Here is a 72,089-nt window from a genome sequence, read left to right as displayed (position 1 = left end):
CCCCAAATGATCAGATACGAAGCCAAAACCCTAATTCCACCGCCGTAACTTTCTGTATCCACGAGATCCCATCTCGGGGCCTATTCCAGAGCTCCGCCGGAGGGGGCATCGATCACGGTGGGCTTCTACATCAACACCATAGCCTTTCCGATGAAGTGTGAGTAGTTTACTTCAGACCTATGGGTCCATAGTTAGTAGCTAGATGGCTTCTTCTCTCTTTTTGGATTTCAATACAATGTTCTCCCCCTCTCTTGTGGAGATCTATTCGATGTAATCTTCTTTTTGCGGTGTGTTTGTTGAGAACGATGAATTGTGGGTTTATGATCAAGTCTATCTATGAATAATATTTGAAACTTCTCTGAATTCTTTTATGTATGATTGGTTATCTTTGCAAGTCTCTTCGAATTATCATATTGGTTTGGCCTACTAGATTGATCTTTCTTGCAATGGGAGAAGTTCTTAGCTTTGCGTTCAATATTGCGTAGTCCTTTCCCAGTGACAGTAAGGGCAGCAAGGCACGTATTGTATTGACAAGATGGGTTTTTCTTCATATTGCATGAGTCTATCCCTCTACATCATGTCATCTTGCTTAAGACGTTACTTTGTTTTTAACTTAATACTCTAGATGCATGCTGGATAGCGGTCGATGAGTGGAGTAATAGTAGTAGATGCAGACAGGAGTCGGTCTACTTGTCTCGGACGTGATGCCCATATACATGATCCTACCTAGATATTCTCATAATTATGCTCAATTCTGTCAATTGCTCAACAGTAATTTGTTCACCCACGGTAGAATACTTATGCTCTCGAGAGAAGCCACTAGTGAAACCTATGGCCCCCGGGTCTATCTTTATCATATCAATCTCCTACTACTTAGTTATTTACTTTGCTATTTACTTTGCCTTTATTTTACTTTGCATCTTTATCATAAAAATACCAAAAATATTATCTTATCATATCTATCAGATCTCACTCTCGTAAGTGGCCCTATAGGGATTGACAACCCCTATTTGCGTTGGTTGCGAGGATTATTTGTTTTGTGCAGGTGCGAGGGACTCGCGCGTAGCCTCCTACTGGATTGATACCTTGGTTCTCAAAAACTGAGGGAAATATTTATGCTACTTTGCTGCATCATCCCTTCCTCTTCGGGGAAAACCAACGCAGTGCTAAAAGAGGTGGCATGCATCCAATTCCATAAACCCCAAAGTTGTTCCATATGAGTCCACCATACCTACCTATATACGGTATCTACCTGCCGTTCCAAGTAAATTTGTATGTGCTAAACTCTAAACCTTCAAATAAACATTCTGTTTTGTATGCTCAAATAGCTCATGTATCAATTAGGGTTGTCCGTATCTTCCATGTTAGGCGGGTTATTCTCAAGAGGAGTGGACTCCGCTCCTCACTCACGAGAAAATGGCTGGTCACCGTGATGCCCAGTCCCATGCTTTATGCAAATCAAATCAAAATAACTGCAAACAAAACTCCCCCGGGACTCTTATTAGTTGGAGGCACTCGTTGTTTCGAGCAAGCCATGGATTGATGCTTGTTGGTGGAGGGGGAGTGAGGGAGTCCTAGATTAGGGGGTCTCCGGACAGCCGGACTGTTGGACCATGAAGATACAAGATTGAAGACTTCGTCCCGTGTCCGGATGGGACTCTACTTGGCGTGGAAGGCAAGCTAGGCAATACGGATATGGATATCTCCTCCTTTGTAACCGACCTTGTGTAACCCTAGCCCCCTCCGGTGTCTATATAAACCAGAGGGTTTTAGTCCGTAGGACAACATACATATCATACCATAGGCTAGCTTCTAGGGTTTAGCCTCTCTAATCTCGTGGTAGATCAACTCTTGTACTACTCATATTATCAAGAATAAATCAAGCAGGACGTAGGGTTTTACCTCCATCAAGAGGGCTCGAACCTGGGTAAAACATCGTGTCCCCAGCCTCCTATTACCATCCGCCTTAGACGCACAGTTCGAGATCCGCCAGTTTTGACACCGACATTGGTGCTTTCATTGAGAGTTCCTCTGTGTCGTCGCCATTAGGCTTGATGGCTCCTTCAATCATCGGTAGCGATGCGGCCCCGACAGATCTTTGTATTCGGCGGCTTTGCACTGCGGGCCAACTCGCTTGGCCATCTGGAGCAGATCGAAAGTTACGCCCCTGGCCACTAGGTCGGGTTTGGAAGCTTAAACTACACGGCCGATATCCGCGGAGACTTGATCTTGACGGATTCGAGCCCCTGCCGAGTGCGCCACACGGTCTCGATGAGCATGACCTAGCTCTACCATCGGACAGTGTTCAGGAGGTCGCACCGGCGACTGCTCCGACCCTCAATTCGGAGCCGATCGCGCCATCCATGGACGAGTGGATAGACCCCGCCACGGAGGTCGTACTCTCAGCGGCGATCGAGCCGAGGATCGACCTTACCCTTCACGGGAGCCGTGACGCCGAACCACCGGATTCTTCCCCGGCCACGGACTCCGAACCGCCTGCGCCCGTGCCTATCGAATCCGACTGGGCACCGGTCATGTAGTTTACCTCCGCGAATATCTTTCAACACTCATTAAGGTCTCTCTCCTTGTTAGGAGAGTCCTGGCCGAACTATGTCCAGCAGGATCGGGAAGTGGATGACGAAGAAATTCGCCACCCACCCACAAGCCACTTAGTAGCCACTGTCGACGATTTAACCGACATGCTCGACTTCAACTCCGAAGACATCGACGGTATGGACGACGATGCAGGAGACGAACAGGAACCACTACCCACAGGGCACTGGACGCCCACTTCATCACATGACGTATACATGGTGGACACACCCAAAGAAAACGACGACGGGGAACGGAAGGACGCAACGAAGGGTTGTCCCCTTGAGAAGCAGTCAAAGCGGCGGCGCAAGCGCCGCTCCAAATCCCGCCTCGGCAGAAACAGCGGTCATATAGACCCAGCGATAGAGCAGGGTGAACCATCGCTCGACCAGGGCAACACGGAGAATCAAACCGAACAACCCGACTCCGTCCAAGATAACAGTCCGGACGACGTCACACCGGACAGGCACCCGGAGCAATAGAATGCCCACCAAAGGCTGGTTGCCATTGCGAGGAGTCTGAAAAAGGAGAAGCAAAGGCTCAGGGCTGCACAAGACACACTCAAAATCAGATGGAGTGAAGTACTCAACACTGCAGCAAAATACGACAGTAATCGCCACACCAAGAGCTACCTGAATTCGATGAGGAGGCCTTAGATCCTCCGCAACTAAAAAATAAAACGGCCACCCGGTCGGATAGACGACCTCGTGGCCAATATATAGCGGCAAACGATGCCGCACTTAAGCCAGTACGCTATCCACGTGAGGGCTCGCATCAAAAGGACGACGTAATCAGATCCATCTGCGGACCACGCAAGCGCGCTCCGGCATGCAATGCAACAGAACAAACATCCGAACACCACAGTACACCCAAATACAGGGGTGCCGCACACCCCCTATGTTTCACCGATGAGGTGCTGGACCATGAATTTCCAGAGGGATTCAAACCCGTAAATATAGAGGCGTACAACAAACAACAGACCCTGGGGTCTGGCTTGAGGACTACATCCTCCATATCCATATGGCTCGAGGAGATGATCTCCACGCCATCAAGTACTTACCCCTCAAGCTCAAAGGGCCCGCTCGGCATTGGCTTAAAAGCCTCCCGAAAGCTCCATTGGAAGCTGGGAAGAGCTCGAAGATGCTTTTCGGGCAAATTTTCAAGGGACCTATGTCCGACCACCGGATGCAGACGATTTAAGTCATATAACTCAACAGCCTGGAGAGTCAGCCCGAAAGTTTTGGAACAGGTTCCTCACTAAGAAGAACCAAATAGTCGACTGTCCGGACGCCGAAGCCTTAGCAGCTTTCAAGCACAGCGTTCGAGACGAATGGCTTGCCAGACACCTCGGCCAAGAAAAGCTGAGAATAATGGAAGCATTAACAAGCCTCATGACCTGCTTTTGCGTGGATGAGGACAGCTGGTTAGCCCGATGCAGCACTAGCGACCCAAGTACATCCAAAGTCAGGGATGGAAACGGGAAATCACGACGCAACAAAAACAAGCGCCAGAATAAAGAAGACAGCCCGAAGAGCACGGCGGTAAACGCCGGATTCAGAAGCTCTCGGCCAGGTCAGCAAAAACCGCCCTCTAAAGGAAACAGAGACGAACTGTCTAGCCTAAACAAGATTCTGGACCAAATATGTCAGATCCATAGTACCCCCGATAAACCTGCAAATCATACCCATAGAGAATGTTGGGTCTTTAAGCAGTCCGGCAAGCTCAACGCCGAACATAAGGGGCAGGATACACCAAGCAAAGATGAGGACGAGCCTTGCAAGCAAAGCACTGGGGAACAGAAGAAATTCCCACCAGAAGTTAAAACAGTCAACGTGTTACACGTGATAAAGGGGAGAAACAAAGCGGCACTCCTAGAGACACATGCCCTAGGGCCTACCACCATGGAGTCCTGCCACTGGTCGTCCCAACCGATCACTTTTGATCACCAGGATTACTCAGCAAGTGTCCGGCGTGCAGGATGGGCTGCCTTGGTATTAGACCCAATAATTGACGGATACCACTTCACACGAGTCCTAATGGACGGTGGCAGCAGTTTAAACCTGATATATGAGGACATAGTACGCAACATGGGGATAGACCCAACAAAAATTAGCCATAGCAATACTACCTTTAAAGGAGTAACGCCAGGCCCAGAAGCCCATTGCACGGGCTCCCTGCTACCAGAGGTTATATTCGGCTTCCCGATAACTTCCGCATCGAAAATTTAACCTTCCACATTACTCCGTTCCAAAGTGGCTATCAAGCACTACTCGGACGCGAAGCTTTTGGTCGCTTTAATGCAATACCGCATTATGCTTCCCTCATGCTTAAGATGCCCGGTCCACGCGGCATCATTACAGTAAATGGAGATATTGAGCGCTCCTTGCGCGCGGAAGACCGTGCGGCTGCCTTGGCAGCCGCACACTAAACGGCCTCACTAACTAAAGCATCTGACATGTTGTTAAGACCACGGACACGGTTGGACGAGTCCAGTACAGCTATATGTAATTGATACAGGTTTGATGACCATACCCCTATCACAATACAAGGGGTTCAACGTGCGCGCACAAGTGGCAATCAGGCTCAACTCCACTCATTTTGAACTATATATTGTTTATCTAGTATAACTTACCTCTTGCACGGCAACTTTTCAATTAAGTTTCTCTCTTTTTCAGATAACCATCGTGCTGCACCCGTCCAGAATACGGCACAACGGAGACACAGGCGCAGACATGCAGCAGGGACCCGTTCCAAGGATTCTTTTTAGATTAAGACCCTGCGTAAACCTTTTTTACGGTCTCTTGTTTATACACATCCCTCGGATTCTCAGTACAATTGAGAAGGATGCTGACGTCTTGGCATGTGGCCACGTCCGAATATTGCACGTACCTGGACACCAGGGGCTTATTACAAAGGGCACTATTTAGGCCCGGTTTACATCATAAAGATCGAATACCTTAGGGAGTGTTCGGCATCGCGAGTTTGGCCTTATATGCATCAGCTCCGAATCATGTCTTTGGTCAAATGTTGGGTTTGCCCGGCTCCTGTGTTTTGCTGCCTTACGTTCCGCTCTGTCGGCTAAGGCAGCACCAGGAGAACTACTGTGATTGTGCCGTCGTTCATCTGGATGAGCACCTCAGTAGAGAAAGCTGAAAACTGACTGTCATGATATAGCGTGAGACTGGTCAACCACTCGATGACCTATCGGAATCTTCGGGATTCCTCCGCTTTAACAAAGGGCCGTTTCCCAGCGAGGCATGTACGCACCCCGATTTCGGATGAGTGCGGAGCCACCAGGGGCTATATAGTAGCCCCACTGTCAAACTCCTCTGGCTAAGTGAAAGTGTTAAAGCATTATAGTCCGGTTGCCTAGTTCGCTGCGCTATCACCTCCTTAATGGACCAAGACGTTGGGCCAAGTAAAAAGTAAAAGCAAAGTAAAAAAGCAAAGCAAGATTAAAGCGATGGAGATTGATATGATGAGAATAGACCCGGGGGGCATAGGTTTCACTAGTGGCTTCTCTCAAGAGCATAAGTATTCTACGGTGGGTGAACAAATTATTGTTGAGCAATTGACAGAATTGAGCATAGTTATGAGAATATCTAGGCATGATCATGTATATAGGCATCACGTCCGTGACAAGTAGACCGAAACGATTCTGCATCTACTACTATTACCTCATCGACCGCTATCCAACATGCATCTAGAGTATTAAGTTAAAAACAGAGTAACGCCTTAAGCAAGATGACATGATGTAGAGAGATAAGTTCATGCAATATGAAATAAACCCCATCTTGTTATCCTCGATGGCAACGATGCAATACGTGACTTGCTGCCCCTTCTGTCACTGGGAAAGGACACCGCAAGATCGAACCCAAAGCTAAGCACTTCTCCCATGGCAAGAACTACCAATCTAGTTGGCCAAACCAAACGGATAATTCGAAGAGACTTGCAAAGATAACCAATCATACATAAAAGAATTCAGAGAAGATTCAAATATTATTCATAGATAGACTTGATCATAAACCCACAATTCATCGGTCTCAACAAACACACCGCAAAAAGAAGATTACATCGAATAGATCTCCACAAGAGAGGGGGAGAACTTTGTATTGAGATTCAAAGAGAGAGAAGAAGCCATCTAGCTACTAACTATGGACCCGAAGGTCTGAGGTAAACTACTCACACTCCATCGAAGGGGCTAGGATGATGTAGAAGCCCTCCATGATGACGACCCTCTTCCGATGGAGCTCCGGAACAGGCCCGAAGATGGGATCTCGTGGATACAGAAAGTTGCGGCGGTGGAATTAGGTTTTTGGCTCCTGTTCTGATCGTTTGGGGGTACGTAGGTATATATAGGAGGAAGGAGTACGCCGGAGGAGCACCGAGGGGCCCACGAGGCAGGGGGGCGCGCCCCCCCACCCTTGTGACCGCCTCTTTTGTTCCTTGGAGCAGGGTCCAAGTCTCCTGGATCACATTCGGTGAGAAAATCACGTTCCCGAAGGTTTTATTCCGTTTTGACTCTGTTTGATATTCCATTTCTTCGAAACACTGAAATAGGCAAAAAAAAGCAATTCTGGGCTGGGCCTCCGATTAATAGGTTAGTCCCAAAAATAATATAAAAGTGGAAAATAAAGCCCAATATAGTCCAAAACAGTAGATAATATAGCGTGGAGCAATCAAAAATTATAGATACGTTGGAGACGTATCAGGCATCCCCAAGCTTAATTCCTGCTCGTCCTCGAGTAGGTAAATGATAAAAAGAGAATTTTTGACGCGGAGTGCTACTTTGCATAATTTCAATGCAAATCTTCTTAATTGTGATATGAATATTCAGATTCGAAAGATTCAAGACAAAAGTTCATATTGACATAAAAATAATAATACTTCAAGCATACTAACAAAGCAATTATGTCTTCTCAAAATAACATGGCCAAAGAAAGTTATCCCTACAAAACCATATAGTCTGGCTATGCTCTATCTTCACCACACAAAGTATTTAAATCATGCACAACCCCGATGACAAGCCAAGCAATTGTTTCATACTCTAACTTTTTCAAAACTTTTTCAATCTTCACGCAATACATCAGCATGAGCCATGGATATAGCACTATAGGTGGAATAGAATGGTGGTTGTGGAGAAGACAAAAAGGAGAAGATAGTCTCACATCAACTAGGCGTATCAACGGGCTATGGAGATGCCCATCAATAGATATCAATGTGAGTGAGTAGGGATTGCCATGCAACGGATGCACTAGAGCTATAAGTATATGAAAGCTCAAAAAGAAACTAAGTGGGTGTGCATCCAACTTGCTTGCTCATGAAGACCTAGGGCAATTTGAGGAAGCCCATCATTGGAATATACAAGCCAAGTTATATAATGTAAAATTCCCACTAGTATATGAAAGTGATAACATGAGAGACTCTCTACTATGAAGATCATGGTGCTACTTTGAAGCACAAGTGTGGTAAGAGGATAGTAACATTGTCCCTTCTCTCTTTTTCTCTCATCATTTTTTTATTTGGGCCTTTTATGTTTTTTATGGCCTCTTTTTATTTGGGCTTCTTTGGCCTCTTTTTTTTATTTTTTTCGTCCGGAGTCTCATCCCGACTTATGGGGGAATCATAGTCTCCATCATTCTTTCCTCACTGGGACAATTCTCTAATAATGATGATCATCACACTTTTATTTTTCTTACAACTCAATACTTAGAACAAAATATGACTCTATATGAATGCCTCCGGCGGTGTACCGGGATATGCAATATGACAATGATGAATGTGTCGTGATGAACTAGATGGTGGAAAGTTGCATGGAAATATATCTCGGCTATGGAAATGCCATAATAGGTAGGTATGGTGGCTGTTTTGAGGAAGGTATATGGTAGGTGTATGATACCGGCGAAAGGTGCGCGGTATTAGAGAGGCTAGCAAAGGTGGAAGGGTGAGAGTGCGTATGATCCATGGACTCAACATTAGTCATAAAGAACTCATATACTTATTGCAAAAATCTAGAAGTTATCAAAGCAAAGTATTATGTGCATGCTCCTAGGGGGATAGATTGGTAGGAAAAGACCATCTCTCGTCCCCGACCGCCACTCATAAGGAAGACAATCAATAAATAAATCATGCTCCGACTTCATCACATAACGGTTCACCATATGTGCATGCAACAAGAATCACAAACTTTAACACAAGTATTCTTTAAATTCACAACTATTCAACTAGCATGACTTTAATATTATCACCTCCATATCTCAGAACAATTATTATGCTTCAATCTTTTCTTAGTATTCAACACACTCAAAAGAAAGTTTCACAAATCTTGAATACCAAGCATATTATTATTAAGAAAATTACCATGCTATTAAGAGACTCTCAAAATAATTTAAGTGAATCATGAGAGATCAATAGTTTCTTTAAAACAAAGCCACCACCGTGCTCTAAAAGATCTAAGTGAAGCACATAGAGCAAAATTACATAGCTCAAAAGATATAAGTGAAGCACATAGAGTATTCTATCAAATTTTAATTCATGTATGGCTCTCTCAAAAGGTGTGTACAGCAAGTATGATTGTGGCATACTAAGACACAAAGACACAAATAATACAAGACGCTCCAAGCAAAACACATATCATGTTGGTGAATAAAAATATAGCTCCAAGTAAATTACCGATGGAAGTGGACGAAAGAGGGGATGCCTTCTGGGGCATACCCAAGCATTGACTTTTTGGTGTCTTTGGATTATCTTGGGGGTGCCATGGGCATCCCCAAGCTTAGGCTCTTGCCACTCCTTGTTCCATGATCCATCAAAAGAATTCACCCAAAACATGAAAACTTCACAACACAAAACTCAAAATAGAAAACTCGTGAGCTCCGTTAGCGAAAGAAAACAAAAGACCACTTCAAGGTACTGTAATGAACTAATTCTTTATTTATATTGGTGTTAAACCTACTGTATTCCAACTTCTCTATGGATTATAAACTATTTTACTAGCCATAGATTCATCAAAATAAACAAACAACACATGAAATACAGAATCTGTCAAAAACAGAACAGTCTGTAGTAATATGTAGCTAGCGCAATATATGGAACCCCAAAAATTATAAAATAAATTTCTGGACGTGAGGAATTTATCTATTAATCATCTTCAAAAATAATTAACTAAATAGCACTCTTCAAATAAAAATGACAGCAGTTCTCGTGAGCGCTAAAGTTTCTGTTTTTTACAGCAAGTTCAACAAGACTTTCCCCAAGTCTTCCCAACGGTTATACTTGGCACAAACACTAATTAGACACAAAAAACACAACCAAAACAGAGGCTAAATAATTTATTTATTACTAAGCAGGAGCAAAAATCAAGGAATAAAAATAAAATTGGGTTGCCTCCCAACAAGCGCTATCGTTTAACGCCCCTAGCTAGGCATAAAAGCGAGGATAGATCTAGGTATTGCCCTCTTTGGTAGGCAATCCATAAGTGCCTCTCATGATAGTTTCATATGGAAATTTTATTTTGTTTATTGGAAAGTGTTCCATGCCCTTTTTTAATGGAAATTGAAATCTAATATTCCCTTCCTTCATATCAATAATCGCACCAACCGTTCTAAGGAAAGGTCTACCAAGAATAATAGGGCAAGAAGGATTGCAATCTATATCAAGAACAATGAAATCTATGGGCACATAATTCCTATTTGCAACAATAATAACATCATTAATCCTTCCCATAGGTTTCTTAATAGTGGAATCCGCAAGATGCAAGTCTAGAGAGAAATCATCAAAATTACGGAAATCTAGTAAATCACACAAAGTCTTGGGAATAGTAGAGACACTAGCACCCAAATCACACAAAGAATAAAACTCATGATCTTTAATTTTAATTTTAATAGTTGGTTCCCACTCATCATAGGGTTTTCTAGGGATAGAAACTTTCAACTCAAGTTTTCCTTCATAAGATTGCATCAAGGCATCAACAATATGTTCGGTGAAGGATTTATTTTGACTATAAGCATGTGGAGAATGTAGCACGGATTGCAACAAGGAAATACAATCAATTAAAGAGCAACTTTCATAATTAAATTCCTTGAAATCCAATATAGTGGGTTTAGCAACATCTAGATTTTTATTTCTTTCAATCCCACTTTCATCAATTTCATCATTAAGATCTAAATACTCTGAATTTTTAGAATGCCTTCTAGGTAAAGGAAGATAATATTCAGTTTTGTCAAGATTCATATTGCAAAACAAAGATTTAATAGGGGACACATCAATAACTTTTAGATCTTCATCTTGATTTTCATAGGAATTGGAAGAACACGCTTTAATAAAGGCATCTTTGGAAGCACGCATCCTAGCGGTTCTTTCCTTGCACTCATCAATGGAAATTCTCATGGCTTTGAGAGACTCATTGATATCATGCTTAGGAGGAATAGATCTAAGCTTTAAAGAATCAACCTCAAGAGAAATTCTATCAACGTTTCTAGCCAAATCATCAACTTTAAGCAATTTCTCTTCAAGCAAAGCATTAAAATTCTTTTATGAATTCATAAACTCTTTAACACTATTCTCAAATTCAGGGGGCATCTTATTATAATTTCCATAAGAGTTGTTGTAGGAATTCCCATAATTATTAGAAGGATTACTAGGATACGGCCTAGGATTAAAATTCCCTCTATAAGCGTTGTTACCAAAATTATTCCTACCAACAAAATTCACATCCATAGATTCATTGTTATTCTCAATCAAAGTAGACAAAGGCATATCATTAGGATCAGAAGAAACACTCTTAGTAGCAAATAATTTCATAAGTTTATCCATCTTTCCACTCAAAACATTGATTTCTTCTATCGCGTGCACTTTTTTATTAGAAGATCTTTCAGTATGCCATTGAGAATAATTAACCATAATATAATCTAGGAGTTTAGTAGCATCTCCTAAAGTGATTTCCATAAAAGTGCCTCCCGCGGCCGAATCTAAAAGATTTCTAGAAGCAAAATTCAATCCGGGATAACAATTTTGTATGATCACCCACAAATTCAAACCATGAGTAGGGCAATTACGTATCACTAATTTCATTCTCTCCCAAGCTTGTGCAACATGTTCATGATCAAGTTGCTTAAAATTCATAATATCGTTTCTAAGAGAGATGATCTTAGCGGGAGGAAAATACTTAGAGATAAAAGCATCTTTGCACTTGTTCCAAGAATCAATAATATTTTTAGGCAAAGACGAAAACCAAGCTTTAGCATGATCTCTAAGCGAAAAAGGAAATAGCTTCAATTTAAAGACATCATTATTGACATCTTTTTTCTTTTGCATATCACATAAATCAACGAAGCTATTGAGATGAGTAGCGGCATCTTCACTAGGAAGGCTGGCGAATTGATCTTTCATAACAAGATTCAACAAAGCAGTATTAATTTCACAAGATTCGGCATTGGTAAGAGGAGCAATCGGAGTGCTAAGGAAATCATTATTATTGGTATTGGTGAAGTCACACAATTTGGTAGTATCTTGAGCCATCGCGACAAACAAGCAATCTAACACACGAGCAAACAAAAAGCAAGCGGGCAAAAGAGGCAAAAAGAGAGGGAGGATAGAGAGAGAGGGGGCAAATAAAACGGCAAGGGTGAATTGGGGGGAGAGAAAAACAAGAGGCAAATGACAAATAATGAAATGCGAGAGATAGGGATTGTGATGGGTACTTGGTATGTTGGCTTTTTGCGTAGACTCCCCGGCAACGGCGCCAGAAATCCTTCTTGCTACGTCTTGAGCTTGCGTTGGTTTTCCCCGAAGAGGAAGGGATGATGCAGCAGAGTAGCGTAAGTATTTCCCTTAGTTTTTGAGAACCAAGGTATCAATCCAGTAGGAGGCCACGCTCAAGTCCCTCGTACCTGCACAAAGCGATAGCTACTCGCAACCAACGTGATTAGGGGTTGTCAATCCCTTCACGGTCACTTACGAGAGTGAGATCTGACAGATATAATATTTTTGATATAAAGATGCAAAGTAAAAAGTAAAAGCAAAGTTAAAAAGCAAAGCAAGATTAAAGCGATGGAGATTGATATGATGAGAATAGACCCGGGGCCATAGGTTTCACTAGTGGCTTCTCTCAAGAGCATAAGTATTCTACGGTGGGTGAACAAATTACTGTTGAGCAATTGACAGAATTGAGCATATTATGAGAATATCTAGGCATGATCATGTATATAGGCATCACGTCTATGACAAGTAGACCGAAACGATTCTGCATCTACTACTATTACTCCACTCATCGACCGCTATCCAGCATGCATCTAGAGTATTAAGTTAAAACAGAGTAATGCCTTAAGCAAGATGGTATGATGTAGAGAGATAAATTCATGCAATATGAAATAAACCCCATCTTGTTATCCTCGATGGCAACGATGCAATACGTGCCTTGCTGCCCCTTCTGTCACTGGGAAAGGACATTGCAAGATCGAACCCAAAGCTAAGCACTTCTCCCATGGCAAGAACTACCAATCTAGTTGGCCAAACCAAACGGATAATTCGAAGAGACTTGCAAAGATAACCAATCATACATAAAAGAATTCAGAGAAGATTCAAATATTATTCATAGATAGACTTGATCATAAACCCACAATTCATCGGTCTCAACAAACACACCGCAAAAAGAAGATTACATCGAATAGATCTCCACAAGAGAGGGGGAGAACTTTGTATTGAGATTCAAAGAGAGAGAAGAAGCCATCTAGCTACTAACTATGGACCCGAAGGTCTGAGGTAAACTACTCACACTCCATCGGAGGGGCTAGGATGATGTAGAAGCCCTCCGTGATGACGGCCCTCTTCCGGCGGAGCTCTGGAACAGGCCCCAAGATGGGATCTCGTGGATACAGAAAGTTGCGGTGGTGGAATTAGGTTTTTGGCTCCTGTTCTGATCGTTTGGGGGTAAGTAGGTATATATAGGAGGAAGGAGTACGCCGGAGGAGCACCGAGGGGCCCACGAGGCAGGGGGCGCGCCCTAGGGGGGCGTCCCCCACCCTCGTGACCGCCTCTTTTGTTCCTTGGAGCAGGGTCCAAGTCTCCTGGATCACGTTCGGTGAGAAAATCACGTTCCCGAAGGTTTTATTCCGTTTGGACTCCGTTTGATATTCCATTTCTTCGAAACACTGAAATAGGCAAAAAACAGCAATTCTGGGCTGGGTCTCCGGTTAATAGGTTAGTCCCAAAAATAATATAAAAGTGGAAAATAAAGCCCAATATTGTCCAAAACAGTAGATAATATAGCATGGAGCAATCAAAAATTATAGATACGTTGGAGACGTATCAGTGCCTTCAAGAACTTCTTCAAAATAGTGCTCGGCAGCCACTCGGCCTATGGTCGAACCGTGCGCTGCAACATTGGTGGCATCCATCTCCGCCCAGTATGTTTTGACACAGGCAAGGGCCATCCACGAGCCTTCTATGCACGCCGACCTCTTCATCGCATTAATGCGCGGCACCGCACCAAGGAACTGCTGCACCAAACTCAAATAGTTGTTCGGCTTTGGCCTTTCCGGCCACAGGTGATCCACTACAGACCTTATGGCGAGTCCGGACAATCTATTCGGCTCGTCCCATTCGTCAAGCCGGTCAGTCAATGGAAGCGGACGCTCTGGAACATTAAATTGTGACCAGAATAGCTTGTCCACTTCACGATTTGTTTGATCTCGGAAGTATTCAGCCGCATCGACAACACTCGTCGCCAAGTCCATATATGCGTCTGCCGAACTCCACAGCCGGTCCAGAGGGGCATGCTGAGGATCTCCAAACTTCCTCCGCAGCATGAAGGGTTTCCCAGCCGCGATATCCCTGGCTTGACGCAGCTCCTCCTTCTTCGCTCTCATCGCAGAGCGGGTGTCTTTGGTCGCCATCATGGCCTTCTCCAGGTCCGTCTCCTTCACCCGGTTTTCCTCTTCAAGAAGCTGGCAACGGTCGGCAGTGTCTTTTAACTTTATAGCCATTTTGGCCATTTTCTCTTTGCTCTCGCAATGCGCGGCCTTTTTCGCTCTTAACTCTTCGGACGCCTTCAAAGCGACCGCATTACTACTCCTTGCTTGCTCCTTGGCTCGGGCAAGCTCCGCCCGAAGGGTCTCCACGGTGGAAGCTCCATCTGCAGTCACAACATATTAAAGATACTGGCATCATGCTGCTCTTACTATGTGACATTCACCAAAAAAATCACCTACCCTGTGCCTCGTAGAGCCGCTTGTTAACAAGCTCGATGTCGGCATCCGTCGCATCCAGTTGCCGCTTTAGTTCGGCAAACCCATCAGTCCGGCTAGCCACCAGAACTTGAACCACCTGCACATAAAGGCGGTCTGGTTATTACCTGGGACTACGATCCTCTGTTTGCCGCTGTTCTCGACGACAACCAGAGTCTCAAGGGCTACTATCTACACAGGGCACACCTAAAAATGTGCGGTACTATCACAAATGTATATTGTTTCACGTACCTCAAAGCCCATTAGTAGACTCATAAAGGCTTCATGCAACCCGCTTTCGGTGGACGAAATCCTTTCCATCACCGTACCCATCAACGTACGGTGCTCTTCCGAGATAGTCGCCCGCTCTAGCAGATCCCTCAGTACGTCTGACCGCACACCAGACGGTGCCGGACTCTTTCAGTTGCTCTCTTCAAGTGCCGGATACTGGCGGCTTTGGGTGACCATAGGATTATCTTCTGGCCTCGCCGGATCCGGAGAGACCCTCCATGATGACACTTCAAGGTCGCCCGCTTCTTGATTTGGGGAGTCCGGGGGAGGCGTTTCGCTCTCCATCATCTCCGGAAGAAGATCCCCTGAAGATGAGCTCTGCTGAGAAGGGCTAAGATCCAAACTGCAAGATAAATGCTTCGGTCATTTTCCTCAGAAGTAAGGTAAGATATCTTCACTATTAAGTATTTTTTGATTACTTACAGCTCGTTAGAGGGCTGATCCCCGCGCGGACATTGTGCGGCAAGAGCACCCTTCGAGGCAGGACCCTCTGGTGGAGATTTCTTCTCCCGTTTGGAAACCTTGGTTAACGGATCTTCAGAGGTAGTCCTCTTCCTTCCCCGGGGCGAGAGAATGTCAGATTCTTCCCCTTGGTTATCCTCCCTCACGGAGGCGCTCATTCCCTCGGTTGGAACAGGTAGCAGTGGAGGCCCGCTTTCACCCTCTTTATTCCCCCTTCATCTTCCTTTGAGGGCACCGGGCGAGGTGCTGGCTCGAGCATCTTTTCCAGCACCGGATTGTCCAAGCCTTCAGGAAGGGGGGCCGAACACCAGATCATCTTCGCCTTTGTTATCCAGTCCTGGTCAAAGAGCGATTCTTCAGAATGATGTCATGATAAATAAAAAGACGGTGTGTTCGGCTAGGGGATTACTTACTTGGGCCGCGGTGCGGTTGCTGCTCAGGCCCACGTCCTCAGTAGTGTCCGGACACTCTATTTGGGGTCCGAAGAACGATTTGTACATCTCCTTGTGCGTCAGGCCGAGGAAATCCTGACTAGTGCGCGGTCCTTCCGGGTTGAACTCCCACATGCGGAGGGGCCGGCGTTTGCAAGGCTGGACTAGACGAACCAACATGACTTGCATTACCATAACCAGACTGAAATCTCCCTCGAAGAGATCTTGGATATGGCTCTGCAGTATTGGCACGTCCTTGGCTGGACCCCAGCTCAGCCCCCTGCTGATCCATGACATCAGTTGTGGTGGAGGGCCCGAGTGAAAGGTGGGGGAAGCTACCCACTTGGCACTTCTGGGAGCTGTGACGTAAAACCACTTCCGTTGCCATAGTCCGAACACTTCTGGAAAGGAACCCTTTGGCTATGGAGCACCAGCGATCTTGCTTATTAATGCGCCTCCGCACGCTGCGTGCTGCGCCTCGACTATCTTCGGCTTCACATCAAAGGTCTTGAGCCACAGGCCGAAGTGAGGGGTAATGCGGAGGAAGGCCTCACATACGATGATAAATGTCGAGATGTGAAGAAGGAAATCTGGGGCCAGATCGTGAAAATCTAGCCCGTAATAGAACATCAGACCCCTAACGAAGGGATCCAGAGTGAGGCCTAGTCCTCAGAGGAAGTGGGAGATGAACACGACGTTCTCGTTGGGTTCGGGAGTAGGAACGACCTGCCCTCGGGCAGGCAGCCGATACGGAACTTCGGCGGTCAGGTATCTGGTCTCCTCAACTTCTTGATGTCCTCTTCTGTCGGGGATATACCCCGCGGTGTAAACCGGCCGAAAGTATAACCCGGCCGGACTAGGCATTTCATTGGTAAATCGCCAGAGGATTGGCGATTTACGTGTCTGGCGGTTCACTGGTATGACGATTCACGAGCCTGAAGACTCATTGGTGACCCGGCTGGACTTGGCGGTTTACTTGAGACCCGGTTTACACTTGGCGATTCACTAGGCGACCTGCCCTGACCTGGCGGTTTACAAGCAACCCGCCGGAACATTATGACACACTTGTGACCCGGCGGGCGGGTCAGATGAATGACAAGGCCCAAGGCCCAGAAGGCCGGTTTATGTTAATGGTGGGCCGGTTTAAGAGGAAAGGCATGAGGAACATTTATCTTACAAGGAGTTAAGACCTGGACTTGTATCCGGTTTGTATTAAAGATAGACTTGTCCTAATCCTAATAGGACTCTACATGTAACCCGCCCCTCCAACATATATAAGGAGGGGCAGGGCTCTCCAAAAAGGAGAAGATTCACAAGTTCCACAAGTTGGACAAGTTAGGTTTAGACAATAGCTCTCGAGATAGAGCACACTTGTAACCGTGATCATCATCATCAATATCAATGAAGCGGGATGTAGGCTTTTACCTCCACCGTGAGGGGCCGAATCTGGGTAAAACATCGCGTCTCTCGTCCCGCTCAACCCCTCTCAAGCTACCACATAGATGCGTTGGCCTCGCGACTAAGTCCTGACACTAAGAACAACTGTCGTGACAATTCCACGACAGTTGGCGCCCACCGTGGGGCTCGTGCACGGTGGTGTTGAGTTCTTGGAGGGATTTTTATAGGGATCAAGAGGTTCGCAATTTTCCGGCTGAAGAAGAGCCGGTGCAAAAGCGCCGCCGTGGGTGTTCTTCCTAGTCTAATCTACTCGGCCGTCGTCAGTCATGGGTGGATTTACTTTTCTGTCAAAATCGGTGTCGGTCTTGTTTAAAGATCAATCTCGGAAGTTTCGTGACCTCCCAAAGATCTCCTGTAAACCGATTTCAGATTTACCTTGTGGGGAGCAAAGGAAAAAGCTGCAGCCCGATACAGTTCAATCGGGGAAGCATCAATCAATTTTCGTACTCCACGTCGGTCTTGCTAATCTCCTCAAAACAGTGCTGGATTAAGGAAAGCCTAGTTCAATATGATTAAACAACGAAAAGTCTAACGCCCACACGTGTGGGCGTTCCTCAACTTGCCCACACGCATGGATCGTCGTCCAGTGCCTTTTGCACGAATCTTGACACGAAAAGGTTGATTTTTTGTGCCACGTAGGATGGGGTTGGTGTGTGGGCGTTGGAAAGTTTGCTCACACACTCGCACCATGCTGTTTGCCAGCTGCGTTGTGTGGGTGAACTAGTTTCTACCCACACAGCCACCACCTAGGTCATGCGCGTGTGGGCGAACTGCTTTTCGCCCACATGACACTCCTATGTTGTGGACGGCAACTGCAGTTACGTGAACGTGGCAACTCAGTACACACATGACAACTGTGATTCTCTGCTACACGGCAACTGCAGTTACGCGAACGTGGTAACTCGGTACACACACATGGCAACTGTGATTCTTTGCTACACGGCAACTGCAGTTGCGCATACATGGCAACTAGATAAACACACATGGCAACTGTGATTAACAATACATGTCAACTATGGTTAGACCACACGTGGCAACTAGGTAAACACACATGGCAACTACTGTTTTGACCATATGTGGCAAGTAGTTAATAACACACGGCAACTACGGTTTGATTACACACGGCAACTACCATAAATTAGACATGGCAACTATAATTAACCAAAACAGATAGAGTTGCCATGCTTTTACAACTACACTTGCCATCCCGGATAACTACATATGCCAACCAAGATGGCAACTAAATAGTCATCCCGTAGGGTACCTAACGTAGTTGCGTCAGGACGTGTGGGCATTTTTGCTTCGTGCCACACGCACGGGGTGAAGATGAGTAGTACTTGTTGGGCGTGTGGCACGAAGTAGCCGCGCCCACACGTGTGGGCAATTTCAATGTCCGCCCACACAGCCCGTGTGGGCTGCCTCCTACTCACACCACACACGGTGTGTGGGCGCATGTCGTATATGTCACACGTGTGACAGTTAGCGGCATCCTTAAACAACGGATTAGTGCTACTACAAGCTACTAGTAGTACGAGTCCAAAAGTTATGTGGTAATATACTATTATCTGACGTGAGACAGCAAAAGCTAGTGATGAGCGCCCGGCTCTCAAGGCAAAAGAAAAGTTGAATTGGCAAGAAAGGCCATGAGCCGGACTCCTCTGCCACCACGGATCGCTGGTTGCCTCCTCGGATCATTGTCGCTGGGCCACCAGTTGCTTGACCCGCCTCGGCTGCTCTTCTCACCGTGAATCGCCGCGGCCGCAGCGCCAGTCCAGCCGCTTCGATGCTCCTCCGATCGCATCTGCCTCAAGCCACCGGCTGCCAAGTCCGTCTCTAAACCGCCGTTGGGCACCTCCGCCTCCAAGCTATTAAATCTCCACTGGCCGCTTCTCCTCCCCGGCTATGCTGAACCGCCCCGACAGGAGCAGAACGGTGCCTCTACCACTGCGGGCTGTTTCCGCCTTGCCTTGTCGCCACGCCCCAAACAGGCTCGCCACGGCGCCTCTCCTCGCCGGGGGTTTCCTTGACGCCCGCTGACCCGCCACGGTTAAGTCATTGCTACTTCTCGCGGTCTCGATCCGGCTTTTTCCGTTGCTGAATTGTCGCCGGGTCGATCTCCTGCCTTGGAACCATTCTGCGTGTTAAGTCGCCGAACCGCCGCCGCCGAACTGTCGGCTGTTTCTTTCTCTGTGCGTCAGCTGCTGAGTCGTCGGCCTTGAGCCGCCGTCACGGCCTCACTCGTTGCCCACGCCTAGAGCCACCGGCCATCTTCATCGCTGTAGCCCGCCCTGGCCAAGACGCCACCTCGACTCAACACCGCCGCTCTGAACCGGCCGCGCCTCCACCTTTGCCACGAGCGCTTCTGCTGCTGTTGCGCTTTGCCAGTGTTTTTAAAAAAACAAGGGCCGAATATTTTAACTGGCCAAGGGAACTTGGAAAGTGGGTCTGCGTACAGAGCTTTCTCCTAAATAAATCAGGTGATATTTGTCCTATATATTTCTTGCTAAGTACATGTTGATTTCTTTGGTCAAACAACTACTTTGCCCTGCTGTATGTTTTGTATGCAGGATAACTGTGTTTATACCGCAGGTTTCGTCCATGTAATGCCACCTGATGAATGAGCGTGAGCAAGTCACCGTCCCTGTGGTCCGGTTTACATCAACTTGTCGGGACCGCGCCTGCAATTAACTCAACCGTCTATGCCGATTTACAACACCCGTGGCCGACTCAACCATCCACGCTGGTTTACAGCACCGTGGCTGACCCAACCATCCACGCCGGTTTACAACGTCGCGGTCGACTCTCCCGTCCACACTGGTTTAAAAAACGCTGTGGACGAAAAATCTGTCAGCACCCGCGGCCGACTCGGCCGCGATTGTTTTCAGTTTCACCACGGTGATCATCAACTCCGCGGTGATAATTGCTGACCTGACGCATCAGGTGAAATCCATCCAGCATATTTTTATACATTATATATTGCTTTCTTTAAAAGAGCAATTACTCCGGTTTGCAAGTTGTCCCATGTAGGATTCAAACCGGTCTATATCACGGTTAATTATGAAGTATCTCAAGCCAACTCCTCGAGTCACCTTGAGACTCGGGGGCTACAATGATATGATTCAGCTATATGTCGGTTTTTAAGTGAAGTCAAGAACGCCAGGACATTGGAGAGAAAGATAACTCGGTCCCGGAGGCTACTGTTATACTGATGAAAATTTAAAGGCCGTCAGAAATATTCCGGCTCACAATGATGCTTCCGGTTTACAATCCGGTTTAAGAGGAAACTATCTCTTGCAAATCTCTGAAGCTCTCAAATCCGGTTTAAAAATTTCCGGTTCAAAAAGGAATTAACTTCTCGCAAGTTTGAGTTTAAAGGCCGTCAGAAAATTTCCGGCTAAAAATAAAAGATTCTGGTTTAAAATCCGGTTCAAGGGAAAGATATCTCCCACAAAGCTTTGAAGCTCTCAATATCCGGTTCAAGTTCCTGGTTCAAGAAGAATGTATCTCTTGCAAAGAGTTAAAAATTGCCGAAGAGGACCTGCTGCCATGATGCGCGGTTCAAACATGGGTATCCCGCCTTACTGGCCTGACATATTATTGATCACTTGGGGGCTTCTGCTTCATAAAGCGGGGTCTTTGTTCTTTTACATCATGCGTGGTTACACGGAGTTGTTCTGTCTTAAAGCGGCCTCCGGTTTACCACTTGAAAATTTTATAAACATCACTTGGGGGCTTGGTCGTGTCCGAACCAATGCAACACCTTTTGATAGGCGAAAGCCACCAGATCACTTGGGGACATGGTCAAGTCTGAACTAGTCACGCCTCTTGATCGGCCTAAGGCCATAGAATCACTTGGGGGCTTGGTCGAACCCGAACCATTGCCACGCCTCTTGATCGGCATAATGGCACGGTTTCATTTGGGGACCTGGCTGGACTTGAACCATAGCTACACCATTGGGGAGCTTGGTCGTGTCCGACCATGGTAACACCATCTGATCGGCTCAATAAGCCTCTTTTTGCAAATGGTTTTATCATTGCTTTTGCTTCAATATTTTCCTTGATAACTGTTTCTTTTATTTTTGTTGCATTTTTAAACTGACAATTCTTAATCCGGTTCAACTGTCAATTACAAATTGGCGGAACACGGTCAAATCTTAATCCGGAGACTATCTGCCTGGTTTGGTTTTAAGTTACCATCCTATTATGGAGTAAACCGGTGTTTATCAACCCGACTCGGCTTTCAACTACAAGCTGTCAGTACACGATCAAATTATAACCCGAAGACTATCAGCCCGGTCTGGTTTGACTACGAGTCGCCAGTATTATATATGGTTAAACCGGTGTTTATCACAACCCGGTACGGTTTTATCATAAACCGACACAATATGGAAGGAGTTATCAGTACTCAAGATTTGGGTTATCACCCTTACTACAAAAAGTTGGTAAAACCAACAATGTGATTCAATGTCACAGGTATGATATATTTCATATTTGATTATTCTTAAGCGTAGCCTTGGTTATAAATCTAGGTTATATGTTGGGCATTATGACCCGTCCGGCGGTAAACCGCCATGACACTTTAAACTTGTTGTATGCAGAAACAGGTTGAATAAAGCATAATTACAAATCACCGGTGTTTATTGAACCGGCCTGGCTTTGGACTATAAGTTACCAGTATATATTTGGATTGCGCCATTGGAATTATATGCTTATAAATCATTGGGTATATTATTCAAATAGCCAACATGGCTGGATTTTTATTATGGTTATCAATAACCAGTATTATGATTAAAGTTTTCAAAGTCGCTTTAGCGCAATGTCTATTATTTTATCAAAAGATATGATTTATTCTACAATGGAAGAAATAGTCCCGAGTCGCTGCAAGCTTACAATCCGGCACTTGGGGGCTACATTATTCAAATTGAGATTACATGCAAGTCTCATGTCGCTGCAAGCGTGCATCATGACACTTGGGGGCTAATGCAAAGTCATTTTTACTAGTCTTATTGAAGACCCGACTCATCATATTATAATGAGCCGGCCCTTGGGGGCTACCAATTGCTAATGTCAACAATTCAACGTACACAAGTTTTCGTCCATAATATTGAAGGATCCATTGCTCAGTTGGTAAAGCACAAAGCTCTTAACCTTGTGGACGTGGGTTCCAGCCCTACGATGGAAGCTACATTATAAGATGTTATTTTCATTGAAGTATATATCAAGTCCCGGTTCAGTATTATCTTACTAAGCCGGCCATTTTGGTAATATTAAACCGTCAAGTTTTACATCTTCAAACCGGCTGAATATCAGATAAGTATTTCAAGACCCATATTTCTTAAACCGGCGCTTTGGGAGCTGAGTTAAAGGAGTTATTCTTCACAATATTTCTCTGTGACAAACCAATGTCGGTAAATTGATTATGAAGCTGGTCTGTTGACCCGGACTTCCCAGAAGGAGGAAATAACAAGGACTTAAGGGTGATCAGGTACCGGTTTACAAGAATTCTTAACCCGGAGCATAACCTGTCAAATTTGTTCTTGTGTTTATTTTGCAGCATAAGTTTACCATGGATAAATCCAAGCTAAACTTGGGGGCTAATGTCAGGGATATACCCCGCGGTGTAAATCGGCCGGAAGTATAACCCGGCCGGACTAGGCGTTTCATTGGTAAATCGCCAGAGGATTGGCGATTTACGTGTCTGGCGGTTCACTGGTATGACGATTCACGAGCCTGAAGACTCATTGGTGACCCGGCTGGACTTGGCGGTTTACTTGAGACCCGGTTTACACTTGGCGATTCACAAGGCGACCTGCCCTGACCTGCCGGTTTACAAGCAACCCGCCGGAACATTATGACACACTTGTGACCCGGTGGGCGGGTCAGATGAATGACAAGGCCCAAGGCCCAGAAGGCCGGTTTATGTTAGTGGTGGGCCGGTTTAAGTGGAAAGGCATGAGGAACATTTATCTTACAAGGAGTTAAGACCTGGACTTGTATCCGGTTTGTATTAGAGATAGACTAGTCCTAATCCTAATAGGACTCTACATGTAACCCGCCCCTCCAACATATATAAGGAGGGGCAGGGCTCCCCAAAAGGGAGAAGATTCACAAGTTCCACAAGTTGGACAAGTTAGGTTTAGACAATAGCTCTCGAGATAGAGCACACTTGTAACCGTGATCATCATCATCAATATCAATGAAGCAGGATGTAGGCTTTTACCTCCACCGTGAGGGGACGAACCTGGGTAAAACATCGCGTCTCTCATCCCGCTCAGCCCCTCTCAAGCTATCACATAGATGCGTTGGCCTCGCGACTAAGTCCTGACACTAAGGACAACTGCCGTGACAATTCCACGACATCTTCCGTGATGGAGGAGGGCATCCACCACCCCTGAAGGCTAGATCCGGACATGATTGAAAGTCTGAAGCACCTGACCTGGGCTTTGGGTGTTAGAACTCGAGGCGGGGGAAGGATTCGATTGAGAACGAGAGGGAAAAAGTAAAAGCCTTGTCCCTTTATAAAGAGGGTGAATATCAAGTGTCCTCCTCGTGGACGTTTGGGACTTGCCTAAATTCTAGGAGTCTTAGGCGCGGTTGGGTTACCCACGTCCGTATTGATGAGAATCTCGTAATAATGGGAACACGATATCTGCTTCGACAAGACGTGTCAAGAAACCGCCTCGCATTATGTGCGGGGCCGGTTAAAGAGAAACGGTTCGAATAATTATCGGGCCATGGCGTGATGTCATACAGCCAAAATGTGTCAGCAGATTAGATGTGTGGAAATATTATTCTCTCTACGGTGGTATGTGGGACTTATTTTGTAGGGTCGGACACTATCCTTGTATTCAAACTCTTCTGTGATGTACTCGGAGGAGGAACCCGCCTTGCAATGCCGAAGACAACACTGCGCGACAGACTCATCGTCATTGAAGCCTGGTTTAGGAGATACTGAGGGAGTCCTGGATTAGGGGGTCTTCGGACAGCCGGACTGTTGGACCATGGAGATACAAGATTGAAGACTTCGTCTCGTGTCCGGATGGGACTCTACTTGGCGTGGAAGGCAAGCTAGGCAATACGGATATGGATATCTCCTCCTTTATAAATGACCTTGTGTAACCCTAGCCCCCTCCAGTGTCTATATAAACCAGAGGGTTTTAGTCCGTAGGACAACATACATCATACCATAGGCTAGCTTCTAGGGTTTAGCCTCTCCGATCTCGTGGTAGATCAACTCTTGTACTACTCATATTATCAAGAATAAATCAAGCAGGACGCAGGGTTTTACCTCCATCAAGAGGGCCCGAACCTGGGTAAAACATCGTGTCCCCTGCCTCTTGTTACCATCTGCCTTAGTCGCACAGTTCGGGACCCCCTACCCGAGATCCACCGGTTTTGATACCGACAGGGAGTATAAACTTTATCATTCTGTTTGGGAACCGCCTATAATGTGTGTAGCATGGAAGTTATCGCCATCGCTTGGTTGTTATGTTGACAATGAAAGTATACCGCTCAAAATATTATTCATATCTATTTCAAAACTGAGCTCTGGCACCTCTACAAATCCCTGCTTCTCTCTGCGAAGGGCCTATCTATTTACTTTTATGTTGAGTCATCATCCTCTTATTAAAAAGCACCAGTTGGAGAGCACCGCTGTCATTTGCATCCATTACTGTTAGTTTACATTGAGTATGACTTGACTGGATCTCTTTTACCATGAATTATAATGTCTAGTCAGTCCTTGATCTTTAAAGGTGCTCTACATTTATGTTTTGCGGTCTCAGAAAGGGCTAGCGAGATACCATCTTGTTATATCATATTATGATTGTTTTGTGAAAGTGTTATCATCCAAGATTTATTATTATTGCTCGCTAGTTGATTATGTCATTGATATGAGTAAACATGAGACCTAAATGTTATTGTGAATATGGTTAGTTGTGGCGCCCGGATAATTAAGCTATAGTAACCCTCACCAAATGATGCCACGTCACCTCGATTACTGTTGTTAATCACGCGTAGTTCAAAACCGATTCGAAATTCAAATTTAAAATAAAGTCAAACCAGTAAAATTTTCAAATGTCAGAACTAAAAAGTACAAACGGTGACAAATAAAGCATAGGTAATTATGGTGAAGAAACCACCCTTTTATAAAATGTTTGAATGCTCTAAAATGATTTAAGCAGTAGCTAAAACAACTAAATAAATGCCTTTTGTATTTTATAAAATACTAAACTATTTTATTTGGGGGTTAGACCTTTTTGTGACCGACGTATAACTAGTAATAATAATTTAGGTGCAACTTTTATGTTTTATAAAACTAAAATAATATAAATCCGTAGAAGAAAATAAATAAAAGAAAAGAGATAAAACAGAAAAACAAAAGACAAAAAAGATAAAAATAAAGGAGAGAAGGCCACCCCCCCACTGGGCCAGACGGCCCAGCCGGCCAGGCCCCCCCCCCCAACCGGCCCAACTGGGCAAAGGCCCAGACGGCCGCCCCCATCCCCCATATCCCCCACAACCCAAACCCTAACCCCACCCCGTCACCCACTCCCCCACTCGCCCCCTCCCCCCAGTCGCTCTTCCCCCCTCCTCTCGCCTCCCGATCCGATCTGGATCAGGGACGAACTGCCCCCCCTCCCGCGACGCCAGCGCCCCACTTCCCCATCGCCTCGACCCCGACGCCGCGCCCCATCGCTCGTCGTCGTCCGAAGCCCGCGCCGCCGCCTGGACCTCGCCTCCTCGACCCCGCCCCGCCTCCATCGCCGACGCCCGGTTCTCCGTCCTTCGGCGGCCGGCCTCGCCCCGAGTGGATCTGGTTCGGGGCAACCGACGCCCCGACCCGTCGCGCGCCATCGCCCCTCCACCCCGACGTCCCAGAGCAGCTTCGCCGGACCTCCTCACCGGACTGCCGCCGCCTCGTCCTCTCCCTCGACGGACCTCCTCGAACCTCCCCGAGCCCTCTGCCTAGACCCCACGCTCCCGCGGTGAGCTTCTGCGCCGAACGCGCCGACCCTTGTCCCCCTTTCGACCTCGTCGACCTAGTCGCCGCCGCCCCTGTAGTTCGTCCCGCGCCTCGGTGTTTCGCCCCCTGCCCGCGTGTCCCCGCGGCCCGCGCGCGCCGCGGCCGCGCCATGCCTCACTTCGGGGACGCGCTTGCCGCGCCCGCGACCTCCCGTGGCCGCGCCCGGAGTTCTGCTCCCCTGCGCCGGCTCCACTCCCTCCGTGCCCTAGCCGCACCATCGAAGCCCCCTGCTACCCGTGCCTCCCGCTCGCCGGTCCGGTCCCCACTCCGGCCACCACCCGCGGCCTCCTCCCCGCGCTAGCCCTCATCGCTGCGCCCCGCGGCCACCTCCGCTGCCTCCCTTGGCCGGCGCCTTGGCCGCCGACGCCCAGCCGCGTCGGGCCATGGCCTCTGCCTGCGGTCGGGTGCCCGTAGCGCCCGTTCGGGCCACCCCGCACCCGTCGCCCGTTATGCCCCAGGGCCTATGACATATGGGCCCGCCCCAGAACGGTTTTATAAAAAAAAAGAATTAAAAAAATATATATATTAAATAAATAAATAATAATTAAATTAATTAATTAATTAAGAAATTAATTAAGTTAATTAATCATAATTAGATTAACCTAATTAACTAATTAGTTTAATTAAACAGTAATTAGATTAGTTAAACATTAATTAGACTAAACAGTCAATGACAAACGGGGCCCACACGTCAGTTGACCAGTCAACGCCTCTGTTGACTGCTGACGTCATGCTGACGTCAGCGTGCACTGTTCTGGATAATGTTGGATTAAAATATTTAAATAAATGCTAAAATTGATTTTAATCTTTTAAAATTAATATAAAATAAACCGTAGCTTAGATGAAAAAACTTTGTACATGAAAGTTGCTCAGAACGACGAGACGATTCCGGATACGCAACCCGTTCGTCCGCCACACCCCCCTAACCTATCGAACTCGCAACTTTCCCCCCCTCCGGCTCCTCTGCCCGAAAACACGGAACCCCGGGAATACTTCCCGGATGCTTCCCCCCTTCACCGGTATCACCTCCTACCGCGTAGAACACGTCTAGCTCTGCCTGTTATCCTGTTATGCACTTGCTTGCTATGTATTTACTGTTTCTCCCCCCTCTTCTCTTCGGTAGACCCCGTGACGAGGCTGACGCCCCAGTTCGACTACGGAGTTGACGACCCCTCTCTCTTGCCAGAGCAACCAGGCAAGCCCCCCCCCCCCTTGATCACCAGATATCGCCTATTGTCCTCTATACTGCTTGCATTAGAGTAGTGTAGCATGTTACTGCTTTCGTTAATCCTATTCTGATGCATAGCCTGACATTGTCGCTACATCTGTTGATACCTTACCTGCAATCCTAAATACTTAGTATAGGTTGCTAGTTTATCACCATTGGCCCTACATTCTTGTCAGTCTGCCTTGCTATACTATTGGGCCGTGATCACTCGGGAGGTGATCACGGGTATATATGATACATACATACATACTATACAGATGGTGACTAAAGTCGGGTCAGCTCGATGAGTACCCGCAAGTGATTCTGATGAGGGGGTTGAAAGGACAGGTGGCTCCACCCCGGTAGAGGTGGGCCTGGGTTCCCGACGGCCCCGACTGTTACTTGTGGCGGAGCGACAGGGCAGGTTGAGACCACCTAGGAGAGAGGTGGGCCTGGCCTTGTTCGGCATTCGCGGATACTTAACACGCTTAACGAGATCTTGGTATTTGATCTGAGTCTGGCTACTGGCCTATACGCACTAACCATCTACGCGGGAGTAGTTATGGGTATCCCGACGTCGTGGTATCAGTCGAAGCACTTCAGACGTCAGCGACGGAGCGGCGCGCGCCAGATTGGAACGTAAGCCTGCTCTTGTATTAAGGGGGCTAGTTCTGCTTCCGGCCGCCCACGCAACGTGCAGGTGTGCTATGGGCGATGGGCCCAGACCCCTGTGCGCTTAGGTTTAGACCGGCGTGCTGGCCTCTCTGTTTTGCCTAGGTGGGGCTGCGACGTGTTGATCTTCCGCGGCCGGGCATGACCCAGGAAAGTGTGTCCGGCCAAATGGGATCGAGCGTGTTGGGCTATGTGGTGCACCCCTGCAGGGAAGTTTAATCTATTCGAATAGCCGTGATCTTCGGTAACAGGACGACTTGGAGTTGTACCTTGACCTTATGACAACTAGAACCGGATACTTAATAAAACACACCCTTCCAAGTTCCACAGACAACCCGGTGATCGCTTTTCCACAGGGCGACGAGGGGAGGATCGCCGGGTAGGATTATGCTACTGCGATGCTACTGGAGATGCTACTTGGAGATGCTACTTGGAGATGCTACTTGGAGATGCTACTTGGGGGACTTCAATCTACTCTCTTCTACATGCTGCAAGACGGAGGCTGCCAGAAGCGTAGTCTTCGACAGGATTAGCTATCCCCCTCTTATTCTGGCATTCTGCAGTTCAGTCCACCGATATGGCCCTTTACACATATACCCATGCATATGGAGTGTAGCTCCTTGCTTGCGAGTACTTTGGATGAGTACTCACGGTTGCTTTTCTCCCTCTTTTCCCCTTTCCCTTCTACCTGGTTGTCGCAACCAGATGCTGGAGCCCTGGAGCCAGACGCCACCGTCGACGATGATTCCTACTACACTGGAGGTGCCTACTACTACGTGCAGGCCGCTAACGACGACCTGGAGTAGTTTAGGAGGATCCCAGGCAGGAGGCCTGCGCCTCTTTCGATCTGTATCCCAGTTTGTGCTAGCCTTCTTAAGGCAAACTTGTTTAACTTATGTCTGTACTCAGATATTGTTGCTTCCGCTGACTCGTCTATGATCGAGCACTTGTATTCGAGCCCTCGAGGCCCCTGAGGCTTGTATTATGATGCTTGTATGACTTATTTATGTTTTAGAGTTGTGTTGTGATATCTTCCCGTGAGTCCCTGATCTTGATCGTACACGTTTGCGTGCATGATTAGTGTACGAGGAATCGGGGGCGTCACATTAGTTCATAATCTTCGCTGAAAACTTGAATGCTGGCTTTACATATTTACAACGACAAGAGAAAACAAAGTTTGTAAAAGTTTTTCTTTATCACTTTCAGTTTATCAACTGAATTGCTTGAGGACAAGCAAAGGTTTAAGCTTGGGGGAGTTGATACGTCTCCCTCGTATCTACTTTTCCAAACACTTTTTTCCTTGTTTTGGACTCTAACGTGCATGACTTGAATGGAACTAACCCGGACTGACGTTGTTTTCAGCAGAATTTCCTGATAACCCACAAGTATAGGGGATCGCAACAGTTTTCGAGGGTAAAGTATTCAACCCAAATTTATTGATTCGACACAAGGGGAGCCAAAGAATATTCTCAAGTATTAGCAGCTGAGTTGTCAATTCAACCACACCTGGAAACTTAATATCTGTAGCAAAGTGTTTAGTAGCAAAGTAATAAGATAGTAGTGGTAACGGTAGCAAAAGTAGTGTTCTTGGTATTTTGTAGTGATGATAGCAATAGCAACGGAAAAGTAAATAAGCAAAGAACAATATATGGAAAGCTCGTAGGCAATGGATCGGTGATGGGGAATTATGCCGGATGCGGTTCATCATGTAACAGTCATAACCTAGGGTGACACGGAACTAGCTCCAGCTCATCAGTGTAATGTAGGCATGTATTCCGAATATAGTCATGCGTGCTTATGGAAAAGAACGTGCATGACATCTTTTGTCCTACCCTCCCATGGCAGCGGGGTCCTTTTAGAAATTAAGGGATATTAAGGCCTCCTTTTAATAGAGTACCGAAACAAAGCATTAACACATAGTGAATACATGAACTCCTCAAACTACGGTCATCACCGGTAAGTATCCCGATTATTGTCACTTCGGGGTTAACGGATCATAACACATAATAGGTGACTATAGACTTGCAAGATAGGATCAAGAACTCTCATATATTGATGAAAACATAATAGGTTCAGATTTGAAATCATGGCACTCGGGCCCTAGTGACAAGCATTAAGCATAGCAAAGTCATAGCAACATCAATCTCAGAACATACTGGATACTAGGGATCAAACCCTAACAAAACTAACTCGATTACATGATAGATCCCATCCAACCCATCACCGTCCAGCAAGCCTACGATGGAATTACACAGGCGCGGCGGTGAGCATCATGAAATTGGTGATGGAGGATGGTTGATGATGACAATGGCGACGGATTCCCCTCTCCGGAGCCCCGAACGGACTCCAAATCAGCCCTCCCGAGAGGTTTTAGGGCTTGGCGGCGGCTCCGTATCGTAAACCGCAATGAATCCTTCTCTCTGATTTTTTTCTCCCCGAAACACAATATATAGAGTTGGAGTTGGAGTCGGAGAGGCACCAGGGGGCCCACGAGGTAGGGGGCGCGCCCCCCACCCTCGTGGACAGGTGGTGGGCCCCCTGGCCTTCATCTTTCGCAGGTATTTTTTATATTTTCCAAAAAGTTGCTCCGTGAAGTTTCAGGTCATTCCGATAACGTTTGTTTCTGCACAAAAATAACACCATGGTAATTCTGCTGAAAACAGCGTCAGTCCGGGTTAGTTCCATTCAAATCATGCAAGTTAGAGTCCAAAACAAGGGCAAAAGTGTTTGGAAAAGTAGATACAACGGAGACGTATCAACTCCCCCAAGCTTAAACCTTTGCTTGTCCTCAAGCAATTCAGTTGACAAACTGAAAGTGATAAAGAAAAACTTTTACAAACTCCGTTTGCTCTTGTTGTTGTAAATATGTAAAGCCAGCATTCAATTTTTCAGCAAAGATTATAACTAACCACATTCACAATAACGCTTAGGTCTCAAGTTTACTCATATCAATAGCATAATCAACTAGCGAGCAATAATAATAAATCTCGGATGACAACACTTTCTCAAAACAATCATAATATAATATAACAAGGTGGTATCTCTCTAGCCCTTTCTGAGACCGCAAAACATAAATGCAGAGCACCTTTAAAGACCAAGGACTGACTAGACATTGTAATTCATGGTAAAAGAGATCCAGTCAAGTCATACTCAATGTAAATTAACAGTAATGAATGCAAATGACAGCGGTGCTCTTCAACTAGTGCTTTTTAATAAGAGGATGACGACTCAGCATAAACGTAAATAGATAGGCCCTTCGCAGAGGGAAGCAGGGATTTGTAGAGGTGCCAGAGCTCGGTTTTGAAATAGAGATGAATAATATTTTGAGCGGTATACTTTCATTGTCAACATAACAACCAAGAGATGGCGGTATCTTCCATGCTACACACATTATAGGCGGTTCCCAAACAGAATGGTAAAGTTTATACTCCCCCTTCCACCAACAAGCATCATCCATGGCTTGCTCGAAACAATGAGTGCCTCCAACTAACGGAGTCCCAGGGGAGTTTTGTTTGCAACTATTTTGATTTAGTTTGCATAAAGCATGGGACTGGGCATCGCGGTGACCAGCCATTTATCTCGTGAGTGAGGAGCGGAGTCCACTCCTCTTGAGAATAACCCACCTAACATGAAAGATACGAACAGCCTTAGTTGATACATGAGCTATTCGAGCATACAAAACAGGATATTTATTTCAAGGTTTAGAGTTTGGCACATACAAATTTACTTGGAACGGCAGGTAGATACCGTATATAGGTAGGTATGGTGGACTCATATGGAATAACTTTGGGGTTTAAGGGATTGGATGCACAAGCAGTATTCCCGCTTAGTACAGGTGAAGGCTAGTAAAAAACTGGGAAGCGACCAGCTAGAGAGTGACAACAGTCATGAACATGCATTAAAATTAATCAACACCGAATGCAAGCATGAGTAGGATATAATCCACCATGAACATAAATATCGTGAAGGCTATGTTGATTTTGTTTCAACTACATGCGTGAACATGCGCCAAGTTAAGTCACTTAAATCATTCAGACGAGGATACCACCCTATCATACCACATCATAACCATTTTAATAGCATGTTGGCACGCAAGGTAAACCATTATAAGCTCCTAGCTAATCAAGCATGGCACAAGAAACTATGATCTCTAGTTGTCATTGTTGGGGAACATAGTAATTTCAAAAAAATTCCTATGCACACGCAAGATCATGGTGATGCATAGCAACGAGAGGGGAGAGTGTGATCTACGTACCCTTGTAGACTGACGACGGAAGCGTTAGCACAATGTGGTTGATGTAGTCATACGTCTTCACGGCCCGACCGATCAAGCACCGAAACTACGGCACCTCCGAGTTCTAGCACACGTGCAGCTCGATGACGATCCCCGGACTCCGATCCAGCAAAGTATCGGGGAAGAGTTCCGTCAGCACGAAGGCGTGGTGACGATCTTGATGTACTACCGTCGTAGGGCTTCACCTAAGCACCACTACAATATTATCGAGGACTATGGTGGAAGGGGGCACCGCACACGGCTAAGGATATGATCACGTGGATCAACTTGTGTCTCTAGGGGTGCCCCCTGCCTCCGTATATAAAGGATCAAAGGGGGGGTGTGGCCGGCCAGGAGAGGGCGCGCCAGGAGGAGTCCTACTCCCTCCGGGAGTAGGATTCCCCCCCTTTCCTAGTTGGAATAGGATTCCGGAGGGGGGAAAGAAGAGAGAGAGAAGAAAAGGGGGGCGCCGCCCCCCTCTCCTTGTCCTATTCGGACTAGGGGGGAGGGGTGCGCGACCCAGCCCTGGCCACCTCTCCTCTCTTCCACTAAGGCCCACTAAGGCCCATATACCTCCCGGGGGGTTCCGGTAACCTCCCGGTACTCCGGTAAAATCCCGATTTCACCCGGAACACTTCCGATATCCAAATATAGGCTTCCAATATATCAATCTTTATGTCTCGACCATTTCGAGACTCCTCGTCATGTCCCCGATCCTATCCGGGACTCCGAACTCCTTCGGTACATCAAAACTCATAAACTCATAATATAACTGTCGTCGAAACCTTAAGCGTGCGGACCCTACGGGTTCGAGAACAATGTAGACATGACCGAGACACGTCTTCGGTCAATATTGGCTCCTACATATTCTACGAAGATATTTATCGGTCAGACCGCATAACAACATACGTTGTTCCCTTTGTCATTAGACCGCATAACAACATACGTTGTTCCCTTTGTCATCGGTATGTTACTTGCCCGAGATTCGATCATCGGTATCTTAATACCTAGTACAATCTCGTTACCGGCAAGTCTCTTTACTCATTCCGTAATACATCATCTCACAACTAACTCATTAGTTGCAATGCTTGCAAGGCTTATGTGATGTGTATTACCGAGAGGGCCCAGAGATACCTCTCCGACAATCGGAGTGACAAATCCTAATCTCGAAATACGCCAACCCAACATGTACCTTTGGAGACACCTGTAGAGCACCTTTATAATCACCCAGTTACGTTGTGACGTTTGGTAGCACACAAAGTGTTCCTCCAGCAAACGGGAGTTGCATAATCTCATAGTCTTAGGAACATGTATAAGTCATGAAGAAAGCAATAGCAACATACTAAACGATCGGGTGCTAAGCTAATGGAATGGGTCATGTCAATCACATCATTCTCCTAATGATGTGATCCCGTTAATCAAATAACAACTCTTTTGTTTATGGTTAGGAAACATAACCATCTTCGATTAACGATCTAGTCAAGTAGAGGCATACTAGTGACACTCTGTTTGTCTATGTATTCACACATGTATTATGTTTCCGGTTAATACAATTCTAGCATGAATAATAAACATTTATCATGATATAAGGAAATAAATAATAACTTTATTATTGCCTCTAGGGCATATTTCCTTCAGTCATTGCAAACATGTTTATTCATAATAGGCTGAATCAAGAATGATGAACTAATCATATTTACAAAAACAAGAGAGGTCGAGTTCATACCAGGTTTTCTCATCTCAGTCAGTCCATCATATATCGTCATAATTGCCTTTCACTTGCATGACCGAATAGTGTGAATAATAATAATAGTGCACGTGCATTGGACTAAGCTGGAATCTACAAGCATTCAATAAACAGGAGAAGACAAGGCAATATGGGCTCTTTTGTCAGATCAACAATTATGCATACAAGAGCTACTTCAACAATTTAATTATGGTCTTCTCCTATCGACCCCCAAAGAAAAGAAAATAAATAAAACTATTTACACGGCAAAGCTCCCAACAAGCAAAAGAAGAACGGGAAACCTTTTGGGGTTTTCTTTTTAATTACTACTACAAGCATGGAAAGTAAACTAACTAAAAGCTACAACTATTTTTTTTGTTTTTCTTAAGGTTTATCAAATACACAAGAAGAAAACATAAAAAGGAAATAAACTAGCATGGATGATACAAATGAAAAAGTATGACCGCCGACATCTAGCAATGAGTGTGTGAACATGAATGTAATGTCGGTGGGAAATATGTACTCCCCCAAGCTTAGGCTTTTGGCCTAAGTTGGTCTATGGCCACGGCTGGCCTGGCGGATATCCATAGTAATAGCCGGGGTTGTACTGCGATGAAGAAGAAGACTCTGATTGCCACTGGCTGGCAATCATCTCCGGATCCCACTGGTAATTAGACTATCGTGAACGATCAACTTGTGGTTCCAGCTCTGGCTCCATAGCTGGTGCAGGGTTCCGGTAGGCTTGAATAGCCTTTAACGGAACAAGGTATTGGCCTGCAGATAAATCAAACAAAGAAGGAGCAGGCAGGGTAATAGTCTCAGGATGATGTTTATCAAAGAACAATTTGTATTTAAGCTCTCCTTCCCTATTCTTAACAATAAAATCATGTGCCACCATACTTTTATAATCTAATTAAACATGAGACATCACTTTTTCTTCCTTCTCATAATGCCTAATAGGTATGTTAAAATGTGCAGCTAGGCGTAAAGCATAGATGCCTCCAAAGATGGGGCCCTTGGTACAGTTCAGACTTAACCGCTTAGCAATAATGCCGCCCATACTAATAGAGTTATCACCATATAACCCGTGGAGCAAAATAATAATATCAGGGACACTAAGGTTTCCACAGCTTCCGCGACCAATTAAACAACGACTAGCAAATAATGCAAAATAATGTAAAACAGGAAAATGTATGCTAGTGATTCATGCATCGGAAACATTCCTTGTTTCCCTACAGTGATAGTATCAATAAACCCATCCACATCCTCGCGATGTGGTTCCTCTTTCTTGCCCTCGAAAGGGACTAAACAAACCCGACAAAAATCATAAAGTGGCATCTCCTTATGCTCATCATATAAATGAAACTCCACCATAGGTGGTGAGCTCCTAGAATGGAAATGAAAGTTTTGCACAAAGATATTTGTGAGTAAGAGATACTGATCGCGTTGGTCGTGGAGGAAAGAGGTGAGGCCTGCATTCTTAGCCAATTCATAAAAATCTTCATAAATCCCGGCTGCTCTCAAGAAATCATCGGAAGGCCATTCACATGCCCGAACCTCCGTGGTGCGAGGCAGATTATACTTAGGCTTTGGTGCCTTTTCCTTCGAGCTTCGGCTCGATGAGCCCCTCAAAAGTCTCTTCATCATTTTCTGAAAAATTCTGAAAATTTTTAGTAACTTCAAAATAAAAGTGAACCAAACTCAATAATATTGATAACAACTACTCCTACAAGTGCCTAGAGCCTATATCATGCATCAAAACTACTTTTGACCATATAAATTTGACATGCAAGCTCAAGAATAGGGTCACCTAAGCAGCAAAAATTTGCAATGAATAAAGCACTAGAACAAAAACTAATTGGACCAATGGAGGAGTCACATACCAAGGAACAATCTCCCCAAGCAGTTTTACGAGAGGTGCTTTGAGCAAGGAGATCAAAAATGGCAACAAGATGAGCTAGAACTCGTGCTTGAGCTGGATATTCGTGTTTGTGGGAGGAAGAAGTGTGTGGGTGCAGAATAAGTGGAGGAGGGCCACCGTGGGCCCATGAGGCAGGGGGTGCGCCCAGGGGGTAGGGCGCGCCCTCCACCCTCGTGGGCAGGTGGTTGACCCCCTGCTGTGTTCTCAGTGCCAAATATTCTCAAATATTTAAAAAATCATATTTAAATTTCAGGGCATTTGGAGAACTTTTTTTTCGGGGTATTTTTATATTGCACGGATAATCAGATAATAGACAGAAAAATACTATTTTATTTTATTTAATATAAATATCAGAAAGCAAAAGGAGGGTACAGCAGGTTGTGCCTTCTAGTTTCATCCATCTCATGATCATCAAAAGGAATCCACTAACAAGGTTGATCAAGTCTTGTTAACGAACTCATTCTGAATAACATGGAACCGGAGAAATTTTGAATAACACTATGTTACCTCAACGGGGATATGCACATCCCCAATAATAAGAATATCATATTTCTTCTTGACAGTAGAAAGAGGAAATTCAAAACCTCCAAATATAATCGATGGAATTTTTTCAATAGAGTTGATACTATGAACTTGAGGTTGTTTCCTCGGAAAGTGTACCGCGTGCTCATTACCATTAACATGAAAAGTGGCATTGCCTTTAGTGCAATCAATAACAGCCCCTGCAGTATTCAAAAAGGGTCTTCCAAGAATAATAGACATACTATCGTCCTCAGGAATATCAAGAATAACAAAGTCCATTAAAATAGTAACGTTTGCAACTACAACAGGCACATCCTCACAAATACCGACAGGTATATTAGTTGATTTATCAGCCATTTGCAAAGATATTTTAGTAGGTGTCAACTTATTCAAATCAAGTCTACGATCTAAAGAGAGAGGCATAACACTAACACCGGCTCCAAGATCACATAAAGCAGTTTTAACATAGTTTCTTTTAGTGGAGCATGGTATAGTTGGTACACCGGGATCTCCAAGTTTCTTAGGTATTCCACCTTTAAAAGTATAATTAGCAATCATGGTGGAAATTTCAGCTTCCGGTATCTTTCTTTTATTTGTAACAATATCTTTCATATACTTAGCATAAGGATTCATTTTGAGCATATCAGTTAATCGCATACGCAAAAAGATAGGTCTAATCATTTCAGCAAAGTGCTTAAAATCCTCATCATCCTTTTTCTTGGATGGTTTGGGAGGAAAAGGCATGGGTTTCTGAACCCATGGTTCTCTTTCTTTACCGTGTTTCCTAGCAACAAAGTCTTTCTTATCGTAACATTGATTCTTTGATTGTGGGTTGTCAAGATCAACAGCAGGTTCAATTTCTATATCATTACTAGGTTGAGTATCATCATGAACATCATCATTAACATTATCACTAGTTTCAGGTTCATTACCATATTGAGTTTCAGCATCAGAGATAGAAATATCATTTGGATTCTCAGGTGTTTCAGTAATAGGTTCACTAGAAGCACGCAAAGTCCTACCATTTTTCTTTTTCTTCCTTTTAGAAGGACTAGGTGCATCTATATTATTTCTCTGAGAATCTTGCTCAATTCTCTTAGGGTGGCCTTAAGGATACAAAGGTTCCTAAGTCATTCTGCCACCTCTAGTCATAACTCTAACAACATTATCATTATTCTTGCTATTTAATTCATTGAGCAAATCATTTTGAGCTTTAAGTACTTGTTCTACTTGAGTGGTAACCATAGAAGCATGTTTACTAATAAGTTTAAGTTCACCTTTGACATTAGCCATATAATCACCCAAGTGTTCAAGCATATTTGAATTGTATTTCAATTATCTACCAAAATAAGCATTAAAATATTCTTGCTTAGCCATAAATTTATCAAACTCATCTAAGCATGGGCTAACAAACTTAGTAAATGGGATTTCAGCTTTATCATATCTATAGAGAGAATTTACCTTTACTACCTGTGTCGGGTTATCAAGATCATGAGTTTCTTCAATAGGTAAAGGATTAAGATCATATGTTTCTTCAACAGGCGGTAAATTAAGACCATGTATTTCTTCAATAGGAGGTAATTTCTTAACATCTTCAGCTTTAATACCTTTTTCTTTCATAGATTTCTTTGCCTCTTGCATATCTTCAGGACTGAGAAATAGAATACCCCTCTTCTTCGGAGTTGGTTTAGGAATAGGCTCAGGAATTGGCTCCGGAGGTGTCCAATTATTTTCATTTGTCAACATATTATTCAATAGAATTTCAGCTTCATCTGGTGTTCTTTCCCTGAAAACAGAACCAGCACAACTATCCAGGTAATCTCTGGAGGCATCGGTTAGTCCATTATAAAAGATATCAAGTATTTCATTTTTCTTAAGAGGATGATCAGGCAAAGCATTAAGTAATTGGAGAAGCCTCCCCCAAGCTTGTGGGAGACTCTCTTCTTCAATTTGGACACAATTATATATATCCCTTAAAGCAGCTTGTTTCTTATGAGCAGGGAAATATTTAGCAGAGAATTAATAAATCATATCCTGGGGACTACGCACACAACCAGGATCAAGAGAATTAAACCATATCTTAGCATCACCCTTTAATGAGAACGGAAATATTTTAAGGATATAAAAGTAGCGAGTTCTCTCATCAGTAGTGAACAGGGTGGCTATATCATTCAGTTTAGTAAGATGTGCCACAACAGTTTCAAATTCATAGCCATGAAAAGGATCAGATTCAACCAAAGTAATTACATCAGGATCAACAGAGAATTCATAATCCTTATCAGTAACACAGATAGGTGAAGTAGCAAAAGCAGGGTCAGGTTTCATTCTAGCATTTAGAGATTGATTGTTCCATTTAGCTAATAACCTCTTAAGTTTGTATCTATCTTTGCAAGCTAAAATAGCTAAAGAAGCTTCTTGATCAAAAACATAACCCTCAGGAATAACAAGTGATTCTTCATCATCACTTTCATCAGTATTATCAGATTCAATATTTTCAATCTCTCTAGCCCTAGCAAGTTGTTCATCAAGAAATTCACCAAGTGGCACAGTAGTATCAAGCATAGAAGTAGTTTCATCATAAGTACCATGTATAGCAGAAGTAGCATCATCAATAACATGCGACATATCAGAACGAATAGCAGAAGCAATTTTAGGTGTCGCAAGCTTACTCAGAACAGAAGGTGAATCAAGTGCTGAGCTAGATGGCAGTTCCTTACTCCCCTTGTAGTTGAGGGATAAATCTTGGTTCTTGTATCTTTCAAGTCTTCATAATGATAAGCAGATATAAATCCCAAGTTACTCAAAGAATAGAGCTATGCTCCCCGGCAACGGCGCCAGAAAATAGTCTTGATAACCCACAAGTATAGGGGATCGCAACAGTTTTCGAGGGTAAAGTATTCAACCCAAATTTATTGATTCGACACAAGGGGAGCCAAAGAATATTCTTAAGTATTAGCAACTGAGTTGTCAATTCAACCACACCTGGAAACTTAATATCTGCAGCAAAGTGTTTAGTAGCAAAGTAATATGATAGTAGTGGTAACGGTAGCAAAAGTAGTGTTTTTGGTATTTTGTAGTGATGATAGCAATAGCAACGGAAAAGTAAATAAGCGAAGAACAATATATGGAAACCTCGTAGGCAATGGATCGGTGATGGAGAATTATGCCGCATGCGGTTCATCATGTAACCGTCATAACCTAGGGTGACACAGAACTAGCTCCAGTTCATCAATGTAATGTAGGCATGTATTCCGAATATAGTCATACGTGCTTATGGAAAAGAACTTGCATCACATCTTTTGTCCTACCCTCCCGTGGCAGTGGGGTCCTTATAGAAACTAAGGGATATTAAGGCCTCCTTTTAATAGAGTACCGGAACAAAGTATTAACACATAGTGAATACATGAACTCCTCAAACTACGGTCATCACCGGTAAGTATCCCGATTATTGTCACTTCGGGGTTAACGGATCATAACACATAATAGGTGACTATAGACTTGCAAGATAGGATCAAGAACTCTCACATATTGATGAAAACATAATAGGTTTAGATCTGAAATCATGGCACTCGGGCCCTAGTGACAAGCATTAAGCATAGCAAAGTCATAGCAACATCAATCTCAGAACATAGTGGATACTAGGGATCAAACCCTAACAAAACTAACTTGATTACATGATAGATTCCATCCAACCCATCACCGTCTAGCAAGCCTACGATGGAATTACTCACGCACGGCGGTGAGCATCATGAAATTGGTGATGAAGGATGGTTGATGATGACGATGGCGACGGATTCCCCTCTCCGGAGCCCCGAATGGACTCCAGATCAGCCCTCCCGAGAGGTTTTATGGCTTGGCGGCAGCTCCGTATCGTAAAAACGCGATGAATCCTTCTCTCTGATTTTTTTTCTTCCCGAAACACAATATATAGAGTTGGAGTTGGAGTCACAGAGGCACCAGGGGGCCCACGAGGTAGGGGGCATGCCCTAGGGGGGTAGGCGTGCCCCCCACCCTCGTGGACAGGTGGTGGGCCCCCTGGCCTTCATCTTTTGCAGGTATTTTTATATTTTCCAAAAAGTTGCTCCGCGAAGTTTCAGGTTATTCCGAGAATGTTTGTTTCTGCACATAAATAAAACCATGGTAATTCTGTTGAAAACAACGCCAGTCCGGGTTAGTTCCATTCAAATCATGCAAGTTAGAGTCCAAAACAAGGGCAAAAGTGTTTGGAAAAGTAGATACGACGGAGACGTATCATTTCCATGGTGTTATTTTTGTGCAGAAATAAAAGTTCTCGGAATGACCTGAAAATCAACGGAGAATTATTTTGGAATATATAAAAAATACTGAAAGGAAGAACCATGTCAGGGGGGCCTCCACACATGTCCACGAGGGTGGGGGCGCGCCCTACCCCCTGGGAGCCCCCCCGGGCCTCGTGGGCCCCCTGACGCTCCACCGACCTCAACCTGGACTCCATATATTCACTTTCGGGGAGAAAAAACCAAGGAGAAGGATTCATCGCGTTTTACGATACGGAGCCGCCGCCAAGCCCTAAACTCTCTTGGGAGGGCTCGTCTGGAGTCCGTTCGGGGCTCCGAATAGGGGAATCCGTCGCCATCGTCATCATCAACCATCCTCCATCACCAATTTCGTGATGCTCACCGCCGTGCGTGAGTAATTCCATCGTAGGCTTGCTGGACGGTGATGGGTTGGATGAGATTTATCATGTAATCGAGTTAGTTTTGTTAGGGTTTGATCCCTAGTATCCACTATGTTCTGAGATTGATGTTGCTATGACTTTGCTATGCTTAATGCTTGTCACTAGGACCCGAGTGCCATGATTTCAGATATGAACCTATTATGTTTTCATCAATATATGAGAGTTCTTGATCTTATATTGCAAGTCTATAGTCACCTATTATGTGTTATGATCCGTTAACCCCGAAGTGACAATAATCGGGATGCTTACCGGTGATGACCGTAGTTTGAGGAGTTCATGTATTCACTATGTGTTAATGCTTTGTTCCGGTACTCTATTAAAAAGAGGCCTTAATATCCCTTAGTTTCCGCTAGGATCCCGCTGCCACGGGAGGGTAGGACAAAAGATGTCACACAAGTTCTTTTTCGTAAGCACGTATGACTATATTCGGAATACATGCCTACATTACATTGATGAGCTGGAGCTAGTTTTGTGTCACCCTAGATTATGACTGTTACATGATGAACCGCATCCAGCATAATTCTCCATCATCGATCCATTGCCTACGAGCTTTCCATATATTGTTCTTCGCTTATTTACTTTTCCGTTGCTGTTGTTATCATCACTATAAAACACCAAAAATATTACTTTTGCTACCATTACCTTTTACCACCATTACCATTACTATCATATTACTTTGCTACTAAACACTTTGCTGCAGATATTAAGTTTCCGGGTGTGGTTGAATTGACAACTCAGCTGCTAATACGTGAGAATATTCTTTGGCTCCCCTTGTGTCGAATCAATAAATTTGGGTTGAATACTCTACTCTCGAAAACTGTTGCGATCCCCTATACGTGTGGGTTATCACGAACCATGCATGTTCTCGTGTGAGCATGGTGAATAAGGCTAGCTCCTCGACAACATAGTGGCACTCCCTCTGCTCGGAGATGAGTAATGGTACAACTACTAGGTTTACCGTAGTTTTACGGGCTCGGATGATGTGATCTATTTTCGTTGGTAACTTGGAGGAAGCGGGCCCACCCTAAAATGGGGGGGGGGGGGGGTAGTACAGGAAGAAGGATCAGCCTGTTATCGATAATACTACATGGACAGAAAGAAATAACGGACTCTACAGGCCGATGGGCCCGTCTCACTTAATTAAATTTCAACCAATCATGCCTAACCACCCCGTAAACTGCCCGTGAGTCTAGCATTGCTCGTAGGTTATCTCCGAATAATACTACACCTATGTAGCATTTTACTAAGGGTTACGTAACTTTCCTTCACCCCCCCCCCCCCCCCCGCCGCTGATTTCTAGGGGTGTGGGCCCCTCCCCCCCCCCCCCCCCCCCCCTCTTTGCCTCCAGTCACAATTTGACAAGTGTCAATTTACATAAAACTCGACGTAAGTCTTCGTGGGTGTAGCATTGCTCGTTATCTCCTATAAGTCTAATAACTTTGTAAATATTACCTTGTAAGTGTTAACATTTTGGCTCGGATGTTGATAGGTTGCATTCAGATGATATTATTTCCCATGCCGCATGATATCCTTGTCAACGATGGAGCATGGAAATTCCCCAGGATGGTAACAGCTTTACATGCAGTGAAACTTCATGCTCGCGGGAGCATAGACAAGAGAACATAATACTCTATCAATATTCGCGGTGACACCCAGCTCTCCTCGGCTACTTATACCAGCGATAGCCCGCCCATTATTTCTGCACCACGACACAAGAAAGTCTTGCGGCCGGCCGGCACCGTCGTCTAGCTCTCACACTCGCACCGTTGCCCTGTGCAGCAGAAGCAGCAGCAGCGGCATGGCGCGGTCGGAGCAGCAGGGGCTGCAGGTGCTGAGCGCGCTGGACGCGGCCAAGACGCAGTGGTACCACTTCACGGCCATCGTCGTCGCCGGCATGGGCTTCTTCACCGACGCCTACGACCTCTTCTGCATCTCCCTCGTCACCAAGCTCCTCGGCCGCATCTACTACACCGACCTCTCCAAGCCCGACCCCGGCACGCTGCCCCCCGGCGTGGCCGCCGCCGTCAACGGCGTCGCCTTCTGCGGCACGCTCGCCGGCCAGCTCTTCTTCGGCTGGCTCGGCGACAAGATGGGACGCAAGAGCGTCTACGGCATGACGCTGATTCTCATGGTCATCTGCTCCATCGGCTCGGGGCTCTCCTTCGCGCACACCCCCAAGAGCGTCATGGCCACGCTCTGCTTCTTCCGCTTCTGGCTCGGCTTCGGCATCGGCGGCGACTACCCGCTCTCCGCCACCATCATGTCCGAGTACGCCAACAAGAAGACCCGCGGCGCCTTCATCGCCGCTGTCTTCGCCATGCAGGGCTTCGGCATCCTCGCCGGCGGCATCGTCACCCTCATCATCTCCTCCGCCTTCCGCGCTGGGTTCCACGAGCCCGCCTACCAGGACGACCGCGTCGCCTACACCGGCACCGAGGCCGACTTCGTGTGGCGCATCATCCTCATGCTCGGCGCCCTGCCGGCCCTGCTCACCTATTACTGGCGGATGAAGATGCCCGAGACGGCGCGCTACACTGCCCTCGTCGCCAAGAACGCCAAGCTCGCCGCCGCCGACATGTCCAAGGTGCTGCAGGTGGAGCTGGAGGACGAGACGGAGAAGATGGACGAGATGGTGAGCCGCGGGGCCAATGACTTCGGCCTCTTCTCGCCGCAGTTCGCGCGGCGCCACGGCCTCCACCTGGTCGGCACGGCCACCACGTGGTTCCTGCTGGACATCGCCTTCTACAGCCAGAACCTGTTCCAGAAGGACATCTTCACGAGCATCAACTGGATCCCCAAGGCGCGCACCATGAGCGCCCTCGACGAGGTGTTCCGCATCTCCCGCGCGCAGACGCTCATCGCCCTCTGCGGCACCGTGCCCGGCTACTGGTTCACCGTCTTCCTCATCGACGTCGTCGGCCGCTTCGCCATCCAGCTCATGGGCTTCTTCATGATGACCGTCTTCATGCTCGGCCTCGCCGTGCCCTACCACCACTGGACCACGCCCGGCAACCAGATCGGCTTCGTCGTCATGTACGCCTTCACCTTCTTCTTCGCCAACTTCGGGCCCAACGCCACCACCTTCGTCGTGCCCGCCGAGATCTTCCCCGCGAGGCTGCGGTCGACGTGCCATGGGATCTCCGCGGCCGCTGGGAAGGCCGGCGCCATGATCGGGGCGTTCGGATTCCTGTACGCGGCGCAGGACCCGCACAAGCCGGACGCCGGGTACAGGCCAGGCATCGGCGTGCGCAACTCCCTCTTCGTGCTCGCCGGGGTCAACCTGCTGGGGTTCATGTTCACCTTCCTCGTGCCGGAGGCCAACGGGAAGTCGCTCGAGGAGATGTCCGGCGAGGCACAGGACAACGAGGACCAGGCACGCGCCGCCGCCGTGCAGCCGTCCACGGCGTAGGCCGCCATATATTCACAACTCGTGCGTGCGTGCTAGTGAGGCAGCTGCATGCAGGCTGTCTACGTTAGTCTGCTCAAAGATTCTGATTTGTTTTATGATACGTACACGATAGATAGATCCAGGTGCAAGTACTCAAAGCACAATATGTTTGCCGGGCCAGCTCATGTATATGTCCATAATATATAGATAAAAAACAATGTGTCAAAGCTTAGAGAGTGAGCTACCACTTGCTCGACAGTTGGTGAATGATGAGTCGTAAGCTGATGCATCTCTTCGTAGCCAAATTAAAGAACCTCAGGTCAACGAAAGAGAAAGCTCAAACTGTAATTGCACTCTGAGATGGACAACTTTAATTAGAGATCCCACCCATGGATCTTCTTTTTGCCTTTGTTCTTCTCCCTTTGGATGGGCTTAGGACATGTTCAATGGCAACCCGAGAAAATCCTCCTCCATCTGTTCATGAATAGGGGGGGTCAACCCACGGACACGGATGTAGGAGGACGCCATCCAACTGTAGCCGCATATATTCGGTCTTTAAAACCTGTATTAGAAAAAGATAACTGTATATAAAAACTGTTTATCTGTACACCAAAAATGTACAATGTGTATGAAAAACAATATGCATCAAAAAATATATTTGAAAATAAGGTTAATGATGTATTAGGAATTTTAAACATCTACAAGAAATGTTCTCGATGTATTGAAAAACGTACAATGTGTATAAAAATATTAAAGATGTTCTAAAAACACAAAAGGAAAGAAAAATAAACACCAAAAAAATGAGAATCAAAGAAAGAAAGAAAATAAAAAAATGAAAACCTGAAGAAAACCGCAGAAAAAGGAAAAGAAAAACAATAGAAACCGATGCAAAACAGTTAAAATCCCAATAGGAAAATCACAGAAAGAAAGTTGCGCGCATCTACAGTGTTTGTGATGGTCCAGTAGCCCTGGCACGCCCCAAGCACCTGCGACGGAAATTGCATCGCTGCCTGCCTCGGATAACAGTATCTGTTGTTACCGTTCGCTGTGTCACATAGCTAGTGCTTCTCATAGGCGAGCTTCCCAACTCGGCCGACCCATTACCTCACGCTGTAGCGACTCGGTCCGAGTACTGTAGTGACCCGGTGCACCGTGGCAGCTCGGTTCGTTGCACTGTAGTGACCGGTTCGGTGCACTATAGCGATTTGATTCGGTGCTCTATAGCGGCTCGGTTCTTTGCGTGGTAGGGACCGGTTTTTTATTCCAAAGAATATTTTTAAATATGAGAATAGTTTTGGAAATTTAAACTTTTTTGACAAGGCCGGACAATGCGAAATTCCAAACATTTTTTGGAATTCCCAAAGATATTTTTGAAAAAAGCCAAAACAAAAGAAATCGTGAATAATTTTTCAAATTACATTGTTTTTCTTAAAATCCGCGATGCGCCCTGGCGGTGGCAGCGAGAGGGTCAAGTTGATAATTCATACAAGCCTAACGTGTTTTAGTTGATATACTACTACTCCTTGTCAACTTGTGCGATTGTGTTAGTGACAAGACAAACTGAACGGCATGGCGCATAAACTAATCTTCGTTGTTGAAAAGCATCTCAAAGCAAGACACGGATTTTTGACTTGGCCGTCGACAGGTATATCGATGAGCAGGGAAGGCATATCGTGTCTGCCCGCTTGCATCCTTCCAGATTAAACAAGTGTCCGGATGACATGCCCGATGCAAATTGTTCGTGAGATCAGGCATATTTCTAAGCAATCCTTGGTTAGCGCTGACGCAGAGGTGGCGCATGTCGTAAAAAAATTCCCATCTTGTAATGCTTCGAAGTCTTGTCTCATCTCTGCCACTCTCAAGGTGAGAGCTGGCCCTCTCTTGCAGGCAGTTGACTAGAAGCTGCATGGATATGTATCATGATCCTGGTGCTTCTGAGAAATGTAGTCAATCCCTAGGATGAGGTTTCGAAAAGAAGATAAAAAATCCTAGGATGGGCAGTTCAAACTATGCCATCTTAATCTACTGTTGTTCAGAGACTATGCCAAGCCGAAGGGTGCTCAGTGCCAACTTTTGTTCTTCAGAAATGATCTCATTTTAATTTGATATGCCATCATGCAATTCTTTTTGACCAGGAAAGTTTGGATGATCCCTTCCGCTGCCTTAATTGCTAGCATAATCTGCGGAAATTAATCTTAGCAATAAGTCACCATCATAGGGTCTGCAATTAAAATTATCCATCTCAGAGTGCTATACTTGTCTGAGCTTTCACTAATTTCGTTGACTGTGTCAAATGTGACGAGTTAGTGCTAGAATGTAGAAGGTCGATAGACCTCTCTCTTGACTATCGACGTACCAGTGACTTGTAATTGAACATGTATGTGTACTATATAAACAGACCAATACACCAAGTACGATCACGGCAAATAATCTCTCTTCACTTGAGGTTAATTCTTTGGCTACGAAGAGTGCTTACTCTCTAAGATTTGACAGTTACACGCATTTGCAGCACGGCGAGCAAAATGAGCCAGCCGTACGTGTGGCAGCTAGTGTTTGTACTTGAATCAGAGCTCAAATGTTTGCATAATACGCATATAAAAATGTTTGCATAATACTATAAAAATGTTTGCATAATACGCATATAAAAATGTTTGCATAATACTATACCTGATTTGGGCTGACTCGGGGAAAGGACCTTGACCCAAGACAGCGACCCGCAAATTTCCTTCTAGATCCCTTTGAAGTGTTTGTAGAAGTAGAAACACAATTTAAATTGTAATTTTAAAACTATAAGATTTTTCTAAATTATGCAAACATTTTTATAATTCAAAAAATATATGTATAGTATTTATATTTGAATATTAAAAAAATTAGGTATAATATTTATATTTTTAAAACGAAAGGTGTGAAGGCTGTACTGGCCAGCACCGAGTTCGAGTTACCAACGGCAGTCCGGCTCAAGATGCAGGTGCCTCTTTTTTAATAGATAATTTTCGCTATGTAGTAATAGACGGGATCCAGCGGGTCATACAGGCAAAAAAAATGAAATGCCACCTCTCCAACGTCGTCATGGGCTTTTTTGTGAGAAATGAGAAAATTGAGGATGTTTTCATAAAAAAAACTGGCCAGGCGCCCTCCTCTCTACCTTTGGGTCACTAACAGTGAGCCCCACACCATGCTGGCTAGTCAGCAACTCAGGGCATAGATTTGCATCGTTTTTGCATGCATGAGCCAAGTTATTGCACCAATTCATTGCATGCACGAGCCAAGTTATTGCACCAATTCAAAGTATGTCACTAGTTCTAGCACCCAAGTGACTGCTTGCGTCAAGTTCAAGCACCATCAGCGTAATTGACTCGGGACATCTATGTGTGGGTTGCGGCAGTTTCTACCGAGTCGTGCGTGCGTGCCCTGATTTTATAACTTCCCTTTTTTCACGCCTGAACTGTGTGCGCTCTTGGCCTGATCCTTTTTACCATATGGAAATCGAGCTAGGTGGGAGGTCGAACCATCACGACGAAGACGACTGCGTGCGCGTGGGAAATGCGTTCATGGGTTGCGGGTCTCCTTTCTTCTTCTTTTTTTGCCTTTTTTTCAGGCGGGGATGGAAGAAGCAGTGGGTGAGAGGATGGATCATACGTGAGAAGAAGGAGGTCGAACCATCACGACAAGGGTGGATCCCTTTTTAATAGTATATAGAGATTAGTGGAAACAAGTTTGGTATAAATCCCGTATCCAAACAACCCCTTACAAGTTGAAATATGCTGAAAATACCCGCAAAAAAAGAGAAATATGCTGAAAAATTGCGAAATAAACGTCGGAAAGAAAACAAAATGCACTGTGTGGGCCAGTTTGAGCATTCCATTGCGTACTGGGCCTTTATCGCTACAAACAGGAGGCCATAGGCCATGCTCGCAGCAGCCCATAAGAGAAGCCAACTCGTGAAAGACGATTTAGAATCCATTGATTGAGGAAGCCATCTTGTTAGAGGAAGGACTTGCGATTCGCCACATGGAACTGACGATCGGCGGCGCGCACACTGTCCTAGCTACCCGTCGATCTAGGCGGCGTACTGGCCGGTGGCGGAGTGCGGCGAGCCGGCAAGAGGCCGACCAGATATATGGCAAGCGGCTGGGCCTCGACTCCGGCCAGTGACAGTCACAATCGAAAGCACAAGCACGAGGGCCAAAGCGGCGACTCCCTCACCGGAATTACATCTAGCTGCGACGGGGGTGCGACAACTAGGTGAGTAGTTCTATAGAATTTAACGACAAATTGTGTGATTCAACATTGATTGTGCCAATTCAAATTATGCTTGTTTAAATTTTCGATTTGAACATATTTTTTTGTTTAAATAAAGGAATTCACAAGTGGAATCGCAGCAAAGCCTACATCAAAGGGATGAACATAAACATCGGAGCTTGGACTTTTTCTAGTATAATAAACGTCGAATTGTTTAAGAAAATTATTTGTTATTGTATCTAATGTTTTTATGTACTTCTACGTTATATGAAAAAGAAGTGCATATACTACACATGACGTTTATCCAAATACGACACTTGTGGTAGTAAATATAGCTTATGACATGCCCAGGCTTTGGCAATTTGCTAGCTCCACCACTGGATATCGATTTGAACCTATCTTGTAAGAGGCTACAAAAGCCTCATAGGCAACTATGAATGAAAAATATGCAGGTGGTGTTTTACCCCCTCCGACCTTTCAGAAAAAAAATACAAGTAGAGAACATTTGGGGACTTACCGTGCAGCTAGTTATAAGGTATTTTGACGGAACTTATAAGCTATACCACACTAACGTGTTAACTGCTATGCTATTTGTCAACTTGTACGTGGTTGTGTTAGTGACAAGACAGAATGAACGGCATGGCGCATAAACTAATCGTGTTGCCAATAAGCATCTCAAACATTTTGACTAGGCCGTCGACAGGGATATTGATGGGCAGGGAAGGCATATCGTGTCGACCCGCTTGCATGCATCCCTATGATTAAACAATGGCTGGATGATACAATGCAATTTTCTCATGAGAATCAAGCATAACCTTGGTTAGCGCTGACGCTATTTAGATGGGGGGAGGTGGCACAATTTGTCAAATTTCTTCCATTTTCTAAACCTTTGAAGTCAACTCTCATCTCTGTCCCTCTCAAGGTGAGCCGTGCTTTCTTTTGTAGGGAGTTGATTAGAAGCTACATGGATATATACCCTGATCCTAGTGCTTCCGAGAAATGTAGTCAATTCCTAGGATGAGGTTTCGAAAAAAAGATAAAAGATCCTAGGATGAGCAGTTCAGACTATGTCATCTTAAGCTGATGTTGTTCAGACTATGCCAAGCCGGCAAGCCCAAGGGTGATCAATGTCATCTTTTGTTCTCCTCGAAAGTATCTCACTTTTATATGCAATCATACATTTGATTTTGACCAAGAAAGTTTAAATGATCCCTTCTGATTACTAGCATAATCTGCCGAGATGACCTCACTCCAGATTATTCTTTACTGTTTATTAGTCATGGTGGATTGGTGGTTAGGAAGTACTGTTTTTTTTTGGACAGTTTTAAGTGGCGGGAGACGGCAAATACTGCCTTTTTTGCGGTAAAATTTCTCTCCTTTCTAGAAAATGGCATGCGTTCTGAAGAAACGCCGATCCCGTACAACCAAACTTGTTATCTACAACGATGCCAACCCCTCTTAGCGAATGTTTGCCAGCTATTGTGGTCCCAGTAATAACTACGTTCGCAATAGTCCAAAGAACTATTCCAAATTAAATCCCTCTCCATCCGATTTCTTTAAAATATTTACATACACAAATTTGTTTGTTGACATAATTTATCTGATGAGGTTGCTTTTACAAGCTTGCCAAGTTGTATTGCATACACAGCTAACACATTTCTATAACCAGGAAGTAACATCACACACATTTTTCTCGCGCATTCATGGTGATGCCATCGTGATTGCCGGATCTTGTCCTTGTGGTGTGGATCGCCTCGTTTCCTGTTTATCCAGTTCGTTTACTATCAATGATTTTGGTTGACTCGGTTAATTTCTTTGATTTGAGGCTGATTTGAGTTGACTCAAGGGGAATGACCTTGACCCAACACAAGTAAATGTGCTAATGATCTTCTTAACCGTGCTCACATGGAAAATTGCAAGGCGGTATCCACCTATATCTCTGTCACGTGGACAACCATTGAGTTGGTGGGTTGCAATACCTTACTCCCGCTCGTCTGGACATTTCTTTCCATGTAAATAAGGTGCTAATATCAAGCTAAACCAACATATGTGAATTGGGTTTGATGCAGACAACCAAACATGTCCTAATGATCTATTTCTTATTTTCCCGATTGACACCTTTTGTTCTCTTTGAGAACTGAGCAGGTTTATGTATGCAATTATGCATTTGATTTTGACCAAGAAAGTTTAGATGATTCGGTATGGTGCCTTAGTCATAGTCTTGGAAGATGACTTCACTCCATGACATTATTTTCACTGGTTAGTACTCAGGGACTAAGAAGTGCTAGAAAACTACGTACAAATGGAGGAGACTCTTGACTAGCCTAGATCAACTACTCACAAAATTAATGAAATCTAGTAAGTAACCAGTGACAGGAACTAAAATTAAAATTATCCACCTCAGAGTGCAATTATAGTTTGAGATTTCTCTTTCGTTGACTGAAGAGAGTCTTGAGGCTCATCACTGACCAACTCTCAAGCAAGCGTTAGCTTTGCTCACTGTAGCTCTAAACTTTGAGTGCAATACCCATTTGTAACTGCAAGTTGATTGATTGATGTACGTATATATCATGGGCATATTGTACATGAGGAGCCGGCCCTGCAGGTGGGTTGGCCCGCGAAGATACAGTAGTATTTTAAGCGTGTACGTATCACAAAACAAATTACCCAACAAATTAAGGACTAACTCAACAGCCTGCCTGAAGCTGCTTCCCTAGCACGCACGCACGAGTTGTGAAATATATGGCGGCCTACGCCATGGACGGCTGCACGGCGGCGGCGCGTGCCTGGTCCTCGTTGTCCTGGGCCTCGCCGGACATCTCCTCCAGCGACTTCCCGTTGGCCTCCGGCACCAGGAAGGTGAACATGAAGCCCAGCAGGTTGACCCCCGCGAGCACGAAGAGGGAGTTGCGCACGCCGATGCCGGGCCTGTACCCGGCGTCCGGCTTGTGCGGGTCCTGCGCCGCGTAGAGGAACCCGAACGCCCCGATCATGGCGCCGGCCTTCCCAGCGGCCGCGGAGATCCCATGGCACGTCGACCGCAGCCTCGCGGGGAAGATCTCGGCGGGCACGACGAAGGTGGTGGCGTTGGGCCCGAAGTTGGCGAAGAAGAAGGTGAAGGCGTACATGACGACGAAGCCGATCTGGTTGCCGGGCGTGGTCCAGTGGTGGTAGGGCACGGCGAGGCCGAGCATGAAGACGGTCATCATGAAGAAGCCCATGAGCTGGATGGCGAAGCGGCCGACGACGTCGATGAGGAATACGGTGAACCAGTAGCCGGGCACGGTGCCGCAGAGGGCGATGAGCGTCTGCGCGCGGGAGATGCGGAACACCTCGTCGAGGGCGCTCATGGTGCGCGCCTTGGGGATCCAGTTGATGCTCGTGAAGATGTCCTTCTGGAACAGGTTCTGGCTGTAGAAGGCGATGTCCAGCAGGAACCACGTGGTGGCCGTGCCGACCAGGTGGAGGCCGTGGCGCCGCGCGAACTGCGGCGAGAAGAGGCCGAAGTCATTGGCCCCGCGGCTCACCATCTCGTCCATCTTCTCCGTCTCGTCCTCCAGCTCCACCTGCAGCACCTTGGACATGTCGGCGGCGGCGAGCTTGGCGTTCTTGGCGACGAGGGCAGTGTAGCGCGCCGTCTCGGGCATCTTCATCCGCCAGTAATAGGTGAGCAGGGCCGGCAGGGCGCCGAGCATGAGGATGATGCGCCACACGAAGTCGGCCTCGGTGCCGGTGGAGGCGACGCGGTCGTCCTGGTAGGCGGGCTCGTGGAACCCAGCGCGGAAGGCGGAGGAGATGATGAGGGTGACGATGCCGCCGGCGAGGATGCCGAAGCCCTGCATGGCGAAGACAGCGGCGATGAAGGCGCCGCGGGTCTTCTTGTTGGCGTACTCGGACATGATGGTGGCGGAGAGCGGGTAGTCGCCGCCGATGCCGAAGCCGAGCCAGAAGCGGAAGAAGCAGAGCGTGGCCATGACGCTCTTGGGGGTGTGCGCGAAGGAGAGCCCCGAGCCGATGGAGCAGATGACCATGAGAATCAGCGTCATGCCGTAGACGCTCTTGCGTCCCATCTTGTCGCCGAGCCAGCCGAAGAAGAGCTGGCCGGCGAGCGTGCCGCAGAAGGCGACGCCGTTGACGGCGGCGGCCACGCCGGGGGGCAGCGTGCCGGGGTCGGGCTTGGAGAGGTCGGTGTAGTAGATGCGGCCGAGGAGCTTGGTGACGAGGGAGATGCAGAAGAGGTCGTAGGCGTCGGTGAAGAAGCCCATGCCGGCGACGACGATGGCCGTGAAGTGGTACCACTGCGTCTTGGCCGCGTCCAGCGCGCTCAGCACCTGCAGCCCCTGCTGCTCCGACCGCGCCATGCTGCTGCTGCACAGGGCAACGGTGCGAGCGTGGGAGCTAGACGACGGTGCCGGCCGGCCGCAAGACTTTCTTGTGTTGTGGTGCACGAATTATGGGCCGGCTATCTGGTATAAGTAGCCGATCGCGGAGAGCTGGGTGTCACCGCGAATATTTGGTTGATATATTATTATTCACCGGGAAAACAAGAACAGATACAACCCACGTCAACACACACGCATCTTATAGCACCATATCCAATGGCTATAAAAAATGAATGAGACCAAATTAAATCTCATCTAGATGAGTTCTAACAAAACTGATTATTATGTTCTCTTGTCTTGGCTCCCTCGAGCATGAAGTTTCACTGCATGTAAAGCTGTTACCATCCTGGGGAATTTCCATGCTTCATCGTTGACAAGGATATCATGCGGCATGGGAAATAATATCATCTGAATGCAATCTATCAACATCCAAGACAAAATGTTAAGACTTGCAAGGTGATATTTACAGAGTTAACGGACTCATCCTTCTCGTCCCAATAATCACCGCTTTAGGGTGGGCCCCGTTTCCTCCAAATTACCAACCAAAATAGCCCACATCAGTCGAGGCTGTAAAACTTCGATAAGGCTGCCCGTGATGGGAGTATCATAGGTAGTATTATGCATCTCAATTAAACAATTTTGATGAGTTGGCATAAAATTAAATGAAGAAAAAGATGCTTGAGTATCATATCATGATACCATATCATATTAAATGATGTGATACTTTGTGTTATGCATGGCAACAAATGTAGTCCGCTATGATACCAACATGTGATACAATGCATTACGGATGTAATACCATACACTATAATAATATACCAAGTGGTCAGCTTGGTAAACTATCAACTAAAATATTGCAATTACCCTAAAAAGATACACTATGATACTATTATATGACACTCCTCATTACAACCAGTCTAAGCCCTCTGCAGTTGTAGCATTACTCATATCCGAGTGCGGAGAATACCACTATGTTGTGGAGGAGCCCTCCTCAATGACCTCACACGAGACCATGCATGGTCCGTCGACCACACTTTCTACGGCCACGGTTTCAACATGCCACCGCTTGCTCTGGGGCGCGTCAACCAAGTCAACACCCTCGCCCCCTCGTCGTCCCTGGTGGCTCAAGCACTGGCGGAGCTTAGGCAAGGCCGAATGGGCCATGGCCCGCCCAACTCCATCTGGAGCTTCTTCTCACATTTAGTCAACTCATGGGTCGTACCCCCCCCCCCCCCCCCCAACACATACACACATTGTTTCTCGAGACCGGGCCCTCAGCCACACAAAGAGTAACCACATGGCACCATTGCCGCCGATGGATAAGAGATCCATGCATGTTGCTATGTGCTGAACCCAACACCTCCAAGGAGGAAGCAACGCAACCACCGTCGTCGCCTGCTAGGGATTTATCCCGATGAGCCCACAACCCCACGGGGGTGGAATAATGGAGCTCCACAAAAAAAGGCCTCCAAGGAAGGGACCGATAGCATTGTGCCGTGGCACCAACCAAAGGTTGGAACTGGACTTTCGCCTGGCAATCCTCCACACACCATCGAGAAAGGAGGGGGGGTGGGGGCATCCCAGACAAATCGAAAGCACCACACATCACACGACACTCTCCATCAACGTCATGATAAATATCATCTGAACCTAGATATCAAAACCCTTATTAAATTGTTTAATTTCGATGACTCACAACTACTCCATAGCTAACAAGCAAATTTGTTGAGTTCCAAAAAGAAATGGAAGAAGCAAATTCAACGATAATTGCATATTCTATATACTCCTCAAGTCTTAGCTAGCTGCTTTAACAATTCGTCTACCTTGCGCCTTTCACACGAACCTACAGCCCGATGTGCTTAGTTTTTGAACGTCAAGTCAAACAATTGTGTCAAGCGTGCTCAATCTGAAGCAACGTACCCACCGGTGCGGAAGGAGCCGTTAATTGATGTCTGAGAGCTGCAACATTTATTTCTTATTCAAGAAACAATATTCCCTAATAATTCACTGAACGATGTCATGGGGGGTGACGGATGCATTTTGTAGTCCGGCCGGGAACGCGCTTTCATGTCCTCTTGCCGTTTGGCTGCTATCCAGTTTCCTAAACTAAACCAAACTTCCTGAGAACTCTTGGGATCAACGGTCTGATGGCATATCCTGGAATCTTATTTATCTGAACTGAAGCGTGTCCCAGGAGGACGAGGTGACACAACACACGTACGTAGGTGAGAACAGCCTACGTATACGTATGTGAGTAGACAAATTTGACAACCTTTGTTTTGGCTCCGTGCAGAACACACATGGCATTTGGCGGCCGTCGTACTGGTACCCATGATTATGCTTTTCCACGAGAATTGAGACGACAAGCACAAAACGCTTCATAGGAGTATAAAAATATTGTGAATCCCGACGAAAACAAGAGGTCTGCTAAGGCAACAACATAAGAGATGCCCAAAAGCAGAAGATACATGACTCCCCAGAGCTGACCTCCTGAAGACCATCCTACATGCAGGTAAACCAGGACTCGTCCCGCTGTCTACAGAGCGGGTGCCACTGCTGTAAAAAAAGTAAAAAATAAATAAAAATTAAACACGAGTCGGAACATGCACAAGAAGACCCGCTCGATATCCCTATCCCTTGTCGTTGATGGCGACATAATGAGAAATATCATCTGAACCCAGCTATCGAAACTCACACTCCTAAATAGTTCAGCTTGGATAACCCATGACTCCGCCATAATTAATAAAGCAAATTTAATGAGTTTCGAAAAGAAAAGAAGAAGCAAACTCAACGAACATTGCATATTATATACGCCTCAAGTAGTCTTAGCCGCTTTAAGAATTCCTGTGATAACTTTAATTACCAAAATTGGGTCTTTCACACGAACCAACAGTAGGCCGTCTTTTCTTTTTGAACGTCAAGTCAAGCACGGTGCCAACTGTGTCAAGTGTGCCATAATTTGAAGCAACGTGCCTACCTACCGGTCAACCGGTGTGACAGGAGGGAAATTGGTATCTTGGTAGGTTGCAATATTTATTTCTTATTCAAGAAATAATGCAAGTTTTTCATACTTCCTCCGTTCACAAATATAAGAAGTTATGGATATCTCAATATGGGCTACATACGGACTGAAATGAATGAACAAACACACTAAAACGTGTTTATATATGCATCCAATTCAGAAAAAGGTTAGTACATCTTATATTTGTGAGTGGAGGGAGTATTTACTACTAAGCCGATGACACAAGGGGAGATGCATTTTGTAATCCAGTCGGGAACACGCTTTCATGTCCTCTTGCATTTTGGTTGCTATCTAGAGATCACTAAACTAAACATGAGAGCAACTACGTGGGAACTCTTGGGATCAACAACTCCATGGTATATCCGATCATGGAATCTTTAGATTCTGAAGTCTCGATCGATCTAAACTCCCATCCACCTATGAGAGGCAGGCCCAGCCCCAAAGGCGATCTTGGGTTCCTCTACCATCGTCACCCTCCTTCGCCGGTCTCCTCTTCGGTTGGTTCCATCGATGGGGGTGCAGGGGGTGGCAACAATTCGTAGTTTCGTTCGTCAGAGGGGCATTAGATAGGTCTTCATTTGTTCTTTCACTCCGACCCTTTAGATGACAGTGGCGGTGGCGGTGTTCAATAATGGTTTCTCCGACTTCTTCTCTGGTCTAGGCGGTGCATGCATAATCGGATCCATCGACGGGCTTTGGTGGACAGGGTCTTTGTTGTCCATGACTTCGGCCCATCCGGAGGTAGTGGCGGCAATGTTTAAAAGTCTCACCCGGTTTCGGCAGTGCGTGTGCCATGGAATCTAACAACAAGGTCGGGTCGACAAGTTTGCCTTTCTCTCCTTGGAAACAGCGGTAGTTGCTCGCGTCTTCGTCGAGTCGAAGTTGTTCGCATTAACGATGCCAATCTAGTCTTTTCATCGACCCGAACGAACGCCTACACATCGACCCAGTGTGATTTTCTTCTTCGGGCCATGGACCTTTTGGGGACGATGTTGCTGACACTTTCTAGTAGCCTGTGTGGATACTACTCTTTTGTTGGACGACGCCGTGGAGTGCCAACAACAACATCCGTGCGCCATTGTCATTCGCGGGATGGAAAGATGTATGTATTGTATTTTTTTTTTATGTTTTAGGGGTTCTCTTGTAATGCTGATGTTTGATTTATATAGAGTTTCTGCTCCTTCAAAAAAACAAGTCTCAACCTAAAGAGTGTCCCAGGAGGACAAGGTGTGAGTACACAAATTTGACAATCTTTGGTTTGGCTCCGTGTAAACCACACGGCATTTGTCGGCCGCAGCACCCATGTCTATGTCTATGTTTTTCCACGGTGTAGGTGTAGCATTTTTGTTTCCCACGAGAGTATAGACAACAAGCATAGGACGCCCCTTCATATGAGCGTATATATAGAAAATACCGTGAATCCGGACGATCATGCATGCAAAGGGATTCATGGCATATGCTCGTGGATATCCGGTTACGGAATTGCTTCACACACGACAGTCAACGCACGACGCCTGCACGATTCTCCTTCCCCAACAGTGCTCCTGCATGCACGCTAGCTGTTGGTGCTGCCACGTCTGAATCGTGCATGCATCGGCCGTGCATGCGTCGTGTGTATAGCAGCGCTGATCCGGTTAAGCCGTTGACGATGACCGCCCAATTCAGATAAAATATAACGGCCAGCTCCGGATAGCAGTTTGATGGTTCACATTGAAGGAGACAGAATAGATACGATACAATGCAATCATATGCCTCGTCTTAGCTATTGATGATTAGTAGGGCTTAATTTGGTTAGTTAATTTATGGGCTAATAATACAAAATCTGCATTTGGTACTAACATGCACCTGTGCTGTTCGTGGGTTATTGCGGCATGACTGGTTCTCATGTGTTCTGTGTTACGTTTAAAAATTCTCCTGTTTTCTGTTCTTGAGAACACCAGCCTTACCCAAAAAAATAAATAAACTGTAACGGCATATTTGTTTGGCAAAAGTTGGTGTGGCCTCTTGTTGTTTTCAGCATGGGTATAACTTTTCTTAAAATCCTGTCGATTTTGAAAGTTCTAAAGTAATTATGTTACCTAGTTACTCTTGGTGGTGTACTGTTCCATCTTTACCTCATTTGGCCCAACAAAGGTGCAGTGTTACCGTTTTTTTAGGGAGCAATGTTCACTGTGTTGGCATGCATGATACCTTGCTGCCCAGTTTCCCTGGCCTTTCTACCTCTGTCTCCGTGTATAAGTCATTCGCATAGCATGCGAATGACTTATACACCGTAACGACAATGGTTGATGGAAATGAAGATGGTAAAATCAACTAGCTTTGCCTGGCTGGCTTGCACTTGTTTGGCCATATTCAAGCTCCATAGTTATCCCAAAATTCCAATGGATATGAGGGATGCACACATGCTCTCTTCGTGAACTGAATTTAATTGAAATTGTAAGATTTCCTTTTGTATGCAGTGAGATCATTGAGCAGTATTCAGTAGCCATACTTCCATTACTCTCTTTTTTGTGAGGGTCCGTTACTCTTTTTCTTATTGAACTACTTATGAGTACATGACGTTGAGGGTCCGTTACTCTTTTTCTTATTGAACTACTTATGAGTACATGACGCATTACTCTATTGATTTTTTTTAAAATTGGTACTTTCTTGTTGGTTGATCTTGCTCATTGATGCCAATGTGTACAAGTAAATAAAGCATCTGTACATCTAGATTTGGTCTCGCACTTAATTTATGCAACAATGCCCACACTTCTCCTTTTCGGTTACTTCAGTGTTAGACCTCGGTTTGGCCATAACCATCTATGTAGACAATTGCATATATTTTTTTCGATAAAGATTTAGACAATTGCAGATGGTGTTCTCATAAGTAGCTGGGGAAGTATATCATACTAGCTTGAGTTCTTCTCATGTGCTTGTCAGTCAGTACCTACATTTCTGCATCACCTGTAGTTGTGACATTTTTTCTTTGTGAGAGCATAAACATATTGATAGCTTCATCGGAAATTCAATTCGCCTCCCGAAAGCACGTGCCCCTGGGCCCAAAAGTAAGTTTTGAAATGACAAAAAAATTCAAGACAAATATTTTATGTGATCTTAGTCACATTCAAATGCTACCTACAAATTTTAAGGCAAAAAGGTTAAGTATTTTGGGCTCTGAAAAAAAAAACAAAGTGAACACCAAATGCCACCTAATTTCTTTTTTTGCACCGACTCACATGAAAATTGTCAAGCATTCTTGCGACACTAACACGAACATCTACAAAAAAATCAGAATTTTTTGAAAACATTTACTATTTTTTTGCATTATTGTTCATCCAGGAGCTCGTGCTCCCAGGAGCCAAAACACCCCTCCCTCTGAGAGGATTTTTTGTCGTGCCTGTGCATGCATGCACCATTTTTATTATTGTTGTATGGGAGCACCATCATGCCGCTCGCCTGGAGGAGATCCGGCCCCTCTTGCAACGGAGTTCCCTGCGCAACCTGAGTGCACATGAGAGAAATGAGTCGCCCCGCCGCCTACAATGCCGCGCGGGCTTCGCTTGGCGACAACTATGAAGATAGAGTGGAGAGAAGAGGACGGTGGCTGGCGGCGCTAGTTTCGTGCCCGGGAATGCACGGGACAAACTATGAGTAGTACCCATACATGACTTCAAATCTCCAAGAAAATCAATGGTTTTCCCATGCACAGGAACCCCCGTGCGCCGGAGAACTCATTTTCTCCATATGCATGTCCTCAATGATGTCGCCAAGATTGGGTGATACCCCAGGCCAAAAATTACACCCAAAACTACCCTAATTTCAAGGCATACGAAGTTAAGCTCTGTTGCATAACTAATAAGAATATGAACACAATACTGAATGTGCTTCAACCCAAAATTAACCCAAAAGTATCTATAGAAGTACAAACTAATGACGTACAAAACTACATGATTTTTGAGAACTTAGAAAACTAATGAATTTCCACATTGACAAAACTATAGAAGTACAAAACTAACTATTAAACCCTAAACAAAAGAGACTTTGCAAGGGAAAGAGCATGGAACTAATGAAGGATTCAGATGAGGAATCATGCATATCAACACACAATCAAGGCAAAGTATCAAGAGAAACTGAGATTTGGGAGAGCGAATAGCAGGAATTATTGGGCAGATCCACATAGGGCGGAAGGGCGTCGGGATCGTTAGGTGGATGCTGGACGATCGGCGGCGACATAGTTAGGGGTTCGTCAGTTCCTCTCACATGGGCAAGGGCAGGGCACTACAAATACATATTCGGCGGTGAACGCGCTAAATATGGGCAGACGCGAATGCAGGCTCCCCTTCACTAGTCTCGCACTAGGTCGACCCATCTAAGTGTTTTGTCTTCCCAGTTTTGGGAAGCTTTTGGCCGGTTTTGGAAGCATCCAGTCCATTATTTCTCTTTCTGCAGTTGTCACTCGGTTTTGCTAATTTTTCACCCAGTTTTATTCTTTTCATTTTATTCTTTTCCCTTCTATTTTTCTGTTTTTTAGGAAAGTTTTTTTTTCCAAATCCATTAACTTTTTTCAAATGCGCGAAATTTTCAAAATCGCAAAAGATAAATACGCAAACTTTTTTCAAATTCGTGAACATCTTTTCAAACATGCAAACTTTTAAAATGTGTGAACTTTTTCGAAATTGTGAACATCTTTACCAATCCGCAAAGTTTTTTTTTCTGAACTGAGTGAACTTTCTTGAATCTGTGATTTTTTTTCATACCCCTCAATTGTTTTTCAAATCCACTAACTTTTTTCAAATTCGCAAACTTTTTTCAAATCCATGAATTATTTTCTCAAATTCATGATTTTTTTTAAACTGCACGACCTTTTTGAGTTCTTTTTTTAGTGCATGAATTATTTTAAACTAAGCTTGGGCGCTTTAACCTTTCACGTTAACTTGTTTAGAAAAACAATCTTTCGCATTAGCTAGTCTTTGTTACCCCTCAAAAAACAAACTAGTGTTTGTTGTGAGTAGTGGGATCACTTGACGAGGCCCAGCCAGGACAAAGATAGTGGGCCACACCCCCTCCAGATATGATATGCTATGAAATATGGGCTTGTAATTTATTCCGGACTTGGGCCATTAATGGCCTATGTTGCCTGGGGTGCCTACGTCTCCTATTGCGAGACAAGCAATTCCTATTTGGCGCTTGAGGCGTTCCTTACTGTGTTTTTTACAAACGGTCTTGCTAAGTCTTAGTCGACTGAGACTTAACGAAATCTTAGCCAATGCTATATCCGTAAGATCTTACATTGAGATTTGTGCACAATTTGTTTTTCAATTTTTTTCTTTTTCTCACTTGCATGCTATGTTACTTGACTGAGACTTGATTAACTCTGAGTAGACTGAGATCTAGCCATACCTTTTTACAAACAGTTGCCTGAAATGCCACCACACTGGGCCGGCCAATATAGCATTTTTTGTGTTAATCAATCCGCAAAAACAAACTTGTTTGTTGTGAATTGAACATGTGAACCCCCTCATCGATGTATGAGGCGTAACCACGGCGCCACGGGATCTAGTAACCATCAAGTTTTTCCATATTTTATTCCTTATTTCTCCATTTTCCTTTTTCTCCCTTTTCCATTTTTCTTTTTTTCTTTTTCTTTTCTGTTTTTTACTTCTTGGTTTGATGAATTGTTTCCAAATACATGAACTTTTTCTTCAATCCGATGAGTTTTTTAAATTTTTGTTGAACTGTTTTGAAATTCGATGAACTTTTCTTGAAATTTGTGATTTTATTGAAAATTCATGTACTTTTTTTCATTTCAATGAAATTTCCTTGAATTTGTGTTTTCTTAAAAATCGATGAACTTTTTCCAAGTTTTTGTGAAATCTTTTATAAAATTGTTGAATTTTTTTTCAAATTTGATGAATTTTTCTTCAATTTTGATGATCCTTTTTTCAAATTTGTGAACTTTTTTGAAAATTGATGATTTTTTTGTCTGAATTGATGAACTTTTTCAAAATTATGATTTTTTTTAAAAATATATGAAACTTTTTCAAAAGCGGTGAACTTTTTCCATTTTGTCATGAACTTTTGTAAGTTTGTGAACTTTTCTTAAAAAATGATGCAATTTTTAAAACTGATGAAAAAATTTCAAATTCATGATTCTTCTCAATAATTCAAAAATCTAAGTGATACAACATACCGTGTTGTGCAACAAATAGCACGGCCACACTTGTTCATATATTAGTGGCGCCATTACCAGTCGCAAGTTCACAATGGCTCTAGTGAGCTCGGATAAGGAATCAATGCTGCAAGGTCTATTCCTGCGAAAGCTCGTTTTTGCAGCTTTTTGGTGTTTCCTGCGCTGCTCCTTTGCGGGGCGGCGCAAGAGGGCGCTGCAGTGAGCGCCAGGAACTGTTCGGACGCAACAGGCGCCGAACAGGAGCTCCCTGACAAACAAAGGGCAGCCTGGTGGCTCCTTTTTGGCGTGTAACACGTACCCCCTGCTTCCTCTCTAGGAACACTTGACCCGGCCCAACTAGTTCCTTTCTTGCTTTGGGATGGCTCTAGTATTTTTTTCGTTCTTCTCTCTCTCTCTCTCTCTCTCTCTCTCTCTCTCTCTCTCTCTCTCTCTCTCTCTCTCTCCCTTTTATTTTTCGTTTATTTACTTCTACTTTTTACTTATGTATACTTTTCCTTTTTATGTTTAAATTCATGGACATTTTTCAACTCAGTGAACATTTTTGAAAATTCAAATATGTATTTTTTAAACTGTCAATAGATTTTGATAGTTCGAACATGTTTTCAGTTTGTGGATATCTTTTAATTCATAAATTCTTTTTGAGTTGGTGAACACTGAGCATTTTTGGAAATTATGGATAAGTTTCGAATTTGTGAACATATCTCAAATCCAAGAACAATTCTTAAATACGTGAACATTTTTTAAGATCCAACAAAGTTTTTCAAATTAGTAAATATATTTTACACATTCTAATCAAGCATTTGAAAAACAAATACGGAATATGAATAGAAAAAATGTTGACCATGTATTGAAAAAATCTCAATCTTGTATTAAAATATGCTAATCAAGCATTGGAAAATTTTAATATATATATTTATAGAAATTATGGGGACCATGCATTCAAAAATAGTTGGTTTTGTATTTGAAAAATGTGAATGAAGTTTTCAAAAAATATTTAAAATGTGTATAGAAAAATGCTGACCGGATATTAACAAATGTTAAACGTGTATTTGCAAATGTTCTTCACATATATGGAAAATGCGAATAAAAAAAGAAAATAAATTAAAATCAAGAAAACAAAGAAAATCACAGAAAAAAGTAAAGCAAAGAAACAAGTGCCAAAGAATAAAAAACAGTGAAAATTGATAAAGAAAAAAAGAAAAAGAAAAGAAAGCCGTCGAAACCAAGAAAGAAACAAAAAATAAAGAAAAAAAGAAAATGAGAAAGAAAAGAAAAACCGATGAAAACCAACGGTGGTCATTGTTGTCGAGGTTGATGGTGAAGTGACGCTCCTCGCAAGAGCCAAGGATGCATGTGAAATGCTCAAAGACCGCACGCGCCAAGTCCTGCTCATTGTAGATGGTCATGTCCCCCATGCGAAGCTCGTAGGTGAGGTTTGGATCTTGAAGAAGGCAGAATTGGTCTCGCCTTGCCACAACCAGGAGAATCTAGTCTGTTGTCGTGCGAGCGATCTTTCCAGGGAGGCTAGCCCCAAGTAGAAACCCTTAAGCTTGCGCCGCAACCAAGCCTTATTAGCGACTAGAGGGTGCAGGTCCTGGGCAGCGTCGAGTTTGGCAAAATCAGTTCACGAACGATGAGGAGTTGGAGAGAAATATGCCCAAGTTTCTTCACACTCCAGCTTTGCAGGCTCCTAGCCGCCGCCTTAAGGCATGCATAGATCCATCGCAAAGGGGCAGGGTCGGGCTACACCAAACCCATCAAGCTTCGGCCAGAAAAGGTCAAAGTGAAAGCGCATAGGGGCATGAGAGCAAGGAGTACAATCCACGATCAAAGGGCAGTGGTCCGATTCCACGGAGGCCAAGCAACAAAGCATGCAATTGGGGTGACCGTCTCCCATGATGGAATGCAGAGAACACGTTCATTCCAGACGAGCGTGTGGTTGTGTTGCTCATTGGACCAAGTGTAACGCTGGCATTGAGATAAAGATCATGCAACTCCATATCGGCAATGAAATGTCGGAATCTCTGCATGATGCGGTGGTTGATGCGGCTATTATTCTTGTCGGCGGCGCTCGAATTGGATGACTGGCTTCCTTAAAGTTGTCTGTGGACATGTCCGAACATGTCTATGCATATTTGGTGTGTCCAATTTCTACTCTTATAAAAAATCGAGTTGGTGATGAGGGTGTGCCTGTCATCCTTCATTTACAACCGTTTGATTTACATCCAACGCATGTGAGACAAACTATGTTAGTTTTGCAAAAAGACCCCCGCACTCCACTCCTCATTTGTATATAACCCCGTGCCTCTCATGTTCAGCTACTCTCCCTCTCACCTCATCTAGCCATCTCAGGAAAAAAACTAAGAAGGGTCTGGAGAGGTCGTTGCCATCGGCGCCGTCTGCCCCCAACGCCTCTCATGTCTTCTCTCAGGCCGCATTGCCGACCACCACCACGACCCCGTCCTCCTCGCCATATCCTCCGCCCCTTCCAAGTCATCTTAAGTTACGTTCATGGCGGTCTAGAAAAAAAATCGATACTGAAAATTGATTTTTAAAGATCATTTTTTACAAAGCACCATAAGTGTTATTTCTTCATAAAGTTTTGGATGGAGGTTGAACACTTGAATGCTTTTGTTTGCAAAAGATATTTTTTATCTACTTTGCCTACATCTACTATTCACGAGATGCTTGTGAGCTCTAGAGAAGAATGAATATCCGCAAAACATATCGATATTTGTTACGCATGAGATGACCCCGCATACTTTGTCAACTAAACAACTTTCAGATCAATGTATTTTGATGTTCATGTCCGTGCGAGGCACGAACATCTTACTATTGCAGTATAACGCGTGGGACATGGCAGGCAAATTTGACAATTTTGACCTATGGACGAAATCAAATCACAGAATAAACTGCCTGTAAAACTATTTCACGCGGCTGACCTTTTTGTGTGGCGCCCGACATGCAGGTCACACCCTACGGTGCAGCGCCTAGCTCTGGGGCGTTGCACTTCTGTCCACCATGGCAGTCCCTGGGCCCGCACCCAGCAGTGCAGTGCCTCCGAGCTAGGCGCCACATATGTAATGTGGCTAGGCGTTGCACTGTGACTTAGATACAGCCGCGGCGGCCCTCTCCTCCCCCACCCACCCCATTGCACCAGTTACAGAAACAAAAGAAGTCGCGGCGGCGGCCCTCTCCTCTCCCCCTCTCAACCCCTCTCCCAAATCCTTCAGATCTGACGATTTGGTCCGTGGATTCCTTCACCAATCCATCCTAGAAGGTACTCTCCTCCGATCCCCTTCTTTCTATTCATATAATGTATGCTATTTTGAAGATTTTGGGGAACCCTTGTTTGATTTGATAAGATTAGAATGTTGCATGTATTAGATACCTAATTTTGCAACCCTAGTTTAGTTGATTTTATTGAAAAGATATGGTTTGGATACATAGGTTGACATGTTATTTCTATGGAAAAGATATTTGTATTGAATCTTGCATGAAGTAGGCCTAGTTTAGTTTATTTGTATTAAAATTATATTTGTATTGACAAGAATGCTTTGCATACATATGCTTTGAATTTTGCATATAGTAGGCGTACTTTAGTTTATTTGTATTCAAAAGATAATCGTGTTGACAAGAAAGCTTTGTTTGAAATTGTTAGGATGGTTTGGCTTCTCGATGATCACTGGGACCATCAACACCGGTCGTACGCTATGTCGGTGGAGCAGCGGGTAATAATGAAAGTGACCGGTGTTATGAATTTTGTGTTTATTTCAAACACAAATGCCCCATATGTAATTTTATGATTTGTTTGTTTGTAGGAGCTTGCACCTCTGAAGCTTTGGTCTCACGGGGTCAACCTTGAGGGATGCGCTATGATGAGCGATACACACCATATGTAAGGGAGATAGGACTTCTCCCGTTCATTCAGTTGGTCAGCCGGTCGACGCCATCCCACAATGCTGCAGCAATCACCACGCTTATTAATCGTTGGAGGCCGGAGACACACAGTTTCCATCTTCGAACCGGGGAGATGACCGTGATGCTCCAGGATATTGCTATGATCGCCGGTCTTCCTATCGAGGGAAATCCTCTATGTATGAACACCGATTCTGATGGGTGGCGCGAGCAGATGCATGCCCTTATTGGTATGGTTCCTCCGGAGCCTCGGGAACAAGAAGCAGAAGACAAAAAGAAGGAAAGAGTCGCAACCGGTGCTCCTTTCACGTGGATTGCATGGAACTTTGGTACTTGCCTTGAGGAAGCTAATGAGGATGAGGTTAAGACATATGCTCGTGTGTACATGTGGTACGTTATATCCAGGACTATGTTTGCTGATGGCACAGGCAAGAATGATCCATGGATGTAGCTGAAGGCGTTGACCGTCTTCGATAGCAAATGGAGTTGGGGTTCGGCGACACTGGCTTACTTGTATAGACAGGTATAAAGTTGTTTCTTTTTCACTTCATTGCTACATTATCAATGCGATCTTCCTGTTAATTCAACCATGTTCTCTTTTATGCGCAGTTGGACGACGCCTCTTGTAGGCCATCTGGAGGTATTGGTGGTTGTATGCTCGCACTTTTCATATGGAGCTTGGAGAGTTTGCCGGTTGGACGACCGAAGACCGTGAAGTACGAGGATTGGGACGACAAAGATGACCCACTACGGCTCCCCACTTGGGCTTACAAGTGGGATGTGTTAAATGAGACGACGGATGATCCCTCGGTCATGTACAAGTTGTACAAGAGCGAGCTGGACACGATCATGGCTGAGCAGGTGACTCGACATTGCATAAGTGATTCTCATGCTTCTATCGTAACTCGAAATCAATTTTGCATTCTATGCTATTTTGCAAGTGGAATGGGAGCTGTATGGAAGAGGGGATATTTTTGGCAACCCTATAGAGTTCAGGCTGAATCCGATGTGCACTAGGGACAGGGATCTTTGGCATATGCGGTGCCCACTCATATGCAACTGGGCGGTTGAGCTTCACCTGCCACATCGGGTGTACCGCTAGTTTGGTTTGTTCCAGCCACGCCCGCTGGAGTGGGAGGACACGGACAAGTTGCTACACTCGTAAGATATAATTAACCTTGAGCAGTTAGCAGCTTCTCGGCGGTTTCGATGGTGCTAATATTCTGTTTCTAACTTGCAGGTTGGATAGGAGAAGGCAGCGGAAGGTCAAGGATTGGGCCAAGCATCACAGGAAGTATGTGGTACAGTTCGTGCTTAGTGTGGAGCAAACTAAGGCTAGAAAACGAGCCCAGCTTCGTGAGCACTGCCCGATCGCGTTCAACAACTATCTCGCAAGGTTTCTTGCAAGTACCCGTGTGGAGGTATGCAAGCCAGCGTATGCTCGGGAGATTTTGGAAGATTCCACCATTTTCAATGAGCTAACCCAGCACGAGTACAACACATTAGTCAGGAAAGGCACATCAGTCCCTTCAGCTCCAATGATGAACTTTGTGGTATTTTCCCCTTTTTGCTTTTCCATTTGCACTATTCACATCTTCACTTGCCTAACACGATAATGTTGTTTCTGTTCATAGCGTGCCCAGATCAAGAAAGCAGTTGATGAGACTGAGACTATTCTGGAGACAACCCCGGTGGGGAAAAGCGATGGGGAAGGTGCACTTCAAGAATTCATTAAGGTTCACATCTCCTTCAAACTACCACTTAACATGTCTTGCTACGTTCGATATCTCATTCATTTGTACATGTTGCAGCGCCAGGGCCAAAGGTTAAGGCGGCTATCAAACCTTGTCGGTTGTCGTGACCCCGAGTATGTATCACCGGAACGGTCTAGGTCGGTGACACCATCAGATCCCACTTCTGGCTATGGTGATCCTTTGGAGGATGAGGATGTGGGTGTGGTCACCCAAGAGGTATGGCATGAGCATATATTTAATTGTTGATGCATTGCTAACTTTATCCTCATACACGGTCTTTTCCATATCTTTTGTTTTTGTAATATGTTCCTGATGATATGACCTTGGGGAACTATCAAGTTCGGTCAGCATACGAGTTAAAGCCTCGGAAGGGAATCAATAAATACACACCTGAAGACTTCACCCAAAGAGACAAAAGGACGGTCGGCACCTCGCGGATGGCGGCTTTGGATGACTATGTGGATGACGGGGAGGAACCGGAGCCGGAGCCGGAGCGTGTTGCTCTTCCTAGGAAGGCGAAGAAGATAGCCGGCATGGGGGGAGGAGCCAAAAAGCGCACAAGGAACTAGTTGTCGTCCTTTATTTGTTATGTAACTCATCTAGTGGGCATTTTGCTTATGTCGAACTTGTTATGCCGTTGAACTTGGAGTGGTGGTAGCTCTTAGTAATGTTGAACTTGAAGTGATTGTATGTCTTAGTAATGTTGAGCTTGAAATGATGGTCACTCTAAGAATTGTTGTCTTTGTTGAAGTGGATGTTGGAAATATGCCCTAGAGGCAATAATAAATTAGTTATTATTATTATATTTCATTGTTCATGATAATCGTTTATTATCCATGCTAGAATTGTATTGATAGGAAACTCAGATACATGTGTGGATACATAGACAACACCATGTCCCTAGTAAGCCTCTAGTTGACTAGCTCGTTGATCAATAGATGGTTACAGTTTCCTGACCATGGACATTGGATGTCGTTGATAACGGGATCACATCATTAGGAGAATGATGTGATGGACAAGACCCAATCCTAAGCCTAGCACAAGATCGTGTAGTTCGTTTGCTAAAGCTTTTCTAATGTCAAGTATCATTTCCTTAGACCATGAGATTGTGCAACTCCCGGATACCGTAGGAGTGCTTTGGGTGTGCCAAACGTCACAACGTAACTGGGTGGCTATAAAGGTACACTACAGGTATCTCCGAAAGTGTCTGTTGGGTTGGCACGAATCGAGACTGGGATTTGTCACTCCGTGTAAACGGAGAGGTATCTCTGGGCCCACTCGGTAGGACATCATCATAATGTGCACAATGTGACCAAGGAGTTGATCACGGGATGATGTGTTACGGAACGAGTAAAGAGACTTGCCGGTAACGAGATTGAACAAGGTATCGGGATACCGACGATCGAATCTCGGGCAAGTATCGTACCGCTAGACAAAGGGAATTGTATACGGGATTGATTGAATCCTTGACATCGTGGTTCATCCGATGAGATCATCGTGGAGCATGTGGGAGCCAACATGGGTATCCAGATCCCGCTGTTGGTTATTGACCGGAGAGTTGTCTCGGCCATGTCTGCATGACTCCTGAACCCGTAGGGTCTACACACTTAAGGTTCGATGACGCTAGGGTTATAGGGAAAGTATGTATGCGGTTACCAAATGTTGTTCGGAGTCCCGGATGAGATCCCAGACGTCACGAGGAGTTCCAGAATGGTCCGGAGGTAAAGATTGATATATAGGAAGTATGGTTTTGGCCACCGGAAGTGTTCCGGGCATCACCGGTAGTGTACCGGGACCACCGGAGGGGTCCGGGGGTCCACCGGGAGGGGCCACCAGCCCCGGAGGCATACATGGGCCAAGTGTGAGAAGGGACCAGCCCCTAAGTGGGCTGGGGCGCCTCCCCACCAAGGCCCATGCGCCTAAGAGGAAGAGGGGGCAAACCCTAAGGGCAGATGGGCCCTAAAGCCCATGCCTGGTGCGCCTCCCTCTCCCCCCCACTTGGCCGCCACCCCTAGGGTGGAAACACTAGGTGGGGGCGCAGCCCTCCCTCTCCCCCTATATATAGTGGAGGCAAGGGGGCATCCCAACAGATGAAGTTCCTTCCCCGTTGGCGCAGCCCTACCCCTCTCCCTCCTCGTCTCTCGTAGTGCTTGGCAAAGCCCTGCTGGAGTCCCGCGCTCCTTCACCACCACCACACCGTCGTGCTGCTGCTGGATGGAGTCTTCCCCAACCTCTCCTTCTCCCCTTGCTGGATCAAGGCGTAGGAGACGTCACCGGGCTGTACGTGTGTTGAACGCGGAGGTGCCGTCCGTTCGGCACTAGGATCATCGGTGATTTGGATCACGACGAGTACGACTCCATCAACCCCGTTCACTTGAACGCTTCCGCTTAGCATCTACAAGGGTATGTAGATGCACTCTCCTTCCCCTCGTTGCTAGATTACTCCATAGATTGATCTTGGTGATGCGTAGAAAATTTTAAATTTCTGCTACGATCCCCAACAGTGGCATCATGAGCTAGGTCTATGCGTAGTTTCTATGCACGAGTAGAACACAAAGCAGTTGTGGGCGTCGATATTGTCAATTTACTTGCCGTTACTAGTCTTATCTTGATTCGGCGGCATCGTGGGATGAAGCGGCCCGGACCGACCTTACACGTACTCTTACGTGAGACTGGTTCCACCGACTGACATGCACTAGTTGCATAAGGTGGCTAGCGGGTGTCTGTCTCTCCCACTTTAGTCGGATCGGATTCGATGAAAAGGGTCCTTATGAAGGGTAAATAGAAATTGGCATATCACGTTGTGGTTTTCGCGTAGGTAAGAAACGTTCTTGCTAGAAACCTATAGCAGCCACGTAAAAACTTGCAACAACAATTAGAGGACATCTAACTTGTTTTTGCAGCATATGCCTTGTGATGTGATATGGCCAAAAGGATGTGATGAATGATATATGTGATGTATGAGATTGATCATGTTCTTGTAATAGGAATCACGACCTGCATGTCGATGAGTATGACAACCGGCAGGAGCCATAGGAGTTGTCTTAATTTATGACCTACGTGTCAACATAAACGTCATGTAATTACTTTACTTTATTGCTAAAGCGTTAGCCATAGTAGTAGAAGTAATAGATGACGAGACAACTTCAAGAAGACACGATGATGGAGATCATGGTGTCATGCCGGTGACAACGATGATCATGGAGCCCCGAAGATGGAGATCAAAAGGAGCAGAATGATATTGGCCATATCATGTCTCTATTTGATTGCATGTGATGTTTATCATGTTTTACATCTTATTTGCTTAGAATGACGGTAGCTTAAATTAGATGATCCCTCACTAAAATTTTAAGAAAAGTGTTCCCCCTAACTATGCACCATTGCGAAGGTTCGTCGTTTCGAAGCACCACGTGATGATCAGGTATGATAGATTCTAACGTTCGAATACAACGGGTGTAAGCCAGATTTACACACGCAATACACTTAGGTTGACTTGACGAGCCTAGCATGTACAGACATGGCCTTGGAACACGGAAGACCGAAAGGTCGAGCATGAGTCGTATAGAAGATGCGATCAACATGAAGATGTTCACCGTTGATGACTAGTCCGTCTCACGTGATGATCGGACACGGCCTAGTCGATTCGGATCATGTTTCACTTAGATGACTAGAGGGATGTCTATCTGAGTG

General features: G+C 45.3%; 2 protein-coding genes and 1 long non-coding RNA gene across 3 annotated transcripts; 2 read left to right on the top strand and 1 right to left on the bottom strand.

Annotated features, from left to right (window-relative positions):
• The first annotated feature begins 43,256 nt into the window (after positions 1–43,256).
• On the top strand, positions 43,257–45,141 carry LOC123082779 (probable inorganic phosphate transporter 1-8). The gene has a single exon (XM_044505028.1). It carries the CDS (start codon positions 43,320–43,322, stop codon positions 44,928–44,930), a length of 1,611 nt encoding a protein of 536 aa, XP_044360963.1. The 5' UTR covers positions 43,257–43,319; the 3' UTR covers positions 44,931–45,141.
• Positions 45,142–48,885: 3,744 nt separating this feature from the next.
• On the top strand, positions 48,886–49,443 carry LOC123082778 (uncharacterized). Its single transcript, XR_006439114.1, has 2 exons — positions 48,886–49,154; positions 49,270–49,443. It is a non-coding gene; the product is annotated as an uncharacterized lncRNA (long non-coding RNA).
• A 2,221-nt stretch (positions 49,444–51,664) lies between these two features.
• LOC123087787 (probable inorganic phosphate transporter 1-8) lies at positions 51,665–53,578 on the bottom strand. The gene has a single exon (XM_044509894.1). The coding sequence runs from the start codon at positions 53,510–53,512 to the stop codon at positions 51,902–51,904; it is 1,611 nt and encodes a 536-aa protein (XP_044365829.1). The 5' UTR covers positions 53,513–53,578; the 3' UTR covers positions 51,665–51,901.
• Between the last annotated feature and the right edge of the window lie 18,511 nt (positions 53,579–72,089).

The sequence above is a fragment of the Triticum aestivum genome, chromosome 4A (genome assembly GCF_018294505.1).
Source record: "Triticum aestivum cultivar Chinese Spring chromosome 4A, IWGSC CS RefSeq v2.1, whole genome shotgun sequence".
NCBI classification, from domain to species: Eukaryota; Viridiplantae; Streptophyta; class Magnoliopsida; order Poales; family Poaceae; genus Triticum; species Triticum aestivum.
This window is presented reverse-complemented; position numbering and strand designations above follow the sequence as displayed.

Excerpts from the sequence above, each read along its gene's own strand:
- LOC123087787 (XM_044509894.1), bottom strand. The coding sequence starts at position 53,512 with ATGGCGCGGTCGGAGCAGCAGGGGCTGCAGGTGCTGAGCGCGCTGGAC.
- LOC123082779 (XM_044505028.1), top strand. The coding sequence starts at position 43,320 with ATGGCGCGGTCGGAGCAGCAGGGGCTGCAGGTGCTGAGCGCGCTGGAC.